Here is a 70,127-nt window from a genome sequence, read left to right as displayed (position 1 = left end):
TGTCTAAACCTAATTACCTCCAAAAGCCCTATTTGCAAATACTATCACAATGGGGTGGGGATTAGGGCTTCAACATACGAATTTGGGGGGAACACAATTTTGTTCACAGCAACATATGAATTTTGGGGGGATACACTTGAGTCCATAATAGTCTGAATGGGTTCTATAAACAGAAGTACGTGATTTCCTTACAATTGACAGTGATATGGACTCCCCTTGTGATTCCTGAGAAGGACTCTGGAAAGCTTCAAGAAGACCCTGTTAGCTGAGTAGCCGACTAGGGACTATGGTCCACGTGGTCTTAGAACTGCCTCACTGAGTTAGTGGCTTCCTCAGAGTCCTGAGATGGCTTTTGGCCATGTGATCACTGCAGTAGAAGGATATCGCTGGATAATAATGCCTCTAGAACATACCTTTGGGCAGCCAGGAAATCCTGTGGTAATTCCAAGGGTAGGACAGAAAACAATTGGTCTGGGAAATTTAGACAGCCTATCAACAGCAGCAAAAGAACTCAGAAGAAAAGTAATAAAGCTTATTGACTTTCGTTCTTTAGGGGCTATTTTTCTCCTAGCAGAATAAACTCATCTCTAGGGGATTAAAGACAGACTCCCAGATAACTATGGAGTCCCTTGTACCTGTGGACCAGCAAGCCCCTTAGCTCAGGAGCAGTGCACCCAGCGACCTTGGTCTGATTAGGTAGGGCAGATTAATGCTTTAATACTGTGAATGTTTTGGGTGGAGAACAGAGAAATAAAAGCGTCTCTTGCAAGGAAAAAATAGGTGCAAAAATCTACAAATTAGAAAAGACTCATTTACATGAAATACCAGGCTTCTCAAAAAAATGCTGGAAGAAATATTTATGAGATTTTTAAAGTGACACCATTAACATCAACCAGCCTGTGAAGAAAGGCACAGTAATAGCATATTTGGTTAACATGACAAAAATAAGGCAAAAATAACATTATTTAGTTGAGTAGCTTGACTGAACCCAAAGGAAATTTGATTTCCTTATGGTTGGAGAATGTACTCTGTATGATTTCAATTATTTTAAATTTGTTGAGGCTTGTTTATGTCCCAGAATATGGTCTATATCGGTGAATGTTTCAATGATCATTTGAAAAAATGTGTATTCTACTGAGTTGGCTGTAGTTTTCTATAAATGTTAATTAGATCCTGTTGGTTGATGAGTTCTTCTATATTCTTGCTGATTTTGTTTATCGGTTCTATGAGCTGCTGAGAGTGGGATGATGAAGCACCTGACTATAAATGAAGCTGGGACTCAAAAACAAAAAGAATAAGGCTTCCTCCTATCAGTCAGTCAGTAAATCAATTAATCAGCAAAAGAGCATTTATTGATTATTTTCAGCACTCTCAATCCTATACTGGGTGGTGAAAGAAAGAAGATATGGATCTAGTTAAGAAAACTGGGTATTTACGTCATATATGAAATCAGTTTGTATGGGCTCATGATGACATGCTGAAATATTTGTAACTTCCCTTTATAAAGACCTTTATGTGTTCAATTAATTCATCCTGTTAGCCAGACTTTGTTCTAGATAACCAACAACAAGGAAGCTGGGCTTCCAGGTTGGATGATCTACTGAGCAACTTTTTCTTGTAGAACAAGCTGATTCCAGCAGACCCAGAAACCTACCATTTTTTTCAGAGCTGGGGACCCAATGCTTCCTTTGCTCATGTATCTCTTCTTTTTAGGAAGAGAATGCATTAGCAGAATGGTTAAGAGCACACATTCTGAAGCCAGAGGTCTGGGCTTACACTACAACTCTGTCACTTATGGGTTATGTGATTGGGGGCATGTTATTTAATCTCTTGTGCCTCTGTTTCCTTATCTGTAAAAAGGGGATCATAATACATAATAGACTGTTCCTACCTGATAAGGTTTTACGATTATTAAATGAGTTAATACCGATAAGGTACTGGGCACAGTTCTTGTGCATGGTAAATAGTCCATAAATATCAGTAATGTCATCGGTCTGTCAATATATCCTTTCACATTCAGTTCCCTTTCTTCTCCCAAATGTCTGTGATCTACTGATGTGCACACATAACGTCTACTTCAGATATTTACCCAAGATGAATAAAAAGTTTTTCTGCTAGTTTACACTCTTATAGAGGAAGTAAGACCTACAAGAACAGCCAGACTATGAGACCAAATATTATTGCCCTAGAAGAGGTGCAGCAACCGCTGGGGTCACAGGAGGTGGTTAAGGGAGATAAAGTGCTATGATGAAAGATCCAAACCTTTGAGGAATTTTGCAATAAGTTCCTTTGGATGCCAGCTGAATGGCCAACTGACTTTTTTGTGATATTTATGTTTTACTAAATATGTCCATGGTATTTTCTTTATTAGGTGGGATTTATCTTTTCATCTGAAGTAGCAACATTTAACTTCTCATTTTGTAAAATGAGTTTCAGCTTCTTATTTGGTATCTTTACACTTTTAGTGGAGACTCTCAGAAATCTGGAAACTCTCAAATTATTTTTGGGTAGGCAGTTCCTTCATCTAGCTTTAACATTTATGAAAAACAAGTAATTCTTTTCCCACACAATTTGTAAAAATATCATCGTAAGTATCATTATAAAGTTTGTATCACAATTAAAATATCCATGGTTAGGCTGAAAGTTGAGTTGCCTTAGAATCTTCTGAATAGGGTGGGAGTGGATGGGCTGCCCAGGTCTCTGGGAAAAAATGGTGCTCTGAAGAGGAGAGCACAGAGAAGAATTTATTTTGGCAAGATGGAAACATAGATACGCTTTGAGGTTATGAAGGAGAAAGTCGATGGTATAAAAAGAATAACTGACGGAGTATTTTCCCAAAGGAGTTGGGAAAGGAGGGGGAAGGGGATGTGGTAAAGGTTGAAAATAGAATCTCAGCAGGGAAAAGAAACTGAGAATAGGATGATAAACTCTCTCAAGGAGAGAGGAGTGTCTAATGGAAGTTGGAAATAATGTTTGAAATGACCCTGAGAACTCAGTGGGAATTTTCTCCAGCAGAGATACACAGCCTTGAAACACAGATACTGGACAGGCAGAGTAAGTGGGATTGACTGAGGGATGTGAAGAAGAACAAAAAAGTCAGGTAACCAAGGTGGGTAGGGTAGTCTTTTGTGGGATTCACTATGAGCTGGAATCTAGAGATGAGAGGGCATAAAGCTAGTGAAGCCTGGACAGATTAGAAAGGGGTGAAGGGATTGAAGATCTTGATGAGGGTAAAAAGAGAGCTTACTGGAAGTTAGGGTCAGATGTTGGCTTTCTGGGTTTAAGATTTCAGAAGGGGCTTCCCTGGTGGCGCGGTGGTTGAGAGTCCGCCTGCTGATGCAGGGGACATGGGTTCGTGCCCCGGTCCGGGAGGATCCCACATGCCGAGGAGCGGCTGGGCCCGTGAACCATGGCCGCTGGGCCTGCGCGTCCGGAGCCTGTGCTCCGCAATGGGAGAGGCCACAGCGGTGAGAGGCCCGCGTACAGCAAAAAAAAAAAAAAAAAAAAGATTTCAGAAGGAGAATCATCCTGGGGTTCTGGAGGGAGAGATGGTTTGGAGTGTGACCATGGATGTGGGTTGCTGGAATATAGGTGAAGGTCATTGGAGCTGAGGCGATTACAGAACTTTGAGTCTAGAGTATGGGTGAGTTACTGATTTAGAAACCAACATTATTAAAAAGTTGGCAGGAAATGAAAAAAGAAAATTGTCCTGTCCTTATTCATTCATCCTGCATTTATTCAACAAACATGGATCAACATGTATTTGTCTCAGTTTTAAGTAAGTCCAAATAACTTTATATTTCTATTTTAGTGTACCACACGGTTTTTCCCTGGGACCTATTCTGGAGTGATCCAAGTAAAAAAAGAGACAGCCTACATAGCAATCTCTAAGGCTTTTACTTATGTAGCTTTAAACAATTTTTGAGATAATTGCATATTCACATGCAGTTGTAAGAAATAATACAGAGAGGTCGTGTACACCCTTCACCTGGATTCCCCCAATAGGAACATTTTTAAAAACTATAGCACAACATCACAACCAGGAAAATGACATTGATACAATCCGCTGATGTATAGCTTTCACCAGTTTTGCACACATTTGTGTGTGGTGTGTGTGCAGATAGTTCTGTGCAATTTTATTATGTATGTAGATTTGTGTGAGCACCCCCCGCAGGGAGGACACAAATCAGTTCCCTCACAGACTCCTTTGCACCCTTTAATCACTGCAACTACTTCCAGCTCAGTCTCCCCCTCCTTAACCCTTGGCAACCACTAATCTGTTCTCCATTTCTATAATTTTGTCATTTCAAGAATGTTATATAAATGGAATTAGACAGTATACACACTTTTGAGATGGTTTCTTTTTTCATTCCTCATGATTAGCTACAGATCTATAGAAATTGTGTGTATCAATAATTTTTTCCTTTTTATGGCTGCGTAGTATTCCATGGTGAAGATTTATCAGAGTATGTTTAACCACTCACCCTTCACAGGACATCTGGATGGTTTCCAGGTTTTTGGTTATTAAGAAAAAAACTGCTATAAGCACTGTGTATGGGCTTTTGCAGGAACATAAGTTTTCATTTCCCTGAGATAAATGTCCAAGAGGATGCTGGAGTAAATATTATACTGGTGCCTTGAGAGCCTGCAGAGAAGTGTTTGACCTTCTTCCCTGGGCAAGCAATACATTTGCCTGTCTGGCTTTGCTTGTGGTGTATTAAGAAAGCAGCAGGGTTGGCCTCAAAGAGTTTCTTTCCAATCCTGTGATTTGTACATTCCTGGATTTGTTCCCATGTTGCAGGTAACAGACTAATTGCTTCACCTGTGTTGTTATCCTCTTCCGCTTTTAGAGGTTCTTTTTTCTTTTTTTTTAATATTTATTTATTTTTTTGGCTGTGCTGGGTCAGAGTTATTCCACGTGTTGTGCCCTCTCTCTCTTATCTCCAGACTCTGCTCCATCAGCAACATGGTTGTTCCAAGCTTTGGAATCAGGCATCCTGTGCCCATCCTGCTTTGAAACTCATCGATTGACCTAACAGTAGGGAAACTGTTTAACCTCTTAGACTCAGTATTCTCATCTTTAAAAGGGTGATAAGAACTATCTTATTACTTCACAGACTTTGGGTTGAATTTTGACTTTGCTGTTTTGTAACTGTATGCCTGGAGCTATACATTACTTCTCTGTCCTTCAATTTTCTCATCTGAAAAATGGGGGTGATAATACCAGTTACCTCATAAGAGTCATTATGAGGATTAAATGAGGTAATACGTGTAAAGTGTCCACATCCTACATTGGAACATAGGAAGCACTCAATAAATGTTAAATATGATTGTTATCAGCTCAGAATTATTCTGAGAATTATCCAAGAATGCATATCTAAAATGATTAAAACTGCATATAAAACATGCTATGTTGTTTGCATATATAAAACTTGTCAAATTCTGACTATCTTTTTTTTTTTTTTTTTTTTTTTTTGCGGTAGGCGGGCCTCTCACTGTTGTGGCCTCTCCCCTTGCAGAGCACAGGCTCCGGACGCGCAGGCTCAGCAGCCATGGCTCACGGGCCTAGCCGCTCTGCGGCATGTGGGATCTTCCCAGACCGGGGCACGAACCCGTGTCCCCTGCATCGGCAGGCGGACTCTCAACCACTGCGCCACCAGGGAAGCCCAAAATTCTGACTATCTTAAAAAATGTTTTTGATACTGAATCACTAACTACCACCCTCTATTCCTCCTTGATTTTCCCACAGCTTTTCCAAAATGCAGTTCACATAAACATTGCCTCCATTTTCTCACTTCCAATTCACGTCTCAGCTCAACACAATCTGGTGGAGACCCTCTCCACCACTAAAACCCATAAAAACTGCTTTATTAAGGGTGCCCAAACGTATTTAACACATCCAGTGTCAGCATCTCAATCATTATTCTGCTTGATTTAGCTTCAGCTTTCCATACTGATATGTGTTGCCTCTTTCTTGAAGTCCTACTCTCCTGATGAGTTTCGTGTCATTACAATCTGCTAGTTCTCCTCCTATCCTGCATATAATCTTTGCAACCCACTTTACCCAACTATTGCTTTATCTGTTCTTTAAGTGTCTGTCTTCTCTCGGGCTCTGTTCTTATTACTCTCTATCTCACCTATCCTGTGGCTTCAACCTCTATCTATATGCTGATGGCTTCTCATTTGTGTTTTCAGCCCAGTTTTCTTATTTGGGATCCTCACCTACATATATAATTGCCATCCAATTGGATGTCCTGCAGGCATCTCAAATACAACATATTCAAAAATGAATACACTACCTCACCCATCCTTGAATCTAAATCTCTTCGCCATGTACATTCCCTATTTTAGTAAACGGTGTCCTCTGTGTGTGCAAACCAGAACCCTAGGAGTCATTAGAGCCTCCTCCCTCTTCACAAAACCTAGTCAAGTCTACTTTCTAAATATCTCCATCACTTGTTTCTCCTGCCATTCTCTGCTGCCACTGATCTGGACATGTCTTGCCTGTACTACTGTAATAGCCTCCTTGCACCCTAGTTACAGCCACATAATTCAACATGTAGTTCCCTGAATATTTCAAGGTCTTTCATTTCTCTGAGTCCTTGAAGATGCCATTCCCTCTGCTCGGAATGTTCTCCTCCCATTAGTTTGACAAAAAAACTTAAAGTCCTCTCGGTAGCCTTCCCTGATGTCCCCAACAAACTTAGCTGCTGCTCTTAATGCTATCTGTGTGCTTTGTATATATTCCCATTATAGTAATATCTGATTGTATTGTAATTGAACATTTGTCCACCCATCTCTTCATTACTCTGAGCATTTTAAGGGCAGAGGTCCTGTGTTTTCATTTTTGTCATCTCAATGCCCAGCACATCAAAACATCTCCACTTGGATATCCCACAAACATTTCAAACATGACATGTTTGTTGAATGAATGAATTAGTGTAGCACATCTTTTTCACCTTCTGTATCTTAAGTGTGGGCATTTTCATCACCTTTGGTGGCAAATATTTAATCATATGTCTTGACTGATGGAGATTCATAACCTATTAGTTCTCATCTATCATTAACAACTTGTTCCCTTCTCAAGCCTCCGTTTCCTACACAGTGTGACAAATAAGACTTTTAAACCTCCAATGAAGTTTCCATTGTTCATGGAAAGATCATTGTTTGAATTAAAGTGTACTGTTAATAGGAATGCTTCCTAGATGCACAGTTGGATTTGAACAGAACATTGGTATTTCAAGAAGTTTCCTTTTTACCTGGCATGCATTTTAAAAGATTAAGAAAGATAATTTCTATCGCACAACCATTTGCAAAAGTTCACAAACCTCAAAACATTTAGTGGGGCTTCCCTGGTGGCGCAGTGGTTGAGAGTCCGCCTGCCGATGCAGGGGACACGGGTTCGTGCCCCTATCCCGGAAGATCCCACATGCCGCGGAGCGGCTGGGCCCGCGAGCCATGGCCGCGGAGCCTGTGTGTCCGGAGCCTGTGCTCCGCAACGGGAGAGGCCACAGCAGTGAGAGGCCCGCGTACAGCAAAAAAAAAAAAAAAAAAAAAAAACCATTTAATGAATAAACAAGGAAAAAACTCAACTCACATTGTCTTAGTGCAATAGATGTTTTTTAGCAATTTCTACTATCTGTTTGGTCAGAGTGAGAAAATACTCCTCCTCTGTGTCATGTGAAATTCCTTCTAGCTCTACACTTTATAAAACACTGTTCTACTCTGAGCAAAAGAACAGAGCCTACTTTTAAATTCTTTTTGTATGATTTGTGTGTAATGAGATATAACTTCCACTCTAGTAAAATTCTTTGGGGTTTAGAAAAATGAAGTGGTTTAGAATTGAAAATATAAATGCTCTGGTACATGGACCACTGGCTCACTTCTTCAGCAAAAGAACCTATCAATTCATACCAATGAAACATAAAGCTGTGAAGGGAAGAATATATTTCTCATTTCTCAGCTATCTGAAAAATGTCACTGGGCCAACCTTAATCATCTTTCCCATTACCATTTAAATGTATATTTGAAATACAGCATCATAAACTAAATGGATATTTTAAAATTATCATGTTAGATTTCCACTGGTCATAAAGCTGCTTGATATTATTTTCTATTATTTCAGCAGCCAACTAGAGCTTATTTTATGTAACTCTAAAATCAACATTACATAACTAAAGTCACACGGAATAGTTAACTGTTAACTTTCCTACTTTTCATTATTCCATCAGTAATGACTCCGTTATGATAGAAACAGTTATTGATTTATCAACAGACTATTGGAAAGAATGAATAGAGGATAACTTACATTTTCTACAGCCTGAATTTTTCACTTGTTCTCAGACCACTGCTTTTAAAAGTGAATGAATTAATTTTGCTGATATTAATTATCTGTAAGAAATGTAATACTTAAATAATTAGGTATCTTCATACAAAGAGAAAGAAGCAATTCCAGTTTAGGTATGGGATTAACCTTCTTGAACTCAGGAAAGCTACAAGCTGTGAAATTAGGCCACAGTTAATCTTCTGATAAAAACACCTTGATTTAGATTACACAATTGTGTAAAAGTTATTTAGTCATTTAGAGGACATCAGGTAAACTTTTTTCTCAGATCTTCAGCAATAAAGACAGGAATGCCTCTCCCACAAGAGAAGAGAAGAGAAACATCCCAATTTCAAAGAATAAATTTTAGATTTGCTTACATTCAAAATTTTAAAAATTAGACTTTATATATACAATGTGGTCAATGACAATTAGTAAATGGGACTCTGAATTGCAATAAGCCAACTCAGTAAGAAACTTCATGGCCTAGCTGGATACAGCAGAGTCAACACAGCCTATTCTCTCCATATTTTCAACAGCAGCGATCAGAGGGACAGAATCCACCATGGGGCAATCTATACCCTTCACACTGATGACGGAAACAGTGGGATTGGCTGTATTGCATAACAAATCGACTCTCTTCAATTTAGTTGCTTTTGAACATGCTGCTACAGTAGGATAGAAATAAATGCTTGCACAAATGGTATAGGGATTAGTGACATACGACACTACATTTTAAGGAGTTGAGGGTCAGCCTTTAGATTGGGTCAAAGCGCTTCTAACCGATCTTCTAAGGGTCCACATTCCCGCTGAGGCAGTAAGACCCTGGCCACTTACTAAGTAGATGCTGGGGCAGTAAATCAGATAGAAGCCAGCTTCTGTTACTCAGAAGGCCTTTTCTCTCCTTTTCATCCAGGGTTATGGAACTACTCTTCTTAATATGAGAAGATACAAAAATTATACTTGAGAAAACTAATCCTTCTTAAAAATTTGGGGGCCACAGAACCCTGCCCTTTGATGATCTGACAAGAGCTAGCATCCTCTTACTATAAATATCTACAAATGACCAGCAAGTTTTGCACAGAACTTCAAAACACTGTGAAGCCCCTGGAATCCATCCAGGGCCCCCAACAACTCCTTAGTTAAGCTGCTTAATGCGACAACTAACCATGTTCATACTTCATCCATCTCTATATCTTTAAACTTCCCAGCACAGTGACCAGCCTGGAGTAGGACTTCAGAGTCTTTGGGAATGAACAATTGACCAGGGGTCGGAGTTGGTGCTCTCAGCCACAGGGAGCTCCAGGGCACCAGTAGGAAACCTCTGAGAAACTCAGTGCACTAGTGCCAGCATCTCCAGAGGTCTAGTCCCACCCCGCCTCCCCACCCCCGGCCCACTGCAGCCACTGGGCATTCAGGAGAGAGGATTTCAAGAAGGCTGGGCAGCACAGTGAGTGCTGGGTGTCGGGGACACCCACATGCCGGCAGTAGCAACCCCAACCTGAACACACCGGGCAAGTCATGAGTGTGTGGTCACTGCTGTTAGGATGACCTGGGTTTTTGGTTCTTTGGCCCATGATATTAGATGCTAGAATAACACTATCCTTCAATAAATAGTACAGTTAGCTGCTCCTGTGTCATCAAGAAATCCTGGAGGGAGCCACACAATGAGTGCACTGAGTCACAGGTCCAGAACCAATTGTCTTGACAGGGAAAATGTGTGCTATGGAAAGAATGCAGCAAATGGCTTCAAATGTAGTCCATGCTCCAGCCTTAGAATCGGGTTTTCCTCAGGGTGTTGCCGTGTGTGTGTGTGTGTGTAAGAGAGAGAGAGAGAGAGAGAGAGAGAGAGAGAGAGAGAGAGAGAGAGAGAGAGAGAGAGAGAGAACAGAGAAGGAAGTCCCAAAGCCATGGGCTCAATCTGTGCTTCCAGGGATGTTTCGAGGCTAACCTTCCTAAAGTACATGTGACCTGCAACATGACTTTAACTCCTGATCCTGAGGCTTTGGCATTGTCCCAGAGGCCTGTTGTGCCTTAACGGTGCCTTAATAGTGGAACCACACCAAGTCGTGCAGGGCAGGATGTATCACTGATAGCTCATCAGTGCAAAGATCAAGTTTCTATGAGAACGCCCTGGTGGCAAAGGTTCATTTCAAGCGCAGCAGCTCAAGAATACAAATGTGGCAAGTCTCAGATTACAGGTTGTTCTGCTGCCTGTCTCTTGGCTTTCCTGGCCTATAGTTGCTGTGCATAGTGACTGGCCAGGGTTAAGGCAGAGGGAAGATGATGCAAGGGGAGAGAAAGCCAGGCTCTGCTTGTTGAGAGCTGGTAGCTGGCGTCAGCCAGGCAGGCAGGAGCTCATGGGCACAGGAGACTGGCCAAGATGTCGACCCTATTTGCATGGTGCTGCCCCTATAAGTCCCTGTCTCTAGGGTTTACTCTCAGTGGACTTACCAGAAATCTTCCTGAAAATCTCAGTTCCACCCCCATCCTGTGACATTCTGTTACTGAAGAGTAATTATTACCTGGTGTGACATTTAAATATTCTCAATATTCTCTAGTTACTTTTGGTCATTCTCCTTTCCTGATTAGGTCCTTGAGAGTAAGATGTCTGTAGGCACCGCCCCATGGGGCTGAGCAGGTGTAGAAATCAAGAAATACTGGCTTTATTGGAGTATAATTATACTCCAATAAAGATGTTAAAAAAATAAAATAAAATACAATGGAATGTTAACATTTAAAATAAAACACAGAGAAGCTTTAGGGAAAAAAAAAAGAAATACTGGCTTGAGTGAGTTAAGAATCTAACTATTGAATTATTAAAGAAGAAACAAGGCTGAGTCCAAATAATTTTATAAACATTCGAGTGGAGAGGGCATGCAGTCTCCTCAGCATTTTTCAAACTTTCTGAAAGTGACCTATAGTAAGAAATTACTTTCCCATTCTAACACAGTATGTGCATACGCACACACAAGACAAAAGTTACCTGAAACTTACCCTTACTACATGTGATATACTCTGATTTTTTCTATTCTGTTCTATTTCATTAAAAAAAAATAAAGAAAAAAAGAAAAAAACTGGTCACTACCCATTAAACAGATTTTATGATCCACCAATGGGTGCCAACTTGTTGTTTGCAAAACACTGGCTTACCTCATGGGATTATATTAAACCTGACAAAGAACCCTGCTCTGCTTTGCACTCTTCACTAAAAACCATAAAAATATTTTCTATTCATACATAATTTACAAACATTTCTTAAATAGGTTTCACTGTGTTTCACAGCTAACAAGTGGTGGAATTTAGAGCCACAGCCAATCTTAAGATTCCATATCGAGGGCTATTTCCGCTTTATCGTGCTGTATTCATGATCTGATTTGTGCCTGTCTAGCTTCCCCAACTTGGTTGTAAGTGCCCAAAGGACCAGAAATGTACCTAACACCAATGCTGGCTGCCCCAGAGGTGCTCAATGGTAAACAGGTTGGTCAAAAGCCATGTTCTGGTTTTGACACTGTATTCTGGGCATTTTTGTGCCAAAACCTTTTATAATGCTTTATAATCATACCTTGTAAAAGGTATGATTATATTTCATGGATAGTATCATATCTATGATACTCTATGTGTCAATAGGTTGCACTGGAAAAGTTTCCCAAGCTTGTAGGGCTTTTTCAGTGAACAGGTAGGAGGGGATGAGAGAGGGACACTGTTTGGTTCCCACCTGTGCTTGAGCTTTCCTCAGAGTTCAGAGAGAAAATTCCAGAAAGGCCAATAAAAGCACCAGACAGGAAAGTCTTTGTTTCTGCTAGTTTTCCCAAACAACTAGTTTTCCTCAGGCTGTAATTTGTAGGCCTAGCTTCTACCAGACCCCGAACCCATGATAAATGGTAAACTATCAAGAATATGCCCCAATTTTCTGCTACTTTGGAGCTTTCCAGCTAAAATCCAAGGTCCTTAGGGAAACACAAACATAACATCTGTCCTAAGGTATATACATATGTGTAGGGGGAGGCATAAGAACTGTTAAGACTGAACATTCACTAAATAATCGTCTGTTGAATGAATGAATGAATATGGATGAAAAAGTCAAAGTGTGAACATAGGCTATACATAGGTGGATATTCAGGATTTTTTACATGTTCTCATATCAAACTCATTTCCTCAATGTCCTAGGAGCAGGAAATGTGACAATAACAGTCCTGGGGGTATCTGGAAAGGAAAGGATGGGGGAGAAAAGAGTTGAGAGGAGAAAAGGGAAGGTAGGAATGGGAAAAAAGAATGCGAGGAAAACGTGGCTGGAATTGCAGGAAGAAGGCCCAGCAACACTGAATGTTGATCACATCTCTGTTAGTTCTAGAATCATCTTTATCTTACTTGCTACTCTGTATACTTTGTTGGACTCAAAGTACACATTTCATATGATGGAAAGTTTCCTTGTTTACTTATTCTTCCTGATCCAGCTTTAAAAGGCTGTCTAACCATCTCAATATGTCTCTTACAGCTGATATACTTGTGAGCTGAGGTAAGGAGTGGGAGAAAGCAGCGTCACGGTGGCTTCCTAAATCCAGTTCATGTGAAAGAAACCTTTCCTAATATTAAATCAAGTGGAACCCTCTCAGTAGGAGAAAAATAGGTGATGTTGCAATGACAAGACTCACCTTTCAACCTCATGATTGCTAACATTTGGGGGAAAGAACGATATTCTGTTCAAAAGTCAGGTCAAAAGCTTATCCACACACTGATTTCTCAATACAGGATCCATAATATCAAATAAAACAAAATCCCTTGTCCCAAATGAAGCCATTAGCAAATATCTCTTTGCTCTCCTGGGAATTCTCTTCTCTCACAACATCTTTCTGAATTATCACTTTGCATTGAGTTAAGAGTTTAATCTTTCAAATGAAGTATATGACCACAGAAGAAGCCAGTGGTTCTGAGGGCAGAAGGGAAGGCTGGTACTAACCTGGTGCCTGGGAGAAACATTAAGATCAAGAGCACAGCTACGGGAGCCAGACTGCTTAGATCTGAAATTGGTTCTGCCACAAGCTATGTAAGTTACACAACCTTTCTATACCTCATATGTGAAAGTGAAATGAAGCAGTTTTATTTCATAGGAATAAATAAGTTAATACAGGTGATGTACTTAAAACAGCGCCTGAATATAGCAGGCATTCATTAAGTCCTAGGTATTAATAGGATATAAAAAAAGAAATATTCATTTGCTAAATTTGCCATTTATTTTGGTAGGTTTTTTCCTCATTTTAATAAGGGCCAGTGGTTTTAAGAATCTTGGAATGATAGATCTGAAAGGAATGTTTATTTTACAGAAATGCAAAAAGCCCAGAGCATTGAGCTCTTCAAGGCCACACAGCTACCTAGCGGTATATTCAGGGCTAGACACCCGACTTCCTGATTCTAAACCATTCTCCACTGTACACACTCTTTCTCTGGAGGAGGATGTCCAGGACTAAGAAAGTTATATCAGAACAATAACAGCCAGAAATGCCGTACCTCCTGCAAGGGCTCCCTTGTCAATCTAACGACAATCTTAAGCTGGTTCATTCATTCTTTCATTCACTCACTCACTCACGCATCGCTGAGTTAAGCTATCCATGGAAGGTACAGAAAAGTAAAACACAGCCTGTGTCCTTAAAGGACTTCAATTGAAATTGGAGCAATAAAATAGGCAGAAATAAAATGATACAATAATACTAACGTTTATATAATATGAAAAGAGAGGTTAGTCATCTTTTGTTATATAACCAATCAGAAATCCAGTAAAAGAGTTTATGTAAGTTAGTACATTTATGAATGACTAAAATAAATGAAGCCAAGCAGCTCTACTATGAGCTGGGCTGTGTTTAATGTTTGCTGTAGCTGTAGGTGCCAGAGGCTTCAAATCTCTATAGTGCCTTTGTTTTTGTCTCCCCTCCTGTCCAGGGGATACCCTAATAAGTCCTCCTTAGGAAGAGTCTGTATTTTACAGCTGTTTCAGCTGTAATCCACTGCTATATTAGAGCCCTGTGTGGTGGTGAGGTGTCTGGGCGGGAAAGCATTCTACAGTTTTATAGTTAAATCTCAGTGTTTTAGTGTGCTTGGGTCCCTGGTATGGGACCTTCACAAGTGTTTCATAGACCCCACCCTGTTAGGGGATGGAGGCAGGGTGGTGTACTCCTCCCAAGCTAAATAAGGCTCTGGAAAAAATCTTTCCCCTGGAGAGTAGGGCTTTGTTATGGAAAACACTCCAGATTTATTTCAAAAGAAGAAAACTTCCCACCACCTGTCAGAGCCATGAGGTTATCTTTCTTGGTCTTCACTGTGAGGACCTGGTGGGTTTCCTGGAGGTAAAGCCCATGAAAGCGTGAGTGACCCCTAAGGTCACAGACTCCAGGACTCTCTCACTCTCATACTAGCCCACACGCAGCTCCAGCAATTTGTCAAAATTACCACAAAAGTGTTCCTATCAGTGTAGGGCTCCAGTGATTTCCACTCCAGGTAAGCAGACCTCAATGACTCTGACTCGACTGTCTGTCCAGATTTTGGGGTGGTTGTTTGCCCTGCTACGTCAGCTTCATGAGTCCAAGAAAAGTCACTGATTGTTAGGGTTCTTTTCCCCACTTTTTTTGGGTAAGATTGTGAGTGATTTACATGTAGGGCTGAAACCTAAAGATCCAACTTCATTTTTTGCATTTGGATGTGCCGTTATACCAGCGCCATTTGTTGAAAAGACTATTCTTTCCTCATTGAATCTTTTGGCATCCTCGTCACAAATCCTTTGACCATAAATGTGGGAGTTTATTTCTGGACTTTCAATTCTGTTCTCAATCGATCCACAGGTCTACTTTTATGCCCGTATGACACTGTCTTGATTACAGTAGCTTTGTAGTAAGTTTTGAAACTGGGAAGTGTGAGGCCTCCAAATCCATTATTCTTTTTCAAGATTGTTTTGGTTATTCCAGTTTCCTTGCATTTCCATATGAATTTTAGAATTAGCTTGTCATTTTGTTCAAAGAACTCACCTGGGATTTTGAAATAAATTGCACTGACTCTTTAGATCAATTTGGAAAGTTTTGCTATCTTAACAATATTAAGTCTTCCAGATCTTAAATATGGGATGTCTTTCCATTTATGTAGGTCTTCCTTCTCTCAATGATTTTAGGTGTACAAATATTACACTTTTGTTACATTTATTCCTGAATATTTTATTCTTTTAATGCTATTATAATTGGAATTGTTTTTTCTAAGTTTCATTTTTGGATTGTTCATTGCTAGGGTATTAAGATAATTGATTTTTGCATGTTGACTTCATATCCTGCAAACCTTGCTGACCTTGTTCATTAGTTCTATGATGTTGGAGTATTTCTTTTAGGATGATCAGTTATAATTTCTCTATAGTCCAGTGAAACTGGGATTAAAAATGCCCATAAGACTTATCAGTTAGAACCACTGTTATACTAAGAAAGCACACTCTCAATAAGATGGTGATGATAAACAGTAGTTAGAATGAGTCATGTAGTCCAGAGGGCTTGTATTTATTATGGGCCTGATATGAGCATGTTTACAGGCTGAAGAGAAGGAGCAAGTGGGAATAGTTTATTTGGAAAAAGAAGGAGATGACTGACACAGAAACTGCCAAAGAAGTCAGAAGGGGGTGGACTTAAGGTTGACCTTGTTTTCTTAGACTTTGAGATATGATATGAATGAGAATATCGGCTAGAATTTACATTAAAACTGATGAATAAAAGCAAGACACTGATAGGGTCTTATGATTTCAATTTCTCCATGACATAGGTGCTCAGGTGATCTCCTGGGGGAGGGATCTGAGGGAGAATGGCAGAAGGTCTGGGGCAACTGTTCAGGAGCTCGGAGAGCAGTCTGACCAAGGGCAGATGAAAGGGTTAATAGGTGTTAAGGGACCAACTGAGGCTAAATTACAAACATGGTTGTCAGGTTGATTTGTAGGATTTCTCTAGTCATGTGTGTACAAGAATAAAGATAACAGTAAGCAGTAATGTTGTACTGATCTTGGGCTGGAGATTTACTGTCCAGGTGCTGTTGTGGTGAAGGTATGCTAACAAAAACACATCAAAGATACTGGTAAAAAAAAATAACCAAGACAACCAATCATGTTATAACAGTTTACGCTGGCAAGGAAGCCTTAGAGAGTCCTCACTGACTGGGAAAAAAATTATGGGGTCAAAGAACTGGAGGTCTCTCTGAAGTTGAAAGTAGGTACAGTGGAAGGGAAGGCACAGGAGAAGTAAAAGGATAAGACGTTAAGACTCATAGAGGGATAGCGCAGATCAGAATTTTGGATGTGGTGCAGTTCCAGGTGATGATAAGATTCTAGGTGTGACTTGGCTAAAAGTAGAGTGGATGTGAAAGCCACTGGAATTAAGAAAGTCCGAGTGTATGTTTCTGGATGGCTCATCTACATGACCTTGATGTCACCCAGAATTATGACAGTAACTGGGGTAGAAAGAAAGATCCAGGTCCTGTATTTGCCAGTTAACGAAAGGGAGTATCTGGGAAGTTGGTAGATGGCAGTAATACAGTGAGGCAGAGGTTGGTAAACCCATCTTACCTTAGGGAATCAAGAGCTTGCATTGAACATACCCGAGGGTTACAACGCTCTTTGAAATCACAGTCACTCATTCTGGGATGGTTCTTAAGGTGGGGAAGCATCCTGAGGGAATATTTGGGATGAAGCAGGGAGGCAGCCCATATCTGTATTAGAAAACTCAGCCTGGTTGTTCCAATACAACCATCAGGAGGTGTTATTTCCCACTGTGCTTCTCTTCCCAGTGAGAACTGCTGCTTTAAGGATGACTACAGAAATCTAGGAAGAATTCCTGAGGAGCATATGGCTTCTACCCTATTCATACTCCTGTGTTTGCTACTTATGACTATATACAGACATGAATCTAGATTTCTGACAGATCTTTCCAAGGAAAAACACACATATTTTTCATAATTTTGCTTATTTTGATATGAAATAGTATAAATGCATACATTCATTTTTATAACAGGTGTTATTTACAGTGAAATGAATAGATATTAAATGCACAGTTTAGTGAGTTTTAACAAATGCATAAGCCCTCACCTTTATCAGGCTATAGAATATTTCCATTACTCTAGAAAGTTCCCTGGTGACCCTCCCCACTCAATTCCTGCCCTACTTGATGCAACCACAGTGCTGATTTCTATCATCATAGATTAGTTTGTCTATTTTAGAACTTCATTTTAATGGAAACACGGTATTCTTTTGTGTCTGGCTTCTTTTGCTCATCATAACAAGGTTTAAAGTTAAAATATGGGTATTAAAGCAAGTCATTCTAATAGAAAATTCTCATGATTACCAAAGGTGACTGAATTCAGACCAGAATAAAGGCAGATGTGTAAAAGAATCGTGGTGTAGGGCTTCCCTGGTGGCGCAGTGGTTGAGAGTCCGCCTGCCGATGCAGGGGACACAGGTTCGTGCCCCGGTCCAGGAAGATCCCACATGCCGCGGAGCGGCTGGGCCTGTGAGCCATGGCCGCTGAGCCTGCGTGCCTGGAGCCTGTGCTCCGCAATGGGAGAGGCCACAACACTGAGAGGCCCACGTACCGCAAAAAAAAAAAAAAAAGAATCGTGGTGTATTTCCACCTCCTGGATAGTTTGCCAAGAAAGCCAAGACATATTTAGTTATGCACTGCAGGAACTATCCTGTGGCCAAAGCCCATTTGGCTTTGTGTCCCCACCACCCCTTCCCCTTCCTGAACTCTTTACTGTCTCTGAAATAAATCAGTGAGGAAAGGGTTCCTTTCCATACCTCTGAGAGGGATTGAAAACCTGCTCTGTACTTGGTAGGATGATCCTGCTCCTGCCTCAGGGCTTAAAAAGAAAACCCTGAAATATGTTCTCCAAGTTAAAAATGAAATTTCATCTTAAACATGAAATCCTGGAGTAGATTTCTTAACATCTGTTTCAACAGAAACCACAGTCTGAGTTAAGTATTTTTTCCTTCCTCAAAATTGTGCCTAGGTATGTGGAGGGTCTGTGGACTGAACGTTTGTTTCTCTCCAAATTCATAAGTTGGAGCCCTAACACCCCAATTCAATGGTATTTGGAGGTGAGGCTTTTTGGATGTAATTAGCCTTAGATGAGGTCAGGAGGGTGGGGCCCCCGTGATGGGATTAGTGACCTTATAAGAAGAGATACCAAAGAGCACCTCCTTCCCCTGGACACACAAAGAAGAGGTCATGTGAGCACACAGTGAGATGCTGGCTGCCTACAAGCCAGGAGAAGAGGCTTTATAATGAAGCTACCTTGCTGGCACCTTTATCTGGGGCTTTCCAGGCTCCAGAACTGTGAGAAATAAATTTGTTTAAATGACCCAGTCTATGGTATTTTGTTATGGCATCCCAAGATGATTAAAACAGGAGGTAATATTTATTAAGTACTAACTATATGCTAGGCACTGTGTCACATTTACTCTTTGAAACAAAACTAGGAGGTAGGCATTAGTATCTCCACTTTTCCAGGGAAGAAAAGAAAACTCAGCATCACACAGCTACTAAGTGATGGTAGATATTATGAAATTGCCCCCTCCTCCAAGGATGCTGCATCAATTTATTCTCTCACTAACAATCCCCATATACCTACCAACCTTGATAAATAACCACCAGGCCTTTAAAATCCTTGACAGCTCTGTCTTACTAGGTCTTGATCTCATCACTTCCTTTTTTGAGCTAATGGTTGAAAATGGGGATAGCTTCTAAAACTGGTAAAATATTGGCTTTGATGCTTCCTTATCAACATATACACTCTACATGAAGATTCTTGGGGAAACAGAAGGTTGCTGGATACTGGTACAGACGGGTAACGGTGCCTTGGAAAGCAAAGATATGAAAAACAACATTTAGGAGAGAGCTGCATAGAGGAAAACTCCAGTTTTACCCTGTTTTATTGTCTACCTTATTCTAAGGGGGTTCTGAGCTCATAGGTGAGATCAGGGGAGCTGAAATTGCTTTGGAATTTAGTTATGTGTCCCTAATACACTGTAAATTTTGACTGAAGTCTGCCTACTGGGTGAGAAACTTAGCGTACTTACAGCCCCACAAAATAGGGGCCTCAAAACACACAAAACAAATAAAAATACAACTGAAGGAAAGCTGAAGCTAGGCCCCCCCACCAAATCATCCTTTCCCTCTTGCTTTCCCAGTAAGGAAAGTAGTAGTATTAGCCTGAGGCAGTGGGTATCATCATAATGCTAAAGGCTGTCTTGGATGGGTAGCTTCCACTAAGATAGGTAAAATATCAAGTTTACACACCTGGGAAGTGGCCAAGCCAGTATCTGAACCTGGTCTTTTTTTTTTTCCCCCAATTTTCTTGAGTCATAACTGACAAATAAAATTGTAAGATATTTAAAGTATACAACATGATGATTTGATACAGGTATACATTGTAAAAGGATTTCCACATAGTTAATTAACACATCCATCACCTCACATATTTTTATATGTTAAAATCTATCTATCTATCTATCTATCTAATCTGGTGAGAACATTTAAATTCTACTCTCTTAGCAAATTTTAATTATACAGTATAGTGTTGTCAACTACAGTCACCATGTTGTACATTAATTAGATCCTTATTCATTTTATAGCTGAAAGTTTCTACCCTTGTACCGATGTCTACTTATCCTCCCACCCACCCAGCCCCTGGTAACCCCTTTTCTACTTTCTTTTTCTATGAATTTGACTTTTTTTTAAGATTCCACTTGTGATACCATGCAGTATTTGTCTTTCTCTAACTTATTTCACTTAGTATTATGCCCTCAAGTTCCCTTCATGTTGCTACAAAAGGCAGGATTTCCCTTTTTCATGGAGGGATAATATTCCAGTTCATATATATATCCCATACCTTCTTTATCCATTCATCTGCTGATGAACACTTAGGCTGTTTCCATATATTTGCTATTGTGAATAATGCTCCAAAGAACATGGGGGTGCAGATATCTCTTTGATATCCTATTCTCATTTTCTTTGGATATATACCCAGAAGTAGGATTGCTGGATCACATGGTAGTTCTATTTTTAATTTTTGAAGAACCCCCATACTGTCTTCCCTAGTGGCTGCACAATTTACATTCCCATCAAGAGTGCACAAGGATTCCTGTTTCTACATATCCTTACCAACCTTAACTCTTGTCTTTATGAGGATAGCCATTCTAACAATTGTGAGATGATTTATTGTGGTTTTGATTTGCATTTCACTGTTGATTACAGATATTGAGCACCTTTTCATGTACCTGTTGACCATCTGTATAACTTCTTTGGAGAAATGTCTATTCAGTTCCTCTGCCCATTTTAAAATCAGATCATTTGTTTTTGCTTTTGAGTTGTACAAGTTATTTAAATATTTTGGATATTAACCCTTTATCGGATATATGATTTGAAAATATTTTCTCCCATTTCATAGGTTGCCTTTTCATTTTGTTGACTGTTTCCTTTGCTGGGAAGAAGCTTTTTAGTTTGATGCAGTCCCACTTTTTAATTTTTGCTTTTGTCGCCTTTTCTTGTTGCCTGACATTTTCACTATTCTGGATAAATGTGCTTTGCTGACAAGTGAGTCAAAAGTTTGGTAACCTAATTATAGACTTTCTGGTGTGTGTGTGTGTGTGTGTGTGTGTGTGTGAGAGAGAGAGAGAGAGAGAGAGAGAGAGAGAGAGAGAGAGAGAGAGATGCACAGTGGGCAACATTTCTCTGATGGAACATGCTCATCAAAGACAGCCAGATAATTTCTACTGTCTAGTCTATCAAGCAATGTTTAGTTAAAATCTTCTGTTTGAAAGCATAAGCAATCAAGTTAGGCTAGTTTAAGTTACAAAGGAGAACTTTCTGGAAGAATACAGAGCAAACTTAAATAATTAGTCCTTAGGAATTTTGGGATCTCAATGGCAAGAACGTATAGACTTTTTGTTCAACATTCTACCACTAATACAACTCAACTACAAATTCCCAATCTCTGTGACTCTTAAGAGAGAGAATTAGATTTCACTAGCTGGATCAGGCATATGATCTGCACTCTATCTCTAGTCTTCACCTTCTACTTCCAGATGTTCTTTTCAGTCACAGACGTCAGAGTGATTAGTGATCATCTAATTCAACTCCATTTTTCAAATGATGAAACATGAGGGAAGTAAAGCCAGTCAGTAGCAGAGGCAAGGATACTGCAGTATAAATCAAGAGACTCCAAGCCATATTTCCACTTCTGTCCCTTTTCACCCCCATTTCCTTAGACATCACTTTTGTCTTGACTTTTATTACCTCAGATCCAACACATTACAAGAGACTCCTAAGGATCTCTTAAGACTGTCCTTAAGGGTGTCCTCAGCCTGATTGATACTGAATCACTATAAGAGACCTCACCAAAACAATTATGATTGTGCTATTCTTTTGATTCAACTCAAAATCTCCAATGGTTACCCACTGTCTATCGGCCAAACCCCTCATTATGAATGCTAGTTTGTGTGCCTGGGAAAAGTTCATAGGAAACTGGAGGGAGTTAACACCTATCCTTCTCAAACTACTCCAAAAATGCAGGGGAAGGCACACTTCTGAACTCAATGAGGTCACCATCATCCTGATACCAAAACCAGACAAAAATACCACAAAAAAAAAGAAAATTACAGGCCAATATCACAGTATCAATGAACACAGATGCAAAAATCCTCAACAAAATACTAGTAAGCCAGCTTCAACAATACATTAAAAGGATCATACACCATGACCTAGTGAGATTTGTCCTAGGGATATTTTTCAATATCCACAAATCAATCAATGTGATAGACCACATTAACAAACTGAAGAATAAAAACCGTATGATCATCTCAATAGATGCAGAAAAAGCTTTTGATAAAATTCAACATCCATTTATGATAAAAAATCTCCAGAAAGTGGGCATAGAGGGAACATACCTCAATATAATGAAGGCCATAAATGACAAACCCACAGCTAACATCATACTCAACAATGAAAAGCTGAAAGCATTCCCTCTAAGATCAGGAACAAGACAAGGATGCCCACTCTCACCACTTTTATTCAGCACAGTTTTGGATGTACCAGCCACAGCAATCAGAGAATAAAAAAAAAAAAAAAAAAAAGGAATCCAAATTGGAAAGGAAGAAGTAAAACTGTTACTATTTGCCAATGACATATCATTACACATAGAAAATCCTAAAGATGCCATCAGAAAACTACTAGATCTCATCAGTGAACTTGGTAAAGTAGCAGGATACATAATTAATATAAAGAAATCTGTTGCAGTTTTATATACTAACAATGAAGTATCAGAAAGAGAAATTAAGGAAACAATCCCATTTACCATCACATAAAAAAGAATAAGATACCTAGGAATAAACCTACCTAAGGAGGCAAAAGACTTGTACTCTGAAGACTATAAGATGCTGATGAAAGAAATCAAAGTTGACACAAACAGCTGGAAAGATATCCTGTGTTCTTGGATTGGAACAATCAATATTGTTAAAATGACCATACTGCCCAAGGCAGTCTACAGATTCAGTGCAATCCCTATCAATTTACCAATGGCATTTCTCACAGAACTAGAAAAAAAAATTCTAAAATTTGTATGGAAACACAAAAGACCTCAAATACCCAAAACAATCTTAAGAAAGAAGAATGGAGCTGGAGGAATCATGCCCTCTGGCTTCAGACTATACTATAAAGCTACTGTAATCAAACCAGTATGGTACTGGCACAAAACCAGTTCACACAGATCCATGATCAGGATAGAAAGACCAGAAATAAACCCACACACTTATGGTCAATTAATTTATGACACAGGAGGCTAGAATATACAATGGAGAAAAGACAGTCTGTCCAATAAGTGATACTGGGAAAACTGGACAGTTACCTGTAAAAGAAAGAAATTAGAAAATTTTCTAATACCACATACAAAAATAAACTCAAAATGGATTAAAGACTTAAATGTAAGACCAAATACTATAAAACTCCTAGAGGAAAATGTAGGCAGAACACTCTTTGACATAAATCGCAGCAATATTTTCTTGTTATCTGCCTCTTAGAGTAATGAAAACAAAAGCAAAAATAAACAAATAGGACCTATTTAAACTTTAAAGCTTTTGCACAGCAAAGGAAACCATTAACAAAATGAAAAGACAACCTATGGAATGGGAGAAAATATTTGCAAATGATGCCACCAACAAGGGCTTAATTTCCAGAATACACAAACAGCTTATATGGTTCAATATCAAAAAAAAGCAAACAACCCAATCAAAAAATGGGCAGAAGCCCTAAATAGACATGTCTCCAAAGAAGACATACAGATGGCGAACAGGTACACGAAAAGATGCTCAACACCACTAATTATTAGAGAAATGCAAATCAAAACTACAATGAGGTAGCACCTCACATCGGTCATAATGGCCATCATCATAGCAGCACTACTTACGATAGCCAAGACATGGAAACAACCTAAATGTCCGTCGACAGATGAATGGATAAAGATGTGCTACACACACACACACACACACACACACACACAATGGAATATTACTCAGCCATAAAAAAGAATGAAATAATGCCATCTGCAACAACATGGATGGACCTAGAGATTATCATACCAAGTGAAATAAGACAGACAGAGAAAGATAAACATCATATGATACCACTTTTATATGGAATCTAAAAATTATACAAATGAACTTATTTATAGAACAGAAATAGACTCACAGACATAGAAAACAAACTTCTGGTTACCAAAGGGGAAAGGGGGGAGGAGGAATAAATTAGGAGTTTGGGATTAACAGATACACACTACTGTATACAAAATAGATAAACAAGGACCTACTGCATAGAACAGGGAACTATATTCAGTATAATGTATCAGTAGCAGCCCATAATGGAAAAGAACTTGAAAAAGAATACACACACACACGCACACACACACAACTGAATCACTTTGCTATATACCTGAATCTAACAAAACATTTAAGATTAATTACTTTAATTAAAAAAAAGAAATTTGAGGGCTTCCCTGGTGGCGCAGTGGTTGAGAGTCCGCCTGCCGATGCAGGGGACACGGGTTCGTGCCCCAGTCTGGGAGGATCCCACATGCCGCGGAGCAGCTGGGCCCATGAGCCATGGCCACTGAGCCTGCACGTCCGGCGCCTGTGCTCCACAGCGGGAGAGGCCACAACAGTGAGAGGCCTGCGTACCGAAAAAACAAAAAACAAAAAACAAAAAACGGGCATATAAGTCCTAGATAGATATTTCTCCAAAGAAGACATACAGATGGCCAACAGCCACATGAAAAGATGCCCAACATCACTAATTATTAGAGAAATGCACATCAAAACCACAATGAGGTATCACCTTACACTGGTCAGAATGGCCATCATCAAAAAGTCTACAAATAATAAATGCTGGAGAAGGTGTGGAGAAAAGGAAACCCTCCTACACTGTTGGAGGAACTATAAGTTGGTACAGCTACTATGGAGAACAGTGTGGAGCTTCCTTAAAAAACTAAAAATAGGGCTTCCCTGATGGCGCAGTGGTTGAACGTCCGCCTGCCGATGCAGGGGACACGGCTTCGTGCCCCGGTCCGGGAAGATCCCACATGCCGCGGAGCGGCTTGGCCCGTGAGTCATGGCCGCTGAGCCTGCGCGTCCGGAGCCTGTGTTCCACAACGGGAGAGGCCCCAACAGTGAGAGGCCCGCATACTGCAAAAAAAAAAAAAAAAAAAAAAAAACAACCCAAAAATAGAGCTACCACGTGATCCAGCAATCCCACTCCTGGGCATATATCTGGAAGATGAAAACTCTACTTCGAAAAGATACACGTACCCCAACGTTCATAGCAGCACTGTTTACAATAGCCAAGACATGGAAACGACATAAGTGCCCATCAACAGATGACTGGTTTAAGAAGATATGGTATATACATATACAATGGAATATTACTCAGCCATAAAAGGAATGAAATATTGCCATTTGCAGCAACATGGATGGACTTAGAGATTATCATAAGTCAGACAGATAGACAAATATATATATATATTGCTTATATGTGGACTCTAAAAATTAATATAAAAATGAATCTACATACAAAACAGAAACAGACTCACAGACATAGAAAACTTATGGTTTTCACAGGGGAAAGGGAGGAGGAATGGACAAATTAGGAGTATGGGATTAACAGACAGAAACTGCTATACATAAAATAGATAAGCAATAAGAATTTGCTATATAGCACAGGGAACTATATTCAATAGCTTGTAATAACCTATAATGGAAAATAACATGAAAAAGTATATATAACTTTGAATCACTTTGCTGTACACCTGAAACTAACACAATATTGTAAATCAACTATCATTCAATTAAAAAAAATAATGCTGAATGCCTGTCTCTAGTTCTCTGGGTAGTCCCTTGGAATGAAGGTGCTACACAATATAAAATGCCGACGAATCAGTTATAGCACTGGATTCCTGGCGTTCAAGTTGGAATGGGAGGAAATGGCTGCTTTCTGAGGTGCAGACAAGAGGGCTAGTTGCTGGGAAGATGCTTCCTAAGCCTGGAAATAAAGTTTTGACTGTGCTCATTCAAAGGCCTATGTCCAGTCGAGTTCTGCATATCCATGGAGCCAGCCTTCTCTAGTCACTCCAATCCAGTGTGCTCACTACTGCCTCCTTGCATCTCGAGAAGCTTCGAATCACAGAGTGGTGTCTATTAGTCTGGACTGTTTTATGTATTGTCCAGTTTTTCTAACAAAATGGTAACTTCCATATGTTTTCTTTTGTATTCATATCCCCCATATCCTTTGCCAAGTGGGGACCATGTAGTGACCATTATCTTCTTTTTTACACTGTGATAAAATATACATGACATAAACTTCACCATTTTAATCAGTTTTAAGTGTACAGTTCTGTGGCATTAAGCACACTCACACTACTGTGCAACTATCACCACCATCCATCTCCAGAAATTTTTCATCATCCCAAACTGAAACTCTGTACCCACTAAACCATAACTTCCTCTTCTCCCCTCCCTAACCCCTGGCAATAACCATTTGACTTTCTGTTTCTATGAGTCTGACTATCCTTATATAACTGGAATCGATCATACAATCTTTGTTCTTTTGTGTCTGGCTTATTTCACTTAGCATCATGTTGTCAAGGTTCTTCCATGTTGTAGTGTGTGTCAGAACTTCACTTCTTTTTTAGACTGAATGATATTCCATTGTATGTATATACCACATTTTGCCTGTTCGTTCATCCACGGATGGACATTTGGGTTGCTTCTTCATTTTGGCTATTGTGAATAGTGCTGCTATGAATGCTTGTATAAAAATGTCTGTTTGAATCCTTCTCAAATTTTGGGGGTATATACCCAGTAGTAGAGTTGTTGGATCATATGGTATTTCTCTCTGTGTGTGTGTGTGTGTGTGTGTTTTGAGGAACCACTCTACTAGTTTCCACAGTACTGCACTGTTTTACATTCCAATGAGCAATAAACAAGGGTTCCAATTTCTCTACATCCTCCCAACACTTATTTTACCATTATTCTTCTGACTTAATCCTCATAATAAATGAAAAATTTTACTGTATCTGGCATCTGTATTACACTTCACAGTTGACAATTTTTTTTGCATATATTACCCCTTTAAACCATTATAATAATCTTCGGTTTAAGTATTATATTTTTATTACAAAAGAAGAAATTGAAGCTTAAGGGTGTTTGTTACATTACTTGTCCAAGACCACAGAGCTAATAAATGGAAAAGTCAAATACGTAACTTTACTCCTGACTCTTTTCTTATTGGGAAAATTAAACAGTCTGCATTCTTTGAGATTCTCCCTTGCATGCTCTGTTCACTCTGAATCACAACACAGCATTGAGAAGTTTCCAGGAAAGGATACTTGCTATTTTCCCACATCTCCTAAGGTATCAAAAAAAAAAAAAGGCTTAAATAAGTAGCAGGAGTGATTTAGGTTAGATATTAACTGGGTGGCTGATGCTGGTGAGACACTGGAAAAGATTACTAAAGGATACTTTGAGATAATGCCCATCTTGAAAAGTGCTATGGGTTGGATTCCATCCCGGTAGATGCCTGAGGGTGCAGGGAGTAATTCGATGAACGCTTGTTAATTATTTGAAAGCAGGGGACAAATTGGATGACTTCACAGAGTTTCTTCCATTCTCTGATTCTAATAACAAAGATTCTACTGAATGGATTTGTACTACTCAAGAAAGTTGTTCTCTGGTTTTTGGGAATGGGTCTTTTTTCTTGACCCCCTCATCTTTGATCTCTGGAGAAGGCCTCACTCAGTTCCATTTCATACCCTCAGAGTTAACCAAGGCCTCGGGGGAGAGGTCAGAGATGACCTAACTCACCTGGGGTCCTGAGCTACATCTTGGGCAGTTAGCTTTCTATACCACTGTTGATTTGATTTCACTTTGCTCCCCAGGGAGATCTGAAGGAGTTGCAATTTTGGCCTGAGATGAAAGGGGACAGCTTCAATCTCCAACCTTTATGGGTCGTCAGTGCTGAAGCATAAAGAAGGGACAAGGTAGCTGGCTGAAGACAGTTAGCCTAGAAGAAAGATACCTAGTGGGGAAAATAAAATTATCTGGGTATTTGTCTAGATGCTGCCGCAGTCATCTATCTGCCTTAGAGCAGCAGTCTGTAGGGTATTTAGACATCCATGTGATTTTACTCATGGTTGAAAGTCCCTTCCCTCTCCGACAGAATTGTAAATTGTACACCTTTTTTTTTTTTTTTTTTTTTTTTTTTGGCCTCTCACCGCTGTGGCCTCTCCCGCTGTGGAGCACAGGCTCCAGATGCGCAGGCCCAGCGGCCAAGGCTCATGGGCCCAGCCGCTCCGCGGCATGTGGGATCTTCCCAGACCAGGGCACGAACCCAGGTCCCCTGCATCGGCAGGCAGACCCTCAACCACTGCGCCACCAGGGAAGCCCTAAATTGTACACCTTTTAATGACCCTATAAGCAAGACTAATTCTGCTTCCCTTATGTGCTTAATATCTATGCGTTTTAGTTACCTCTTTATTCAAAAGAAAGAATCAAAACTTGCCACCTCACAGTTGTTAGAGAGCTAAGTAATGAAGCTTTCTGAAAGGTAGCATGCATTCCAAGTACTTTAAAGACCCTTTCAGGAGAATGTTGAAATTAAGGAAAAACTATTGTAGAAGGCATTTAACAAAATGCTTCCTAAAAAATTAAGGTAATGCACCATATGCAAACAAAAGTGGTAATCAGTTAATAAGTAATGTGCATTTGAAACTCAAAAAGATAAAAATAAGAAGAAAATTATTATTTTTTTAAAAAGCAAAAGTACTGCCTCTCACTCACATCCTCTTTCTTTCCTTTCCTATTCTTTGAAGCCCCCTTGCTGGGGGCCCTTACTTCCTACACTTTAATCGACAAGCGAAGAACTGGGTTTAGAGGGGCAGTCACTGAAGCACTGCTTTAGTAAACAGCCCAGCTTTTTCAAAAGGCCAGCACTGTTGACCTGAGTAGAGATCACACTGCTCCTGCCTAGTGCAGGACATTCAGTTTTTAGAACCACAGACCAGAGAATGCAGAACCGGGGAGGGTACTCAGTGATGAGCCCATCCAACCAACCCTGTAATTGTTCAGATAACAAAACTGAAGCCAGGACAGGTGCTGATTTTTTTTCTCTTTTACATTTCAGAGCTGGAAATTGAAGAATGCAATGAAAAGCAAGGTAAAAAAAAAAGAAAAAAAAAAGGCAAGGGTATACCCATTTATCTCATACCCAGGGGGTGCTTATTTGCAAGTAGACCTGCCTTCAGATGGTCCACTGGGTCTGCAGAGTTTACAGAACAACTAAAGATCCTTCCGAAGCAGGCATCGTCTCAATAAATACATGGAGTTAAGGCCAAGAGAACTTAGCTTAGTGCTTAGCTGATCCTCATTCTTGGCAGGACTCCCTTTTAAGCCCAGATCACTTCACATAAGATTAGAAACTGCCCTCCAAAGATCTGCCTCTTTACCTCATCAGGGCAGCTGGAGGCTTCTGTTGGCAGCTCTAATCAGTGCAAGATCAGCACGAATCCACAAACCTCAATCACTCTGTTTTCAACTCCTTGAGATTGCTTTCTCTCAAATTTAATTGTCTGAATTGTAGTGTCTGTGATAAGAACTCAGGGGTAATATCACACACCTCCAGAACCCTTCCAGTGATTACGGACTGTGCCCAGCAAGTGACGAAAGTAGGATTTAGGCAATTAGGAGTGCAGGATTTTCTCGGCCCTGCCAGGATCTTCAGAGAATGTCATGCTGTGCACACTCTCATGGAGCTGGCTTGATTTCGCAATTTTTTTACAGCCTATTGTAATATACGGCCTATCTCGAAGAAGGTCCCTGTCCAAGCATGCTTTGATGTTTTATGAAATAAGTGGCAAAATCCAGGATTTAAACATCAAAAGTAGAAATCCACATTTTTCTGTTTTATTCTGTAAGATTTAATGTGTCAATTATATCTTTAATCACAAAAGAGCATGGTGAACAAAATGTGCTGTCATGGGATTATGAAAATGTCTTAATACTTTTATATAATTTTAAATTTTTCTACCAAGAAAATTTATTATAAGTCATGTGTTTTAAAGACGCCCTCCAGGTGTCGTGGGGCTTGTTGGGCCTCTGAGAGGCTTTGTGACACTGTATCTTAGGCACCCGCTCAGCCCCACCACGGTGGGAAACACTGACTTCCAGGTTTTTGGCTACCTTGAGGTTTTATGATTCCATGAAAGCGCTAAGCTCGTCATCATTAAAAATGGATCACTAGGGCCTGGGGGATGATTTTGATATTACAATAGTTCTACTGTTTTAAAACCCCAGATTTGGGACTTCCCTGGTGGTGCAGTGGGTAAGAATCCACCTGCCAATGCAGGGGACACAGGTTGGAGCCCTGGTCTGGGAAGATCCCACATGCCGCGGAGCAACTGAGCCAGTGCACCACAACTACTGAGCCTGTGCTCGAGAGCCCATGAGCCACAACTACTGAGCCCGCGTGCCACAACTACTGAAGCCTGCGTGCCTAGAGCCTGTGCCCCGCAATGAGAGAAGCCACTGCGATGAGAAGCTCGCGCACCGCAACGAAGAGTAGCCCCCCGCTCGCCGCAACTAGGGAAAGCCTGGGCACAGCAACGAAGACCCAACACAGCCAAAAATAGATTAAAAGGAAAAAAAAAACCAGATTTGGAGCTGGAATGCTTCAAGAAATCTCTACTTGAGGAGCTGAAGACAAGACAGGTGTTCCTCCAGGAGGGGTGGGGACTGGGAGTATGTTATTGTTACTCACACACCTGGGAGTTCTGCTTCTTTGGTGTTTTCGTCAGTGTGACTAACTAAAATGCTCTTTGTTCTCTGTTCCAGAGTCAGAGAAATCCCTGCCACGTGGCACACAGATGTACAACTCTGGGCAAAGGTTTCCACAAATACCATTTCTTTACTCCAAAGTCCATCTATGTGTATTCCCTGAAATACAGAATGCTGTATGTCTGTCTGCTGGTCTCTTATCCTAGGAGCCTCAGCAGCAGAGGCAGAAGGAGCTCCTATAACTCTGGAGATAAAAGACTGGCTCACACAGGCCGATGCTGCATAGGGGCACTCGTGGACTTTATTTATTGTTCTTTATTCAAATGTACATAGTGTCTGCACTGACAGAGGCAGCCCAGAAAAGAGAAACTGTGTCTATTGTCACTTTTACTTAAGTGGTGTAAATGAAAAGATCATCACCCAAAGATTTGGTGAGATTTCCATTCAGAGAAAGAGAATGAGTTCAAACAAACAAACAAAAGAGGACAAGATCTGGGATTAGGTTTGATGGTCTGAAACATACAAGGAAGAAAATGAAATTTCTGATTCCATATCTGGGAGAGAAATCAGAATTTTCAATGGCTATATTACCCTGCCCCCACCCACCCCTCCCATGAAGAAAGGCAATAGGGAGGTGCTTGAATTCTTTCAGGTCCTATGGTTGTCACTGAGTAATTTGTTTCTTAAGCGTCTCACATAAACATGGCTGAAATAACAGATAAAGCTCATGTGGGTGCCCAACTGGGGGGAGCGCATTTCTAATGTCCAAAGGTCATGTGGCAATGCCATCTGAACAACATGTGACTTGAAGCCAATGCAATGACACTAAACCCACTCTAGTGAGCAATTCTGTAAAAGGCATCCATCTCGGAGCCCAGCCATTAGTGAAACTCAGTATTGTACGACAATCTGACTTACCCCAAGGTCTTAGGGCAGAGTCCTAGTATGGTGTTAACCTTTGAATCACCTAATCTGGGAAGGAGCCAGCTGGCTTACAGCACTCCTGAAATTGAAACGCTACCAGAGGTGGGAAAGTATGCCTGCCTTAGTAACTCTGATAAGAGGCTCTTGAAAACTGAAAACCACACAATGGCCAACGATGTTTTAGTTTCTGAGAAGTTCCTTGTCTAGTGGGGAAAGCAGATAAAAAAGTAAAAAGCTTAGAAAATAATTCAAGTGTAATAGCAAGGGTAGGTCCAGGGTGCTGTCAGAACACAGAAGAAGGACACCTCATCCAGCCAGATGGTAAGGGCCAGGGAGGGCTGCCACTCTGTCTAGTTAAAAGAAATTCAGAGTACATTTGATATGTCTTGTCTTGAAGATGATACTTGTCCTCCCAGTAAATCAGACTCTCCCCAGAACCGTGCCAGAGGACTTAGCTCTTCTCAAAAAAGCTGTATGTATTTATTCATCTGCATCCTTGGTGAACGGAAGAAAGGTCAGAAATGTGTCAATGTTTAGACATAGGCCAGTGCTACTGCTTTTTAACCTATGGTCCACAGCCTTGTCAAATGAGTTATGGAATTAATATTCCTCCCTACGTGCTTTTCTTTAAAAATCCTGTTCTTGCATGTCTTCCAATCTGAGCGCCTATTTCTCTTTACATGATTTTGAACAAATCTCTACCTAACCACTTAGACAAACTATTTAACTTCATGTAACCTTATTTATTCTGGAAGTTAAAAGCATAATTGCCTTAGACAACATTTTTTTTTAGTTTACATTATGCAAGACTTCATCTCACTTGATATTTGCTATTTTCCCTTCCCCATCTTCTGCATACTTCCAGGAGGTCTCCTGAATAGTCCGTGCCCAAGCAGCACAAGCCTAGGAGTTATTTTCAGTATCAGGTCTCTCTTTATAACTAAATACCTAGAAATGTTTCTATTTCCTGTAAAGTCATCTGAGTCAGGTGAGCTGAAAATTGGAGAATGGGCTCTATGTGGGCTGCCTGGAGAGCTCAAGACCCTAAAAGTGAATGTCGTTTTCTAACTGTCTGACACAGCTGTTTATCATTCCTGGCTTAGTACTTTACATCCAGGACAGGGTCTGACCAGCCTGAATCGTGACAAAATTAGGCTGCATATTGGAAACTTCGTATCCTTTTCTCTTTTCTCACTGGTAATATTCATGTGTCCATTATTCCTCTGGACTAGAGAGGCCAAATGAGCTCAGGAATGACAAAGGCTGGGCCCTTTCTGTTGCAGGCTGGGGTTACGCCACGGGTGTCCTCCGGATGCACTCTCTGTCTTATGGTGGGTCTCTAAGAGTGGAATGATTTGTTGTTCAATAAGGGCCATACTCAAGGATTTTACCCTGAGTTTGGACACAATGCAGGGTCACGTTAATTACCTTGGAAATGAGAGTGGTGGTAGCCAGTGGAGAGACTATTTTGGAATAAGACAGTGACGTTATCCAAAGCCACTTCCAGTTCTAATATAAATATGCACCAATTGATAGAATATGCAGATTTTTCTCATTAGATCTGCTAATGTAGTTAAATGGACAGAGTTTTTTTTTTTTTTTTTTTTGTGCAGTACGCGGGCTTCTCACTACTGTGGCCTCTCCCGTTGTGGAGCACAGGCTCCGGATGCGCAGGCTCAGCGGCCATGGCTCACGGGCCCAGCCGCTCCACGGCATGTGGGATCTTCCCGGACCGGGGCACGAACCCGTGTCCCCTGCATCGGCAGGCGGACTCTCAACCACTGCGCCACCAGGGAAGCCCCTGGACAGAGTTTTTAACAGCTCTGTTGAGATATAACTCGCATACCATACAATTCACCCAATTAAAGCATACAATTCAACAGTTTTTAGAACAGTCACATAATTGTATAGCTATCACCACAATCTAATTTTAGAATATTTTCCTCATACCAAAAAGAAACCCTGTTATCATTAGCCATCACCATCCAATGTCCCCATTTCCCTCCCAGGCCTAAGCAACCATTAATCTACTGTCTGTCTCTATAGATTTGCCTATTATAGACATTTCATATAAATAGAATCATATAATATATGGTATTTCGTGACTGGCTTCTTTCATTAATCATAATGTTTTCAAGGTTCGTCTTTTTGTGGCATCTAACAGGGCTTCATTCTTTTTTATTGCCAAAAAATATTCCATTGTAATGAATACACCACTCTGTTTTATTGATTCATCAGTGGTTGACATTTGGATTATTTCTACTTTTTGGCTATTATGAATAATGAGATTATGCCTCATTATTTACAGTAGCTAAGACATGGGAACAATCTAAGTGTCTATCAACAGATGACTAGATAAAGAAGATGTGGCATATATACATACAGTGGAATATCATTTAGCCATAAAAAAGGAGGAAATCCTACCAATGTGACAACATGGATGGACTTTGAGGGCATCATGCTAAGTGAAATAAGGCAGACAAATACCATACCATCTAACTTATATGTAGAATCTAAAACAAACAAGCAAACTCATAGAAAAAGAGATCAGATTTGTGGTTACCAGAGGTGGGGAGGGGGTGTGGATTGGATAAAGGGAGTCAAAAGGTACAAACTTCCAGTTATAAGTAAGTACTAGGGATGTAATGTACAACATGACTATAGTTAACACTGCTACGTGGTATGTATAAAAGTTAAGAGAGTAAATCCTAAGAGTTCTCATCACAAGGGAAAAAAAATTTTTTTTTCTTTATCTTTTTTTTTGGTATCTATATGAGATGATGGATGCTACCTAAATTGTGGTAATCATTTCACAATGTAAGTCAAATCATTATGCTGTGTACCTGAAACTTATATAATGCAGTATGTTAATTATATCTCAATAAAACTGGAAAAAATGCAGCTATGAACATTCACGTTCAAGTGTTTGCATGGACGTATATTTTCACCTCTCTTGGGTATATATCTAGGAGTAGAATTGCTGGGTCATATGGTAACTCTACGTTTAACCTGTTAGGAATTGAGAAAACCAAACAACAATGGGAATTTTTCCTAAGAAAATGTTAAGGACTGGCAATAAAAGGAGATCAAGGTTGGGACTGAAAGGGGCTATCCTCAGCCAGACTGCTCTAAGTCTGATAATCTGGGTATCAAAGGTAGTAACAAAAAATATTTCCTAGGCAACACAGAAAGCAAAACTGCAAGTAAACTTTCCAGTATTCCTACCATCCCAAGATGTTTTCTGATTCAGATAGGAAGGTAGGTAGATTTTCTATTCTTGTAAATTATTCCTACATGACATGTCTCAGAAGTACTTCAGGAGGAATTGTGTAGATTTCACTGTCTAGAGTCAGATCTGGATCTTATAAAGTTGTGCTGTCAAGTATGATGGCCATTAGTTACGTGTTATTAGTTAAATTGGCTTTTGCAATTAAGTTAATTAAAATAAAATAACATTTAAAATTTAGGTCCTCAGTTGTACTAGCCACACTGCAAGGGTTCTAGAGCCACATGGGACTCGTGGCTACTGTATTGGGCATTTCCCTCATTGCATAAAGTTCTATCAGACAGGATTGCTGTAAAGCAGAGGTGCTCAAATGGTGGTGATTTAATACCACCCTCCACTGCCCCAACCACCACCCCCCCCACCTCCCTCCACTCCCCTCAAGAAATCTGGCAATGTCTGGAGACATTTTGTTTTTTTCAACTTGGGGAAGGGAGGGTGCTACTGTATCTAGTGGGTAGAAGCCAGGGATGCTGCTGAACATTCTGTGATGTGCAGGGCAGCCTCCACAATGATTAGCTACCCCAGAAAGTCAAAAGTTCCAAGGTGGAGAAACCCTGTTCTAAAGCAATGATGTCCAAACCTGGCTAGCTTTTTATCAAAAAATCAAAAGAATCACCTGGTCAGCATTGTAAAAATTCATATGCCTGAGTCCCATCCCTAAGATTCTGGTTAAGGAAGTCTGAAGAGAATCCAGGAACCTGTGTTGTTCAATAGCTTTCCAAGAGATTCTTATGGTTGGCAAGATTAAGAACTATTGTGTGAAAGCAGACTGACTCTCAGCTCTTAATTCAGAGGAAAATCACCTGGTAAACATTAGCAGTACAGCCAGAATAGAGTAATGGCTCCAAGGCCGTTACCTCTTCTGTTTAATTTCTCCAATTACCTATTTCTCAATTAATGGGGTCATTAAGCACTCAAGACCTGCATTAATGTCCCTCCTCTTTTAAAAAAAAATTCTTTCATTCTGCATAAATCCAGTTTGCAAATGATTACCTCTTGTTAATTATTGTACACTTTCTATTTACAAACAGAACAAATGACCTAGAAAATATTTGGCAGCTCTCTATGTTCACTGGTGTTTGATGAGAAACAGCTGAGCAAACAAGCATGCCAGCCCTGTAGGTAGTATGGAACAGTATATTATTATCCATTCCTTTGCTACCAACTAAATACATGGAAGTGAAATTCATTTTAAGTGGTTTAAAGCTGCATACTTTAAGGTCAATATAATTCTTCTGAACTTAGAAAAGTGTAAAAATGTATTAATTTTAGCTTTAAGGCATTTTTTCCTTTCCATTTGTCATCACTCTGTAATAAATTACAAAAAGGGAACAGTCCCTGATCTTAAGAAACTTAAACGGTAGTAGTGGAAAATGAGACATAAACACAAGTATCTGTAAAAAAAAAAGATGTTACATTATTTTGAGAGGGTACAAATTTGAGAGGAAGAGATCCTGAAGATCTGGGAAATTTTCATGGAAGTAGCAGCATCTTCACTCATTCAATAAATATTAGCTGGCGCTACCGCATGCTAGGTCCACCATATTAGGAACTGGAGCTAAGTAGGTGCAATCCCTTTATTCACAGAATTTCATTTCCTGGAGACTAATCAGTCAGTCAACAATTTATTGCATGCCCATGGCCAGCCAAGCATACAGACCAGCAATGATGATTCAAAGTGATCAGTGTTAACATAGGGCCAGGACATGGTGTAATTAATTACTGGCTGGATTTCTATCACATTGAATCCTCCTTTCTAAGCACTGACATTTCTCTGACTTCATTTGCAAGGCCAGTATCATAGGGCACGCACTCACCCTTGGCAATAACTTAACCATGACATTGAATTCAGCAGCAGCTATTTAGTAAAACGTTGCAATCATCTAGTGGATCACTAGTGTTAACTCTGGCATCCTCCAAGGAATCAGTTAACAACTGTAACTAAGAAACCACTGACATGATCCTCGGTCTAACACCTTTGAGGAAGTTGTGTGACAGAACTAATAGGTATTGACTGTTGTCTGTAAATCTGGTAGCTACATCGTGTGTGAGATTATTCAGGAATATGATCACTATACAGCACACTTTGTTGGGTGATGTTTAGAGCATGACTGACTTAATCCAACCTCAAAATAATTTTAAATTATAAAACATTTCAAACATATCAAAAGTATAGAAAATAATATAACAGGCACCTACAGGTACTCCCCATAACACCTAAAAGATAATAATATTTTTCTTTTTTTGCCTTCAGTTCCATCTCTGTCATTTTCTCTGGGACACAAATGAAATAACACATTAAAGATATAGCTAAAATCCCCTTTGCACCCACCCCCCACCCCCACCCAATTCCTTTAGGCTTCTTTTCTCCCAGGGAAAACTAGTGTCTTAAAGTTGATAAATTAGCATTCTAATTCTCATGAGAATTCTAATTCTAAATAAGAATTAAAAATAAAAATTTTAATTAAAAAATAAAATTTAAATTACAGATTTTTTTCTATGTATGCATGCATAAAGAATACAGATTGTTTAACATTTACACAAATGTACAATATTGTACATATCCTTTTGAAACTTATTCTAATTCAAAGTTATGTTTTCAAGATTTTTAGGTATATGTAGATTCAGTTCATTCATTTTCACTACTGGACAGGAGTACATTCATTCAACCTTATCTGTAGTTCAGGTCTCTTTTCCCCATAATATTTTATATTTGCCTTTCCTTCTTTTTTCTCAATCAGTCCTGTAAGAGGTTGGCTCATAATATTCATTTTTTCAAAGACAGGAATTTATCTTTTATTTTATTTGCAGATGACATGATACTACACATAGAAAATCCTAAAGATGCTACCAGAAAACTACTACAGCTCATCAATGAATTTGGTAAAGTTGCAGGATATAAAATTAATATACAGAAATCTGTTGCATTTCTATACACTAAAAATGAATGAGAAATTAAGGAAATAATCCCATTTACCATCACATCAAAAAGAATAAAATACCTATGAATAAACCTACTTAAGGAGGTAAAAGACCTATACTTGGAAAACTGTAAGACACTGATGAAACTGAAGATGACACAAACAGATGCAAAGATGTACTGTGCTCTTGGACTGAAAGAATTAATATTATTAAAATGACCATACTACCCCAGATAATCTACGGACTTCAGACAATACTACAAAGCTACAGTAATCAAAACAGTGTGGTACTGGCACAGACACATAGATCAATGGAACAGAACAGAAATCCCAGAAATAAACCCACACACTTATGGTCAATTAATCTACAACAAAGGAGGCAAGAATATACAATGGAGAAAAGACAGTCTTTTGAATAAGTGGTGCTGCGAAAACTGGACAGCTACTTGTAAAAGAGTGAAATTAGAACATTCTCTAACACCATATACAAAAATACACTCAAAATGGATTAAAGACCTAAATGTAAGACTGGATACTGTAAAACTCCCAGAGGGAAACATAGTATTGTTGTATTGTCTCTGATAAAAATTACAGCAATACTTTTTTGGATCTGTCTCCTAAAGCAAAGGAAATAAAAGCAAAAATAAACAAATGGGACCTAATTAAACTTAAAAGTTTTTGCACAGCTAAGGAAACCATCAACAAAACAAAGAGACAACCTACTGAATGGGAGAAGATATTTGCAAATGATGTGACTGATAAGGGGTTAATATCCAACATATATAAAGAGCTCATACAACTCAAAATCAAAAAAAAAAAAAACCAAAACCACCCAACCAAAAAATGGGTAGAAGAACTGAATAGACATTTTTCCAAAGAGGAAGTGCAGATGGCCAACAAGCACATGAAAAGATGCTCAGCGTCACTAGTTGAGCATCTTTATCTTCTCAGACCTGTCAGAATGGCTATCATCAAAAAGAACACCAATAACAAATGTTGGTGAGGCAATGGAGAAAAAGGAACCCTCTTACACTGTTGGTGGGGATGTAAATTAGTGCAGCCACTGTGAAAAACAATAGGGAGATTTTTCCAAAAACTAAAATTAGAACTACCATATGACCCAGCAATTCCATTCTTAGGTGTATATCTGAAATAAACAAAAACACTAGTAATTCGAAAAGATACATGCACCCCAATGTTCACAGCAGCACTATTTACAATTACTAAGGTATGGAAGCAACTGAAGTGTCCATCAACAGAGTAACGGATAAAGAAGATGTAATGTATATAATGGAATACTACTCAGACATAAAAAAGAATTAAATTTTGCCATTTGTAGCCACATGGATGGACTTTGGAGGGCATTATGCTAAGTGAAATAAGTCAGACAGAAAAATACTGAATGATACCACATGTGGATTCTAAAAAATACAACAAACTAGTGAATATTACAAAAGAGAAGTACACTCACAGATATAGAGAACAAACTAGTGGTTACCAGTGTGGGGGGGTAGGAGAGGGATAATATAGGGGTGAGAAAGTGGGAGGTACTAACTATTGGGTGTAAGACAGGCTCAACCACGTATTGTACAACATGGGAAACTGAGTCAATATTATATAATAACTGTAAATGCTAAGTAATCTTTAAAAATGTATAAAAAATTTTAAAAAATTAAAATTAAAAAAAGATAATTCTTTTAATAGATTTTAATTTCATTCTTACCTATGCCCCTCTTCTTTTATGTTTACGCTGCCAACAGTTCTAATTCTACATAATCATTAAATTTGTTTAGTTTCCACTTTTATTTTGAGGAATCTTCAATTACTTCACAGATATAGCATCAGCAATTATTTAAATTTATGCTAATTGCTTAATTAGAAGAGATTCGTTTCCTTCTCATTCTTCTGATCACAAATTCTGTTGGCTAAAGCAAATCAAACCATAAGGCCAGCCCAAATTTAAAGGGAAGGGAAATAAACTCCTCCATTCAGTTGTAAGATTTGCAGAGTCATTTTGCATTTTAACCCTTTTGGTACCTACCTACCCTCAGAAAATCAATGAAATCAATAGTGTGTCTTAAAATTGATGGTGTCTTAGAAGTGAGTTTGCTACATATACAGTAATGTCATCTTAGCTCACTCACACATTAATCCTTCATTAAAAACTATTGAGTACCTGTGTGCAATACACTGTAAGATAGATGTGATTCTGGTCCTTATCTAACTTACCTTAGGTCTGTAGGCCACAGTCACAGGTCCTGTTAATTTGATGTTCTAAATAATCTTGAAACTGATCCATATTCTCTCTGTTTCCTACCTCCACTCTGGCTCAAGCCCTTATCATGCCTCACATCTGTTACTGCAAAAACCTCTCTCCCCACAAATCCATTTTTTCCATAAAACTCTGTGATTTGATTTCATCACTCCTTAAACTTAATTGGCTCATCCATCCGTTCTAGGATGAAGTTCACTCTCTATAAAACATCATGCTCTGTCCTCTGTAATCAGGTCCCTGCTGACCTTAGGCTGTGTCTCTGAACAAGCATCTCAATTTACCACCACGTATCACTGATTTGAGTTCTCTGTGCATTTCATGTTATTTTTCTCTTCTTTGCCTTGGTCTATATTATGCTGACATGCCACCATGTCCTCTGTCTTCGCCTGGCCAACTCCTCCTCATCCTTAAAGGCTTAATTCAGTGTCACCTCCTGGAGTTTAGGAGGAGAAAAAGAATTGGAATTTTCAGGAAATATGATGAAAAGGGACTTGAAGGCTATGAGGATGGAGCTGGATGCCAGAATGAAGGAGAGCTGTGTTGGCAAACGGCAAAGGGCTGGGTGGGAAGGAAAGGAAGCTAGGGCTGTGATGGCAGGATGAAGCCTGGGTTTTGGAGAAGGAACAGGACAGGGAGCTCCAAAGGAGGCTGGGGAAAAGAAGAGTGTGGGCTTATGTGGGAAGTCTTAGACTTCTAGTTGTCCAGGAGGATGCCATGTTGAATCAGGATCATGTTTCTGGGACCTGAGAGCAGATATAAGGAAATGGAAGCAAATGGTGCTCTTCTATGTAGTACTTAAAATTGTCTAGTGTAACATAGCTTGTGATATATATACCATTTTGGGAAAACATTTCAACAATATCATGTTCAACAGCCACAGAGTAATCCGCTGTATGGTCTGAATTCCTTATTGTTGAACATTTACGTTGTTTCTAGTTCACATTATTATAAGCAAAGCTGTATGGAATGTCCCTGTAGCTAGATATTTGCTCATAGCCACAAGAATTTCTTTAAGAGACATGACTAGGGGTGGGAGAGTGGTTCTGGGAAAGGGGAATGCCAGGGCAAAGGATATAAACTTTTAAGGCTTTGGATATGTAGTTTTTGAATTGCTCCAGTTAACACTTCTACCACAAGTATATGACAGTACCTGCTCCCCGACGCCCTCACTAACACTGTGTATTTGAAAAAAAAGAGGTCAGGTTTAACTGCATCTTAAGTAGAAAAGATATCTTACCTTAGGAAGCGACAGAATGACTGCAGCTGTACAGGCACCGAGAGTGAGATCACAAACAAGTTTGTGCTGCCTCCTGGTGGCACCTAACAAACCAGCATGACAGAAAACCCAGTTCACCTGAAAGGAGACTGACTATCTGAACAAGCTGTCCGAGTTAATTTATTTAACGCTGAAGTTCTAGAAAGTGGGTGGCAGAAACACAGAAAAAATGGACCTGACTTTAGGATATAGGAGGATATGGGAAAAACTAGGGGAAAAATATTCTTACCCACAGTATAGCACATGGCATGACATGCATGATACACTCAGAGATGATTTACTAAACTTAATGGTAACAAAAGAAAATTAATGTTCAAATGGCGTGTTCTGAGGAGGGATCACGTGCAGCTTCCATGAAGGGGGTGATGGAAACGAGTATATTTGATAGATTTTATATCTGCTTTTCCTATAAGATGGTGAAGGTAATGAGGCACAAAAATTTAAGAGACTTGCCTAGTTCACAGTCTTCTAGAGTAATTGTTTCACTGAAAAGAACCCTCTTAATAGTAGCTATGTACTCTGGATCTTAGACTGGTTTGGTGAAGCTGGGTTATTTTTACTTTTGTATGCTTCCTATGTGCAAAACACTGTGCTCCCTATTAAGGACAAAAGAGGAAAGGAAAAGGGAAAGAGGTGCAACAACAAATGACACAGTTGTGGCCCTAATAGGAGCTGTTAATCCACTGCTGTTTTCCAGAGTTCCATTTTCTGCTCTGCTTACATGTTCCAGGTAATCTCATCTACCCCCAGGACTGCAAATACCACCTGCACAGTAATGTATTTGTTCATTCAACCTTTCACTTAAAGATTCACTGAGGAAAAACAATACATTCGGTATTATTTCTATGAGACTTGATGTTGTAGGAAAAACAGACATCAGTAGTCATACAAATAAATACGTATTTACAGATTATAATTAGGGAAAGGGAAAGGGAAAAAGTCTAGGTTGCTGTGAGAAAATATAATTTAGTAGTTCAGTGGTTCTTCAACTTTTTTGCTGTCATACCATTAATGCGCCCATGTCTCTAATGACTGAATGATTGATTGAGGACTTGACTAGATTCTTCAATCTTCATTTTTTTTTTTTAGTGCTAAAATTAGAGACTACTTGGCTTGAATCATCTTTCTTAGCCTCTGGGAGGTTTCATAAAAAGGTCTTATAAAAATGACCAAATTACATGTGTTATTCTTTCACTTAGATGTGACTGACTTAGCAGATATACTCAGAAAAAATAGTTAATTTCCACAATTTTTTTTCAAAGCTTGTTTTTCTCTTTTTTTTCATTGAGGTATAACATAAAGTATACTTGTCTTAAGCTTACAGATCAGTCAACTTTTTTTTTTAAATGATGCAATTTCTTTTAATTAATTAATTAATTAATTAATTTATTTATTTATTTATTTTTGCTGTGTTGGGTCTTCGTTTCTGTGCGAGGGCTTTCTCTAGTTGTGGCAAGCGGGGGCCACTCTTCATCACGGTGCGCGGGCCTCACACTATCGCGGCCTCTCTTGTTGCGGAGCACAGGCTCCAGACGCGCAGGCTCAGTCGTTGTGGCTCACGGGCCTAGCTGCTCTGCAGCATGTGGGATCCTCCCAGCCCAGGGCTCAAACCCGTGTCCCCTGCATTAGCAGGCAGACTCTCAACCACTGCGCCACCAGGGAAGCCCCAGATCGGTCAACTTTTAACATAAAGACACTGGTAGTAATAAATCCTGGAGTTGAAGATTTGGTGAATTCAATTTATAAAAAGTTTCTGCATGTAACCTAATTGCCAAAGTGAGTTCTATTTTCAAATCATTTAGCCAAATCTACCTTGTTTTCTTTCAGATCAATTCTGACTTTCATTTCAAATCAACATTTTAGTTAAGCATCTCTATGAGGATCATCTTATTTCTGAATTCTAATTCGAAGATATATTGGTAAATAAGGAAAGGACCCTTGCTGTGAGTTTGTAGCCTGGATGAAATGAAGTACTTCTGTTTTAAAATGCCTTACGTACATTTTGGGGTTTGATCTAATAGAACTTTCTCTTCGGAACACTGTATTTTTTAAAAACGTCAGAGATGGAAAAAAGAAAAAAGAAATCTGTTCTTAACTTTGCTAGGGTTGCCAGATAAAACACAGAATGCCCAGCTACGTTTGAATTTCAGAAACTAATTTTTCAGTGTTTTAGTATATCTGAGGCATCCTGTATTAAAACGTTTTTTTGTTATCTGAAATTCAAATGTAACTAGGTTTCTGTATTTTTACTTGCTAAATGTGGCAACCCTACCGGTTTGACTCTACATTATGTCTATTAACAACCCAACATGCACCAAAATACTCTATTTTTAATGCTTTGCCTGTCAGAGAAATATGAATAATATAGGGAAAGACACACAGGGGAGTTTCACTGATTCTAATATTTTGAACTGCTGCCTATTTGTTTGGTTTTCGAGAGGAATTTACACTCCAGGGGAAAGCATTTATTATTATATAAATACAGGTACTAGAGACATACTTTTATTTTACAAAGTGGGAGCAGGGCAATAGTGAAACGGAAGGAGAAAGGGAGAATCAATCACCTACTTCGGCTTGTGGGTGGCTTGGTTCTCAATATTAGGAAAGGGTGCACATAAACGGTGAGGCTCTGGAAATTAACTCCTTTAAATATATTATGCCTGTGCCCCCTTGGGAAGTCTTTGGGCATTTCTAAGTATATGGTAATCCAGTTTGATGACTGCTCACCCAGAGCCTAGGGAAGTCTTCTCAGAGGAGGTGTCACTTAAGCTGAGAAAGGAAGGGTGAGTAGCAGTAGATTAAGTACAGGGAGCAGATGGTGTGTCAGATGTTCACAGAAACTCCTCCCAGCAGATCTCGGGCAAAATCACCTAAGTTAGAAAGGGTAAGGTGATAATTGAAGTTAAAATGTCCCAAGGTCCTTATATTGTTCATGAGGAGGGTAAAGGTATTTATTAATTTCAGAATTTGTTCAACTAAATATGTGTTATAAATTGTAGGGTGACCACCAAAAGATAGTACCAGAGTGAGTAACTTCCCACGTAGTAGAGAAGAAAATGGCACGTGGGAATGGGGGTGAGGCAGGGAAGGATACGTTCAGTAAAAATTCAACCTCAAAGAAAGCATCAATGGAGAAACCTAGAAAACGCAACAAAAGCTTAACCCTTAAAGTAGTAGAAATGAAGCACAAAATACCAGAAAGGACAATCAGTGTCAATGAACCAAAAAAAAAGCTTCTAATGCTGAGTAAATAAACACCAAATAAACACACAAAAAGCAAGCAAGCAAACCCTGAGCTACATGTTGTTTACAAGAGACACACTTAAAACATAAGGACACAAAGGTTCCTAGGTGAAACATAGAAAAAGATAAGCCAAGGCAAATACCAGCTAAATGAAAGTTGGCATGGCTAAATCAGTATCAGGAAAAACAGACTTCAAGGCAAAAATTTTCTGGACTTGAAAAAGGTGATTGTTAAAATGAGAAAATCATCAGGAAGAAATTTTAAACCTTTACAAGCTTTATAAAAATGGATTCTAAATATAGAAAGGGAAAATTGGCAGTCTTAACAGAAGCTGACAGAAATCACTTTCTGTACCTGATACAGCTGACAAAAACATCAGTAAGGATATAGAACACTTGAACACAATTAACTACTTGATCTAAGGTTTACAAAATGATCGGCTACTAGGGTAGGAAGAAATCTGAAGACATTTTAAGTGATTGGTATTATACAGACCACGTTCTCTGACCATAATGCAGTTAATTAATGCAAGTAAGTTATAGATGAATATCAAAAAGCTTCCACATATCTGGAAATTAAGAAAAATTGTCTTTGACCCATAGACTACAAAAGAAATCTCAATAGGAATTAGAAAAATTTAAAACTGAATGATAATGAAAGTATGCCACAAAAACCTAAACATCTAAAGCAGTACAGGAAAATTAATAGCTTGCATTTTAGGAAAGGAGAGGTTTAAAATAAAGACAGTCAACACTCAACAGAAGAAGTTGAAAATTAGTAGGACAAACTAAAATATTTTTTTAAAAAGGAAAGAATACAAATAAGAAAAGAAATACAAAAGAGAACAACAATTAGAACAAGAAAAACCAATCGAAAAAATTAATAAGATTTGTCAAGAAAAAACTGAGAAGACATAAATGAACAAAGTACAGAATAAAGGAGGAAATGGTCAGGCACAGATTTTAGAATAATATGCTTATATTATTAAAACCATACATTAATAAAGTTGAAAACCTAGGGGAAATGGATACACTTATAGAGAAAAAAAGATGACAAAATTCATTCGAGGAATAGAAAACGTCACTAGACCTGTGGGCATGAAAGAATTTATATGGGAGTCACAGATTTTTGTCTTCCCCAAAACACCCACCCCTAGATGACTTCGTGGCTGTTCTTTTTTTCAAGAAACTGTTAATTACTTTGTAATATAAATTGTTACCTAATACAGAAAAACAGTGACTGTAGCACAGCTCTTTTTAGGAGGTTAGTGTAACTTTTAAAATTAATTTTTCTTTTTCTTTTGAAATAACTTCAAACATACAGGAAAGATACAAGAGTAGAAAGAACATACCCCTACCCCCCAAACCCCTCAAATTTGAAAGTAAACTGCTGACATCATACCCAATCACTCCCAGTACTTCAGTATCTATTTCCTACAAGCAAGGGCTTTTTCCTACATAACCCCCAAACACCCTTTGGGATCAGGAAGTTAACATCATAAATGACTACTATCTATTTCATAGATCCAATTCCAGTTTCTACAAAATAGAGAAATACAACTAAACGCAATAACATATATAAATACCTGATTCACAGGTGCTCAATAAGTGGCCATTACTTTCACCAGTCCGTAAATTCACTGGGGGCTCCTGGGCTTCTTTCTTGAGCAGCCACTGCGGAGGTCTGTCTGCGCGCTCTGCAGTCTTCGCACAACCAGAGAAGTGGGGTGACCGCCCCGTCCCGTGCCACATCCACGCGACAATCTACACCCTTTACACCCCCCCTAGTCCTGCCCAGAGACCTTCCACAAGGCTCTAACCCAGGCCTTAGCCGGGCCCTGAGAGACAAGGCTGTAAGGGTGCCCACCTGGAGCTAAAAGCTCAGATTGAACACCGCGCTGCCTGGGACCGAAGCAGCCGTTCTCTTCGGGCTGTAGGAACTGCGCGCAGCTGCGAGCCTCCCGCTGCGCCCGTGGCCTTCACGCCCTGCGCATGCGCCCCGCGGCGAACGCGGGCCGAGCACAGGCTTCAAATGTGCCGCCATCTTAGGCAGTGGGCGTCTTCCGGGTGCTGCGGACAGAACCGCCTGACCTGCGCTGGGTGCTCTCTGTAAGTCTACGCTCTACTTTTTAATGGTCAGCCTGCTGTAGGCAGTATTGTTTTCGATGGTGTCCGCTCTGCAGCCCCTCTTCCCCTTTGCTCCTTGAGCTGTTGTGGCTTTGGCCTCAGGAGCGGGGCCGGCCCTCAGCCCTCGGTCTGTGGTGGGATCCCGTCAGCTCCGCGACCTCCCTGCCTCATATCGGCGTTGGTTACTCGGTTCCCTGTGGGTGCTGGGTATCGTTGACCTGAAAAATGCCATTTTCAGAGAGGGTGTATCCCCCAGGGTCGGCTCAGTGATGGCTGATAGTGTTGCCTTGGTGCTTTTACTGGGGAGGTCTAAAGGCATCAAGTCAGAGTGTGGAGGGGCTCTTCTGAAGAAACTGAGTTTTGCTGAGTCACTTGATTGATGTAATACTTTAATACACATTCAGGAATAACTTTCTACCTTTTAGAATTTAGGGAAAAACGTGCCAGCCCTTTGCAGTATAGCAGCTAAACAGAAGGTAAAGTTCATCCCCCCCTCCCGTTTTGCCAATTCCAACTCCTGATTTATCTTTCATCCCTTCATCTGTTTGCAGAGAGACACATATTCCTGTACATATGTAGGATATCATTTCTATTTTCTATACTTTACTCTGAGGCCCCCCCCCGCAACTTAACAGGATTCCTAAGACCTGCTCATCAGAGCCAATAAAAATAGATGTAATTTACCGCTTTTCAGTAGTAACCAAAAGAATAAGAGATGCTCCGTAATTTATTTTACTCTTCCACCATTAATAAACTTTAGGTTGTGTGTGTAAAATTTATTTTACTCTTCCATCATTACTAAACTTTAGGTTGTGTTCAGCTTTACTGAAGTATAAGTGAGGTACAACAAACTGCACGTGAAGTGTACAGTTTGACATTTGATAAATGTATATGCCCATGAAACTATTATAATCGAGATAATAAATATATCCACAACCCCCAAGAGTTTCTTCTGCCCCCCCCCACTATGGATTAGTTTGCATTTTCTAGAAATTTTACATAAATGGAATACAATGTATATTCCCTTAGCTTTCTTCCACTCAGAATAATTACTTTTGAGATCCATCTGTGTTGTGGTGTGTATCAATACTTTGTTCCTTTTTATTGCTGATTAGTTTCCATTGTGTGGCGTACATTCGTATGGTTCCATTTGTACTTCAGGAACAAACTGGTCATTCAGATTTGGGTATTTTGCAGACATTTTCTTGAAAATGAGTAAAGTGAGCTTGACACTTTAAGGAAAACAGCTGATGGTGTTTGTCAATGATAAAATTCATGCTTTAAAGCCCAAATTGGAAAGGTGGAAAACTTATGCCTGTCACTGCGAGCTTTGATGACTTTCCAGTATTTGAGTTTTTTAATGAGGTTGGTGGTGATATTAATTTGATTTAAGATGTTGGGTAATGTGCTATGTCAGTATGTGGAAGTTCTGTGTAACTGAACCAGTATTTTCAAATGAATCAATGTAGTATCTTTTAAAATCATTCATGTTTAAAAATTCTATTCAAAATGCATGATAGACTAAGGGATTTTAAGGTAACAGTACAAAAAGTTTATTTATATGGTTTAATATTCCATGTTGTAAATAATTTTTAAGAAATGACCACTCAGAGTTTTTGTGAAAATCAAAAAAAGACTATCCTCAGTTATATAAAAAAGCTATTAAAGCGTTCCTGCCTTCTTTGAGTTGGCCAAAAAGTTTGTTTGGGTTTTCCTGTAAGATGAAAGCCCGAACAAACTTTTTGGCCAACCCAATACATTATCTGTGTGTGGCCAGCTTTTATTCATATACTTTACCCAGAACAACCTGTTGCAACATACTGAATGCATTGCAACATAGTGAATGCAGAAGCAGCTGTGAGAATACAGCTACCTTCTATTAAGCAGACATTGAGATTTTCAAAAATTGTAAAGCCATATTACTCGTTAAATTTTTTTGGTTCTGAAAAATAATCTTTCATGAAAATATTAACATTTAATGGGTTTATTGTTATTTGAAAGTGAGTTCCTAAATATTTTTAAATTTTCTGTTATTTCTAATGTGGTGAATGTTGACAGAAGCCAGATGAATGCTCTTTGGGTTATGTCCTAGCTGGGGCTGCTGTAACAAAATACCTTAAACTGAATGGCCTATGAACAAGAGAAATCTATTTCTCACAGTTCTGCAGGCTGGGAAGTCCAGCATCAAGGAGCTAGCAGATCTGATGTCTGATGAGAGCCTGCGTCCTAGTTTATAGATGCCTGTGTTTTCGTTGTATGCTCACACAGCAGAGGGCAGAGAGAAGCAAGCCCTTGTGACTCTTACCACTAATCACTAATTAGTGAAGGACACTAATTACATTCACGAAGGCTCAATCCTCATGACATCATCTTATCCCCTCACATTGAGAGAGAGAGTTTCAACATATGAATTTGGGGATGAGGGGACACACAACCTCAGTCCATAACAGGGTCCTCGTTAACTTTTAGGTGTATAGAAGGGTCCTGAGGCCAAATATTTGAGTACCACTGGTTTAATGGAACTTTTTTTGGTGCTAGAGAAAGAGGGATTGGGGGGTGGCTAGAGACAACTAAGTTAGAGAAAGCTTTCTGTTTTAAATAGTGGTCAGGGAATGCTTCACCTGGAAGGAAACCTTTCTGACCAAAAACTTGAAGGAGGTGAGGGAGCAAGCTGTGCTTTGGGAACAAGAGGCTCAGAACCCAGAGGCAAGAAGTTCAAGGAATGGCAAGATACTGTAGCTGCAGTGTGATGAGTGTAATAGGAATAAGGTAAGAGAGAACCTGGGAGGTCCTGGTGGTGGTGATAGCCGTTAGATCTCATAAGGATAGGACTTCATAAGCCATTGTGATGGTTTTAGTTTTTAGGAGCTACCGAATTTCTTGAGCCCAGTAGTGCATGTTGTGATCTTATATTTTAAAAAAGATCATTCTGGTTACAGTGTTGAGAACAGTCATGAATGGGGGTAGGGTGGGGTTAAGGATAGAAGCAGGAAGACAAGTTAGGAACGCAGTATTACAGATGACAGGAAGGTAGTTTGCGCCAGGGTTGTAGCAGCAGAGATGGAAGAAAGTGTCAGAATTTTTCTGTGCTGTGAAGATGAACCTAATAGGATTTCCTGATGGATTGTGTGTGGGATGCAAAGAAGTGGAGTCAGGGGTGACTGAAGCTATTTGGCCTGAGCAAATCTTTTTTATGTGGTAGATTATATTGACTTTTAATTGATGTCAACTTTGTTATACCTTCATTTTTTTTTGTCTGTGATTTTCTAAAATTTTAATTTTTTTTTTTTGTAGCCTCTAGGTTTTGTCTCTTGAAGAAAGCTTTAATGTAAGATTAGATTATTTTCTACTAATTCTCTTAGATGGTTTTAAAAAATTAGTTCTTTATCTGCTTGGGATTTGTTTTTGCTTTTGGTTAAGCATTTTCTCAACCTCTGCAATATTGTCACTCTGGTGTGTATAATTGTTTCTTTGTGGAAGGTTCTTCTGTGCATTGTAGGATATTTAGCAGCATCTCTGGCATATACCTACTATATGCCAGTGGGAACGCCTTCCCTGACCCAGGCCCAGTTATGACCAGGAAATATATCTCCAGACATTGCCAAATATTCCCTGTGGGACAGCATTGTCCCTGGTTAAGGAACTACTTCAATAAAGAATGTTAAAAAAAAAAAAATTGAAGCCCTGATTTTGAAATACATAATTTAAAAAGTTCTCTATGCTGTTTTATTTCTCTTGCATCAATATCCTGAATATTGATATTCAGGATAGAATATCAAAGACCTGAATCTAGAAACCATTTAGAATGTATGGAGAAGATAGGAGGAGGAAACCAAGGCACAGATGCTTAACTTGAGCCAGTCTTTTGGAACATGGTAACCTTGCCACAATACTAGTTAGAGTTTGACCAGAATTATCTTAAATTTTGAAAAAGGCAGAATAAGCTCATTCTATCCTGTAAGGGTGCTTCACCTGTTTTTGTTTGTATTTTTGGTTTTGGATTTGTATCTTTCACCTTTTATTTCTTGTCCATGGTTACATGGGTTAGTTGAAAGAGCAGTGTGAAACAGTGGGAGTAATGTACATGGAGAACTGGACTGAATCAGAAAACATAAATTCAGACTCCTAAATTTCCTTTATCTTCACTTTTTTGATCTGAAAAATGAAAATCTTATTGAAAAGATCAGTTAAACTAATGTACTGGAAACTTTTTAAAAAATGTAAAGCGTTATAAGGAGCTCTTAATATAAGGAAAGAAATCCAAATTCCTTTTAGAAAATTTACAAATTAAAAATTTTAAATTACTTATATGGCTCAACTATGTTTCTCTTGGACACCCCCCTCCTCCCCCCACTGGTCTAGACTTATTAGATGTGAATTCATAGAAAACAAGTCCCAAAACAGTAAGAGTGACATCATCTATAATATGTATTCTATAGAATCAGGGAATTTTAATAGTGTTTATAGATTGTATTTTTGCAAACCTTAGGGGAACTGTGATGCTGTGGATTTTTGACATAAATTTAATTCATGAGTTTTTAAAATAATATGCTTTTTTAAGAAGAAATAAAACATTTAAATATGATATACTAAACTTAAAAGCAGCGATGAACACTAATTAGTGCCATCAGATTAATTTGTTAATATGTGGCTATACTATATTTGAACTTATCTGTATCTGATCATGTATAATTGTGGAACTATTATATATGTCTGAGCCTGATTTTTTTCCCCAATACTGTTATCTAACACAATATTAAGGCAGATTATATGATGGAGCTGCTATAAGACTGTGTTCATCAGAATGGTTTTATTATTCTCATTTACTGGCTTTGTAATTAAATTGTATAAATTTATGAAATTATTAGAACACCACTTGTGAATCTAATTTATAGATGTTTTATGTTTTCTGTTAACTTTTTGCATGTTAGATTAAGAAGGATTTCTCCTATTGCAAAAAAAAAAAAAAGGTTAGAAAAACCCTAATTCAATTCAACCCTCTCATTTTACAGATTTAGAATCTGATTCTAAGAAAAAATAGTTCCCCACATTTCATACTACTAATTGAGTCTCAAGTAAAACTCAAGTTTCCTGATGTCCTACTCTTGTGTACACAGAGTAAGTGCTTTCTGTGAATATGTTAATATTCTAAGGAATATAATATTGAATAGAGTTTGGCTCTAGAACGTCTTTAAGTTATATCTTTAAATAATTGTCCCTTGTATAAAATAATTGGTTTGGTTTTAAATTTCCTGTTTATTTTTTTCCCTAATTTTCTGAGTTATTATAGTTATAGATACATGTGTATAGATACACGAGGGTAGGAGCTTTATCCATGATCCACGGAACCTTCTTCATGATTCTATTGAGCAAACATTGGAGAGGCAGGTGAAGAAAGCTGATTGACATTCACAGAATAGGTTATTCTGTCTACCTGATTAAGAATCTTTTCCATAGTGAGCCCTTTGGTGTGCATCAGATGAGACCTACAAATTTTCTTTATGTGCCAATTCTGAGAGGCTAATCCACATGCCTCTTCTTCAGACTTGTTTTGTTAACAAATCCTCCAGTCTTGCTCCTTCAGAATTACTAATCATCCTGCAGAAACTATTAACTATTGCCTACTAATATGCATAAGTTCTTAACTGAAGCAGTTTCTTTTTCAGGCAAAATAGATGTATTGGTAGTCCTGTCAACTGTGAATATTTCCTGGGATGCAGTGCTTCAGCAGTCTATTTCTGGAAGTTAATGCCACTGACTTTCAGATTTCCAGAGCATGGCAAATCAGGCTCAGATTTTTTTAGCGCCTTCCTCTGTGAAACTCCCCATGAGGCCATTTATATTGTTTGAGGGAGGGATAGCAGTGTGGAGGAGCAGGCTTCTGGTAGTTTGAGTAACCTGACCACACGTATTCCTTTGGGCTTGCTTTGGCTTATTTGGTAAATACCCTATTCATTTAATAAAGGAGTTCTTCTGGCTACATTTGCTTTTTATACCTAAAGAGTGTATTGTTCCTGAAAGACTTATATATTTTTTTCTTTTTCCTATTTACTCAGGTGAATAGTCACAAGACCCTTTGGGTAAATGCCAGGAAGAATGTTCTTGGTATATTCAAGTATATTCAAGCACAGGATCCTTTCTTAATAGTACTTGGTCTTCCCTTCATGTAAGGTATTATAGGTCTATAAACTGACTAAAGTCTGGGAGTTGAGTAGAGACCTGTGACTTTAAATAATGGCGGCTTATTCTGATACGAGTCTTTAGTGTATCGCTCATTGATTTTCATTCTTAAGGACTCCAGGGTCAAGTGAGTATTGTCTGGAATCTGTATAGATCAAACCATGCTGATTATCACACCAAATTAATTATCTAGGAGGAAATAAAAACGATACTTAGTACCCAGAAAACCCTAAATCGTACCTCTTTCTCTAGCTTTCCAGTGGCCTGTTTCACTTTGTGGACTTGGGTCTTAAGTCTTAGAAACGGCTTCTGTTCTGTTATTTATCTCTGAGATTAAGAACATTTATACTTTGATAAGGTTTTATATTCCTGTCCTTCATGCTTCTCTTGCATCTTTTTATCCTTTTCTTCTGAGTTTTTGGGTATTCTTTCAAAATATTCTTGTATTTATTTTTATTTTGTGTTGGCTTTCCCCTTTGCAGTTTTGAATCTTACGTGTGTTTAGTTTTTCCTAATTTCAGTTGTTGCATCTTAATGACTACTTAGTCATATAAAAATGCATTCTCTTTTGGGCTTTTTAAAAACAGGAATCAGACTTTAGAAAAGCAATTTTTTTTTTGCTGTTTCCTTCAATACATTTATTCCTGAGGGGAGCATTTCCTTGGTTTCTTTTAAGTGGTTCTCTCATTTGTTTAGCTCTAGTACTTTCTCTCTCTCATCCTCATAGAAAGAAATTGTCAACTATTAACTCAGAGTCAAGAGGGAGTTGGGCTGTGTCCCATCACTATAGATGTTGGTTCTTACCTGAATTTGGGGGCTATTTTATACTTCTTGAATATTTGCATTACAGTTTTTAGAATCCCAGCAATCTAGAGAAAATTAGCTGGAGCCATAGTTATAGTAGAGAGCTTTGCCTCTGTGCTAAAGATTTCTTTTCCTCTCCCCCTCCCTCCACACTTTTTGTGGGTACCCGTGTCAGTGACAAGGCCTGGATGTACTTACCCTGCCTCAGGGTCTTTCCATGCCTGTCTTTTCCTTACTGGTGTCCAGGACTCAGCCAGTTGCTCTCAGAGAAGAATCCTGGAGTTGTATAATGATGCTGATAGGGTCCCAAATATTGCTAATTGACACAGTGGGGAGTGTGAACAGTGTGTCCCCTGTTGGTTCACCATCCATCCTTGCTTCTAGCACTCACCCCCTTGAATTATGGGTTGTTGGAAGAGGTCTGAATGAGGGAAAGTAGTTTTCTTACAGGAGGGGGAGGAGTTTTCCAGTACTTTTTATTTGGCTTCCTTTGATTATACCTTATCAGTCCAATATCTAGTAGAAATTTGTTAGTCTCTGAAAAATACTGCTTTTTTCTGTTTTCCAGTGATTATATATATTCTCCCTATTTTTTATGCTCTTTTGGTTGTTTCAATGGAATTTTTTGAAAGTGTGGAAGGCAGTGAACAGTTAAATGCATTTTGTTTCTCTTCATCTTGTCCAGTGTAGATAACTTCTACCAACATGTTCAGTTTGGTAAATGCAGGCATAGAATTATTTTTAAAATTTGTGTTTATATACATATAAGGCTCATTTCATTTAATTTTGACAGCTGCCTGTCCAGAAGCTAATAGGTACTTATTATTTGCTTTTTAGAAAATGGATTCTACATCTCTGTTACCAACATTTTTAGATGTGATCTGACAATATCACATATAGAATGTTTTCCCAAGGACGTTCTGGTGAAATTGCAAGGCAGCAATAATAGTGAATGTGAGTTTGACTACCACATATTGCAGAGGGAAATACAGCATATTCCAAAAGTAAACAATAATGTGGACATTGATGAATTTTGTTTGGGAGAAGAAAGAATATCAGGAGACTGGCAGAGAGGAAGAGTTGTGGAAAAGAAAAATGATCTGTATACTGTGCTCCTCATAGATTGCGGAGAAGAACTGAGAGTTGACAGTTTGCAGGGTGCTTCAGCCTGGGGCAACTTATTTGATCTACCACCACGGGTAATGTTTGGCATTTTTGCCGACATACTACCAACTGGGGAAAAATGGTCTCCTAAGGCTTTGAATTACTTCAAGTCACTGGTAGGACTCCAAGTGAAAGGTTGTGTACAAGCTATTTTGCCTCTTCAGATGATTCTTCTTGAAGTGCCAAAAATTATATCCCAGGTTCTTGAATTACAATTAGGGAGACTTACTGATGGAGATTCATTTTGTCTTATTGTGGAAATGGTAAAATAATTCCCCAAACAAGTGCCAGATTCATTACAACATAAAAGACCTGAATTATCGTTAAGTAATAATACTTATACTTACTTGATATTCAGCATGTTCTGGATAATTTGCAACCATCTTTGTCAGTAGGCAGTATTGAAAGTGTAAAAGTATCATCTGCCGTGAGCCCAAGTAAATTTTATTGCCAACTAATTAAATGGATTCCAGAGTTAGAAAACTTGACAGTGTGTTTGACTTTGCATTATGATATTATCAGTCAAGAAGGTAGTCCCACATGTGATAATTTTGGAGTACTTTGTGTTGCCCAAAGGAGAAATGGACAGTGGCATAGAGGAATTCTTCAGCAGCTTTTGCCCAATAATCAAGTAAAAATGTGGTTTATGGATTATGGCAGTAGTGAGGCTATACCCTCAATTCACATAAAGAAACTTAAACAGGATTTTATTTTAGTACCATTATTTTCATTTCCATGTTCTCTGACATATTTACACAGTCCAGAGATGCAAGAAAATTTCAACTAAGTGTATTTAAACAAGCCTTGTTAGGACAAATAGTATATGCACACCTTGATTGGTTCAGTAAGGAAGAGCATTTGTATTATGTAACATTACAAACTCAAGAGTCTACAATTACTTCTAAGTGTCTGCTAAAGACTGTAGCCACACAAGTACTTTGTCCAGTGTCTGACTGAAAAATCTCAAATATGTTGAGGGAGACTAGTGCCTCAGATGTAAACGGCTTTGCAGTTGAGAGTTTTATTGCAAATACTGAATGGTCGATAGATTCTCTAAATAAAAAAGACACTTTGAAGGTAGATTTTCCTACTAAAACTGTAGAAATGGAGATAGAAGCTGTCTACATAGCTTTTGTAGCATGTATTAAACCCATCAAATTTCTGGGTATTTACTAATGAACATCAGAATGAATTGCAAGATATAATGAAAAATATAAACAAATTTTATGATTTGTGTGAAAATGATGAACTGATTCTAAGAAATCCAGGACCTGGATTATTTTGTGGTGCTAGATACAGCAAGGACAGACGTTTTTATAGAGCTGTCATTACTGAAATTAATGTTATAAAATTAATGTTTATTTCTTGGATTACGGAAATACTGATTCCATACCATTTTTTGATGTAAAAATTTTGCTTCCAGAGTTTTGTGAGTTGCCTGCCTTAGCCATGTGCTGTTCACTTGCATATATATTTCCCATTGAAGATTTATGGGTGAAGGCAGCAGTTGATTATTTTTAAAAAATTGTCTTGAACAAAGCAATTTTGCTTCAAGTTATAGCAAAAAAAAATGAGAAGTATACTGTAAATATTCAGGATATTGAAGCCTCAGAAAATATTGATGTTGTCTCTCATGTTACAAGCTGGATATGCAGAATACTGGGAAGTAGAACCAGAATGTTGTCCAAAATCTGTAAGTGAATATTCAGTGTTAAATTTAAAATCTAAAAACAAAGTAAATATTAAGAAAGTCATATCTGCCCTTCTTGAAGGACCTAAACCTAAAAAGTACCATTCAGATAAGCTAAAAGGAAGTAACTTTTCTTTGTTAAAGTCCCCAGCTGTTAACTTCCTAGATTTAAAAAACCCTTTCACCTTGTCTGTGAGACCTGAGTCACCATGGCCTTATAAAGAATATGTGTTTAAACCAGGAACAGTCCTTGAAGTTAAGTGTTCTTATTATTATCGCCCAGGTGACTTCTCATGCCAGCTGCAATGTAAGTTAGAAGACTTAAAATTACTGATGGAACAACTTCAGGATTATTACAGTGTTCATTCAGATCTTTATCAGATTGGGCAGATTGCTTGTGTTGCTAAGTATTCTAAAGATGGGAAGTGGTATAGAGCTGCTATTTTGACTCAAGTATCAAAAAAAGAATTTGATGTGGTACTTGATTATGGTTACCAGGAAAGAGTTTTAATTAAAGATCTTTCTGCTATTAAACCATGTTTCCTTTTCATAGAAGGTCAGGCCTTCAGATGTAGTCTTAACCATTTAGTTGAACCCATTAGTTGTAAGGTATTCAATTGGACCAGAGAAGCATGCAGAGACCTTGGGAATTTTATTTCTTCACTTAGAGGGTTATTGACTTGTGTCATCTATGCCTTAGTTCTTATATATCCAAACTGTTTATGTAATTTGGTGGATTTACAATCTCCATTTGCTAGTGCAAGAGAATTTCTTAATAATCATGGCTCTGCACAGTATAGTACAGTATCAAAGCCATTTCCATCTTCAGTTAGTCTTTACAGTTATTCTTCCTTCAATATAAAAATTGGAAGTGAGGAAGAAGTATATGTATCTCACACATATAGTCCCAAAAAGTTTTATTGCCAACTTAGTAGAAATAATAAAGACCTAGAGATGATAGAAACAAAAATCACAGAGATTAGTAACCTCAGTCAGTGCCGCAAATCTGATTTTAGTAAAATGAGGTTGTGCATACCTAAGTATGTAGAGGATAGTCTCCCTTATAGCGCTTTAGTGATGCCTACAGGTTCATTATCTGACTTCCTGGTATATTTTGTGGACTTTGGAAATAAGCAATTAGTAGAAGAAAGTATGTTGAGGGATGTTTCAGATGAGTTTCCAGAGTTGCTGTTGACACCTATGCAAGCTATTAAATGTTTTTTGTCAGATCTTAGAGATGTAGATATTCCAGCAGAAATCAATAGCTGGTTTGAAGATAATTTTTTGGGAAAACCATTAAAGGCAATAATATTGTCCAAGGAGCCAGATGGCCAGCTTGGTGTAGACTTATATGATGGATATCAACATATAAATCAGAAAATTAAAATGTTGATTCATGCTTATGGAGAAAAACATTGTGACCAAGCACAATGTGTGGAAAAGCGTCCTAGAACAAATAAGAAACTTGCTGTTTCCTTGAAAGGCAAAATAGAAAACAATTATCACCATAGTACAATAAGTAAAACTAGTCTAATAACACATTCTGAAAGCAAAATAGATCAGTTAATGAATCCCAAAAGTATATATGGCAGGCTTTTGAAACAATCAGTTTGTTATAAAGTTGAACTTGTGTCAAAAAACAAGGTGAAGAAGTCTCTGAATGATGGACTTAAAAATAAAGGTGTAAAAATTGCTCCTGGGTATGCACGTATTCTTGATGAAAGTGCTGTGGACCAGAAATCAGTAAGGGTTGTATCACAGTCTTTTATCAGAGAATTAAATCAGGCAGCCTCACAAAACACATATAATCATGCTAGACCACAGATTAAAGACCTTCCTCAACCCAAAATTTACTTGAATGCCAAAGTTAAAGAATATGTTTCTAGTATAAGTAATCCAGCAAGTTTCCATATTCAGCTTGCCGAGACTGAAAATGTAATCGTGAGCCTAGCGGATGCTCTAAATGCAAGAAGAGCCAATATAGTGAAAGAGAGAAAATCAGTCAAACCTGTGGTGGGAGATCTTGTAGTTGCAGAATACTCTGGTGACAATGCCATTTACAGAGAAAATTTTAAGAAAATTTTACCAGGAAATTCTTTTGAAGTGGAATTTATTGACTATGGTAACATTGTAGTAGTAAACACATCAAAAGTTTATGAAATTAAGAAGGAATTCTTAACTATTCCTCAGCTTAGGAGTTCATTCTTTAGTGGAGTAAAGTGGAACGAGCCTGATGAAATATGGTACAGCAAAACTGTGGATTATTTTGCTTCAAGAGTAAGTAATAAAACAGTTTCTTGTGAGTTTTTGAAAAAGCATGAACAGAAATGGGAAATATAATTTGTGATGAAAAATGTGTCATTAATGAACTACTGAAATGGACAGCACGTTCAAAACTACAGAAAACAGTATTGCAGATGCCTAAGGTTGTCTCTCAAAAGGTGAGCCCTATTGGTAAAGAAATGAAGGAAGGGCTATCAAATGAGTATGAAGGTTCTATGATCCTTCAACCATCCTACCAACAGCTGGTTAATATTCCTTTTGAAGAGTTAAAACCTGGACAACTTGAAAAGGCTGAAATACTTTATGTTGCAAAATGTGGGATATTTTACGTGAAGTTATCTAAAAATAAAAAGATTTTATCAGATTTAACAGTATTAATTACTAAAGTAAAAAACCCTCTTTTTTATCAATGGAAAATACTGAAAAAGGCTTAGAATGCTTGGTAAAGTCTAAAACTTTGAAGTGGTATCGATCAAAAGTAGAAAAAAAGTGTGTTGATGAGAAAGTGCTTGTTTTTTTAGTAGATCATGGTAGGTATGAAATAGTGCCCTTATGTAATACCAAGGTGCTTACTAATGAAATCAGAAATATTCCAAGACAAGCTGTGCCTTGTAAATGGATTTGGTTTGAAAATTTTAGGAACATGCCATTTGAGTCCATTGTGTGCTCAGTTGCTCATTTGGAAATAAACATCCTTTTTCTGAAATATTTAGACTCTGCCTGGGAAGTAGAAATTTTGATAGATGGCCTGTTACTTTTGGAATATTTAAATTTAAATACAGTTCATGTTGAAGAAAAATTTAGATCTTCAGAAGTTATTTTCAACATTGAATCTAAGACTCCTGTATCACATGTACAATAAGATCATTTACTTGGGCAGAACTCCAAATGGTGGGCAATATTCTGGTATTGCCACTGCTGTTTCTGATCCATCAGACTTCTGTGTTCAGTTAGAAGATTTCTTTGACACAATGAAATCTCTCTTTATGTTACTTTCTGATCTACCAGAAGACTTAGTGCCTCAAGAGCACGTAATTCCAGGTTCTAGTTGTTTGTTCAAATATGAATTGGAAGATCAGTGGAATAGGGTAGAAATTTCTTAAGTCTCTGATCAGTCTTTATTTCTTGTATTGATTGACTATGGATTTTCTGTTTACATACTTTATTCAGATATAAAAAGTCTTAAAGTTGTTCCTGAGGAACTTCTGAATTTGTTGAGGCTAAGTTATCCTTGCATCTTATATGGTATCTTACCTGCTAAAGGGAAACATTGGAATGAAGAAGCCAAAACTTTTTTTCAAGATTTCCTGAGTAAACCAGGCTTAGTTTTACAGTTTAGGGAATACAGTTTTGAAACAAAACAGAAGGTAGATATTATTCATGAGAAAAATACTCGGGCAGATATGTTAGTTGACTCTGGTCTTGCAATTTATTCTAAAGATTCAGATCATCTCAATGCAGTTACTGCTACTGGATCTACTAAAATCCAATATAAATCAAAGAGTAAGCCTGTTTGCCAGTTGTTAGATCAAAGTTATTACAAAAGGGAAAGTATGAATTGTATGTGCACTGAGAAGCAAAAGCTGAAAAGGCAGAAAACTATAAAGAGGAAAGATGTCTGTAAGAACCTCTTAAAGAAAAGCCATATTAGTAAAAGATTACATTCTAGAAATTTAACACTGAGGAAGAAGGTTGGTAGTGGAAAACGTAATCCCTGAAGTACCACTGCATTTGATACATGTGCAGCAGCTTCGTTTTGGGAACTACCTAATGGTTTGCATGATAACACCAATTGCATTGAAAACATTTCTGAAAAACTACCAAGTGGAGTACAGGAAAATAATACAATGGACTTGAGAACAGCAGAAAAAGCATTGCATGTTAATAAAAAAAATTATATCAGAACATTGGAAAGGTAAGTAACCATTTAAAAAAAGATTTTCTGTAGCTTTTGTAGATTTTTGATTCTTTTTTTAAAAGTTTGTTATTTACTAAAATTATTCAAGTTGAAAATATCCTGCAAGATTTTACTAAAAAATTTGAATAAATGGATAACTAGAAGTGATCACTTGAATTATAAAATGATGCTTCGCTATTTTTACCTTTTTTGAATGGTGACCTTTGAGAATGTAATGAAAGTAGAGGGTTTGAACCACATATGTGTGCACACATGCATGACATTTTACACATTTCAGGGGTTTCACAAAACTCCTGAAGGTCCATAGATCTCAGGTTGATCTTGCTACTATTAGAGAGCTTCCTGGGCTCATTTTGAAGAATCAGTTTTCTATTATGTTTCTTATCAGATTAAATATATCTTCAGGTTTTTTGAGTGTGATTCTCAGCATAATGATAATGCAGTTAAACTTACGGAATAAGCTGACTCCAGCATATTTCATCTGAAAATTTTTATTTTTATTTTTAAATCTTTGAGTATAATTGCTTTACAGTGGTGTGCTAGTTTCTGCCTTATAACAAAGTGAATCGGTTATACATATATATATGTTCCCATATCTCTTCCCTCTTGCGTCTCCCTCCCTCCCACCCTCCCTATCCCACCCCTCTAGGTGGTCACAAAGCACTGAGCTGATCTCCCTGTGCTATGCGGCTGCTTCCCACTAGCTATCTATTTTACGTTTGGTAGTGTATATATGTCCATGCCACTCTCTCGCTTTGATAATTTTTAGACATCAAATTGATTCTAAAATACTGTTAAAATTTTAATATTTTACATGTAGAGTATTGTTGATTTGGCTTATGCACATTGTATTTCATTTTCTGTATGGATTAGTTAGTGAGGATTTTGTAGGCTATAAAGAATGTTCTCTGCTTAATGAATGTTTGTTCTGCCTGTAAATTGGTATATTATTCCATATTATAACTAGTGTAGCCGGTTACATTCTGTGAATGAATGGAGGTGTCTTGTTTTTATTGATGTATTTTAGAAAGAGGATTTCATTTGAATTCGATGTTTTATAGTGAATTGATCAATGCTTTAAAATTGGCCCTTTTTTCTTATTTTTGAATCACTCTTTTATCATAGTAGCCGTTGTGGTAGAGTGCTTATTTACTGTGTTCCAGGTACTGTGTGGTGATTTATGTGTATTAGCTCATTTAAAGCTTACCACAACTCTATAAAGTAGGTTGATATTAACGTTTAAAATGGAGTCTAATAACTAGCATCCTACTTCTTTGCCTGAATTCAAAACCACTTTACAGAGACAAGGAGAAAGACAATTGATGAGCAACATACCACATTTATTTAAAAAAAAATTGATGAATGTGGCTTATATCCATGGGCAAATGGGTTTACCAATATTGAATCAATAAACTAGACTTACCCACATAGGCACAGAGGAGAGGTTCTTCATATGGGGACTTATCCATGTAAACCTTACAGCTTGAGGTAGTTATCTCTATAAAGGGAGAGAGGGAGGAGGAAGAGGCTAATCCAACATAGATCTTTCTCATTGTAAATGGACCAGTCAGATTGCCTCTACTCCTTGTGTATAAGGGAGGAAAGAGACCAGAGAATTGTTATGCTAGGAGTGTACCTCAATCATGACTACTTCCATGGGAAGAAGTACCCCTCTCCCCCAAAGTTATTATCACTATTTTATGGATAAGGCTCAGGGAAATTAAGTAAATTTCCCGTGCATATAAAGCTGGTAAGTAAGGAACTGAAAATTTAAACTCAGATTTCTCCAACTCCAAAGTCTACTTTTATTCATTATTTATACTTAAAAAAATAGTTTATTTGAGGAAGAGTTTTTCTATAAAACTCTTGATGATCAGTCCATACATTTTGGCACTTACATATCTTTGATTGTTCCTTTACCTGTGTGTGTTTCTGCCTTCTTTGTTTTTCCTATCAAATTCTTTAATATCCCACTTTTGGTCCCCATTTCTATCTCACTTGCTGTATTCCTTAGCACACGGTGAATCAAAAAGTGAATTAAGGTGTGAAAGTAGCAGTTATAAAAGGAGTCAGGGAATCAAACAAATTATACTTCTTAAAAAATTTGAGGTCCCATTTAAGGAAAAATCATAACTTCAGTGAGACAGATAAAAGAAATACGGTTTTACAGACTAAGAATAGACTGATAAGTTTGCTATAATTACAGTTTTAAAACAAAACAAAATAAGAAAACAACATACACTGATTTATTTGCCTTGAGTACCATCCGAGCTCCTTCCACCTGTGTTACTTGTCCAAGGGCAGTAGTAACCACTGCTGTTTGCTGCTGTTATTGCCTGCGGGCTCTCTGAGTCTAGAGGAAAATGGTTCTAGTAGTTCTTGTTTGAAGATAATCAATAAATATTATACTTGAGAAACTCTCTCGCCTATTAAAAATGTTACCAGAGGGGCTCTAACAGCAGTGGTTTTCACCCTAGGCTTTGCATTGACATTAAGAAAGGACGTTTTTTAAAACTCTGACGCCTGGATCTCACTTTTAGAGATTGTTTTAATTGGTCAGGCTATGGCCTTGCCATCAGGATTTTAAAGCTCCCCAGGTGATTCTAGTGTACAGCCAAGGTTGCGAATCACTATTCTAGAAAGCATTATGGGTAACTTCCTGAAGTATTTTGTGAGTGAAAATAGTAATTCTGGATTTTATGTGTGAAAACGTTTAGAATCTGTCCCTTTCTGTATTTGGAATCCAGACTATACATAATGAGTCACAGTAATCCTCTGCTAAACTTAGTTCAGAGTAAAAGACGCTGTGTTAGAAATGGCCTAGCAGCATTATTTTAGTTATAGAAGTTGCTGCCTCTTATATTTAGAAAATTGGCTTAAATTTCTCATAGATTCAGCCTACTGTAACATATCAGTATTTAAACATTCAAGGTGATTTTTTTAACATCTTTATTGGAGTATAATTATTTTTACAGTGGTGTGTTTCTGCTTTACACCAAAGTGAATCAGCTATACATATACATATATCCCCATATCTCCTTCCTCTTGCGTCTCCCTCCCATCCTCTCTATCCCACCTCTCTAGGTGGTCACAAAGCACCGAGCTGATCTCCCTGTGCTATACGACTGCTTCCCGCTAGCTATCCATTTTACATTTGATAGTGTATATATGTCCATGCCACTCTCTCACTTCGTCCCAGCTTCCCCTTCCCCCTCCCCGTGTCCTCAAGTCCATTCTCTATGTCTGCGTCTTTATTCCTGTCCTGCCCCTAGGTTCACCAGAACTTTTTTTTTTTAAGATTCCGTTTATATGTGTTAGCATACGGTATTTGTTTTTCTCTTTCTGACTTCAGTCTGTACGACAGACTCTAGGTCCATCCACCTCACTACAAATAACTCAATTTCATTTATTTTTATGGCTGAGTAATATTCCATTGTATAGATGTGCCACATCTTCTTTATCCATTCGTCTGTCAATGGACACTTAGGTTGCTTCCATGTCCTGGCTATTGTAAATAGAGCTGCTATGAACATTGTGGTACATGACTCTTTCTGAATTACGGTTTTTTCAGGGTATATGCCCAGTAGTGAGATTGCTGGGTCATATGGTAATTCTATTTTTAGTTTTTTAAGGAACCTCCATACTGTTCTCCATAGTGGCTGTATCAATTTACATTCCCACCAACAGTTTAAGAGGGTTCCCTTTTCTCCACACCCTCTCCAGCATTTATTGTTTGTAGATTTTTTCATGATGGCCGGTTTGACTGGTGTGAGATGATACCTCATTGTAGTTTTGATTTGCATTTCTCTAATGATTAGTGATGTTGAGCATTCTTTCATGTGTTTGTTGGCAATCTGTATATCTTTGGAGAAATGTCTATTTAGGTCTTCTGCCCATTTTTGGATTGGGTTGTTTGTTTTTTTGATATTGAGCTGCATGAGCTGCTTGTAAATTTTGGAGATTAATCCTTTGTCAGTTGCTTCATTTGCAAATATTTTCTCCCATTCTGAGAGTTGTCTTTTCGTCAAGGTAATTGTTTTTTATTTACCGACTGTTTTCTCCAAAATAAAAGTTACTAGGCTTTTGCCAGGATGTTTTTGCAGGGTTTTTTGTTTTTGTTTTATTGTTGTGGTTAGCTGGTTACTTGCTTGTTGATTCGTGTCTGGAATTCCTGAGTAGATCATCAGGGGAACTAGAGACTGTAACAACCCTTTAAAAAATCAAAAAGTATCTAGTTACTCTTTGGTAATGAGGAAGTGCTTGATATTTATGTGCTACCTTTTTTTGTTTTTTTTTGCTTTTCAAAAAAAATTTTTATTGAAATGTAGTTGATTTGCAATGTAGTGTTTCAGGTATACAGCAAAGTGATTCACGTATGCATATACATGTATCTGTTACTCTTCACATTCTTTTCCCATTTAAGTTATTACAGAATATTGAACAGAGTTCCCTGTGCTATACAGTAGGTCCTTGTTGGATATAGCAGTGTGTCCATGTCAATCCCAAACTCTCAATCTATCTCTCCTCCCCACCTTCCCCCCTGGTAACCATAAGTTTGTTCTCTAAGTCTGTGAGTCTGTTTCTGTTTTGTAAATAAGTTCATTTGTATCGTTGTTCGTAGATTCTGCATATAAGCCATATTATATGATATTTATCTTTCTCTGACTTGCTTCACTTAGTATGATAATCTCCAGATCCATCCATGTTGCTGCAAATGGCATTATTTCATTCTTTTTAATGACTGATTAATATTCCATTGTATACATGGCTACATCTTCTTTATCCATTTATCTGGACGTTTAGGTTGCTTCCATGTCTTGGCTATTGTAAACAGCACTGCAGTGAACATTGGGGTGCATGTATCCTTTCGAACCATGTTTTTCTCCAGATATATGCCCAGGAGTGGGATTGCTGGATCATATGGGAGCTCTATTTTTAGTTTTTTAAGGAACCTCCATACTGGTCTCCATAGTGGCTGTACCAATTTACATTCCCACCAACAGTGTAGGAGGGTTCTCTTTTCTGCACACTCTATCCAGCCTTTATTGTTTGTAGTTTTTTTGATTATGGTATTCTGACTGGTGTGAGGTGATACCTCATAGTTTTGATTTGCATTTCTCTAATAATTAGTGATGTTGAACATCTTTTCATGTGCCTCTTGGCCATCTGTATGTCTTCTTTGGAGAAATGTCTGTTTAGGTCTTATGCCTATTTTTTGATTGGGTTTTTCTGTTTTGTTTTGTTTTTTGATATTGAGCCACATGAGCCACATGAGCTGTTTGTAAATTCTGGAAACTAATCCCTTGTTGGTCACATCGTTTGTATTTTCTCCCATTCTGTGGGTGTCTTTTTTGTTTGTGGTGTCCTTTGATGTACAGAAGCTTTTGAGTTTAATTAGGTCCCCTTTGTTTAATTCTTGTTTTTATTTCCATTACTCTAGGAGATGGCTTGAAAAAAGATATTGCTGTGATTCACGTCAGAGTGTATTCTGCCTGTGTTTGTTTTCCTCTGAGAGTTTTATGGTATCTGGTCTTACACTTAGGTCTCTAATCCATTTTGAGTTTATTTTTGTGTATGGTATTAAAGAATGTTCTAATTTCATTTTTTACATGTAGCTGCCCAATTTTCCCGCTTATTCAAGAGAGGCTGTCTTTTCTCCATTGTATGTTCTTGCATTCTTTGTCATAGATTAATTGACCATAAGTGTGTTGGTTTATTTCTGAGCTCTCCATTCTGTTCCATTGATCTGTGTGTCTTGTTTTTGTGCTATTACCATGCTGTTTTGATTACTGTAGCTTTGTAGTATGTGGTTCATTCATTTTCATTTCTAAAATAATATTTCATTATAAAATATTGGGATTTATTCATTCTTTTTTTGAATTTTTTAAAATATGCTCATTATTCTTACTTATTCAGTAGTCCTCATCATGAAAACTACACAAGATAATTTTGGCCAAATGACCATTATGACCATTGGGTCACTGCACCATTTCACCTTAAGACAAGGATGGTGCAATCCATTCTACTTTTGATGACATTTTTCCAGTTTTCAACTATTGCATATACTTTTTTGAAGCACTGTGTTATATCATGAACATATATGTACATTTCTGTTTGGTGTGGTCTGGGTTACATTGCTGGAATTGCTGGTCATTGACTGTACACGAGAGTGGCTGAGAACAGAGGTGGTATGACACCACTGGATGGGTAATTCTCTTCACCTGTTTGCCGAGTATATCTTTTGTGGTGGATGCCTTATGATGAGCACTACTCACCCAGTCACATACCAGGATTCACATGGCCATTACTACTAGCCTGTCCAAATGCCTCTTATCCACATTTTCTTGTCTTAATCTTCCAGACTTGTTCCTCCTCAGCTTTGATCAACTCACTTAGCTAGTTACTACTGTATGGAAGTCTTCTATACATACATACTTCAGGTTTCTTCCATTTCCATTCGAAAAGGACATAGACTCTACCCAGAGATAGAATTTCTTCTTACCAGAAGGAAATGCCCCTCAGTGGGAATGTGGTTTGGCAGTAGTTCATGTTGGTTTACAGTAACATATTGAATTGGCCAATTTATGGGTTGGGCTTGATTTTTTTTTTTAAGTCCTATGTCAAGTGGTCATAGGAAACCTACCCATGAAGACAAAGAAAGCCCATGTGACTTCTTGTGTTTTAAATCAAACTTACATACTTGGGGTGTGTTGTGTAATCCTTTTAACGTCTTGTTGCATTTGGTCCTGGTATTTTTTTTAAAGGAACTTTGTTAATGACAAGTACTGGTCTGTAGGTTTTGTTTTCTTGTGTTGTCTAGTCTGGATATGGTATCAGGGAAACAGAATGACTTGGGAAATATCTCCTCTGTTGTATGAAAAATCTTATGTAGGATTGGTATTATTTCTTCCTTTAAGATTTGTCAGAATTCACCAGTAAAGCTCTCTGAGCATGAGCATTTCTTTGTGAGAAGATTGTTAATTACTACTTCAATTTTTTGCTTGTTATAGATATGTTCAGATTTTATATATTTTTTCTGAGTCTCAGTATTGGTTATTTGTGTCACCCTAGGAATTTGTTCATTTCACCCAAGTTGTCTAACTTGTTTACATAAAGTTATTCGTAATCTCCCTTACAATCCTTTTAATTTTGTAGTGTCAGTAGTTTCATTCCTTATTTTGATAATTTGCCTCTTTTTCTTCAGTTTTTAAAAATTGTGGTTGAACGCACATAATGTTTACCATCTAAACTGTTTTTAAGTGTACAGTTCAGTGGTATTAAGTATGTTTACATTGTTGTGCTACCATCACCACCATTCATCTCCAGAATTCTTTTCATCTTGTGCAACTGAAACTCTATACCCATTAAACACTACACTCCCCATTCTGCCCTCCTCCAGCCCCTGGAAAACCACCATTTAACATTCTACTTCTATGAATTTGACTACTCTAGGTACTGCACATGAGTGGGATTATATAGTATTTATTCTTTTGTGACTGGCTTATTTCACTTAGCATAATTCTTCAAGGTTCATTCATGTTGTATCGTGTCAGAATTTTTATCATTTTTAAGGCTGAGTAATCTTTGGATCCAAAGTGAGTCTTTTATAGACAGCTTACAGTTGCATCATGTTTTTAAATCTAGTCTTCCAATTTCTGTCTTTTTTTTTTTTTTTTTTTTTTTGCGGTACGCGGGCCTCTCACTGTTGTGGCCTCTCCCGTTGTGGAGCACAGGCTCCGGACACGCAGGCTCAGCGGCCATGGTTCACGGGCCTAGCCGCTCTGAAGGACAGTTTTGCCAGATATAAGATTCTCCTTTCTTTTTTAAAAAAAATTATTTATTTTTTGACTGCATTAGGTCTTTGTTGCTGCATATGGGCTTTCTGTAGTTGCGATGCATGGGGGCTACTCTTCATTGTGGTGCGCAGGCTTCCCATTGCAGTGGCTTCTCTTGTTGTGGTGCACAGGCTCCAGTAGTTGCAGCACGTGGGCTCAGTAACTGTGGCACGTGGGCCTTAGAGCACTTGGGCTTCAGTAGTTGTGGTGCATGGGCTCAGTAGTTGTGGTGTGCGGACTCTAGGGCATGCGGGCTTCAGTAGTTGTGGCACGTGGACTTAGTTGCTTTGCGGCATGTGGGATCTTCCTGGACCAGGGATCAAACCCATGTCTGCTGCATTGGCAGGCCGATTTTTTTTTTTTTTTTTTTTTTTTTTTTGCGGTACGCGGGCCTCCCACCGCTGTGGCCTCTCCCATCGCGGAGCACAGACTCCGGACATGCAGGCTCAGCGGCCATGGCTCACGGGCCCAGCCGCTCCACAGCATGTGGGATCTTCCCGGACCGGGGCACGAACCCGTGTCCCCTGCATCGGCAGGCGGACTCTCAACCACTGTGCCACCAGGGAAGCCCTGGCAGGCCGATTTTTAAACACTGTGCCACCAGGGAAGTCCTAAGATTCTTGTTGACAGTTTTTGGGTTTTTTTCTTTCAGCTCTGTGAATATGTCAGCCCACTGCTTTCTGGCCTCCAAAGTGTCTGATAAGGAATCTGATGATAATCTTATTGAATATCCCTAGTATGTGATGAGTTGCTTCTCTCTTGCTGCTTTCAGGATTCTCTCCTTGTCTCTGGCTTTTGACAGTTTGATTACAATGTGCTGCAGTGTGGGTCTCTCTGAGTTTATCAAAGACTTAGACTAGACTGTTAAGCTTCTTAGATGTTTATATTCATATTTTCCATCAAATTTGGGAAGTTTTGACCATTATTTTTTCAAATAATATATCTTCTTTTCTCCTTTGGGTCTTCCACAATGTGTATGTTCATGGTCTTGATAATGTTGCACAGGTTCCTAATGCTCTGTTTACTTTTGTTAGTCTCTTCTCTTTGTTTCCTAGACTTGATCATTTCAGTTGTCCTGTATTCAAGTACACTGATTCTTCTGCCTGCTCAAATGTGCTTTTGAATCCCTCTAGTGAATTTTTCATTTCAGTTATTGTACTTTTCAGCTCTAGAATTTATTTTTGGTGTGTTATAATGTTTTCTATCTGCTTATTGCCGTTTTGTTCATACATTTTCTTGACTTTTTCCACGTCTTTCTTTAGTTCTTTTAGCATCTTTAAGACAGTTGTTTTAAAGTCTGTTTATTGGGCCCACCACCTGGTCTTTCTCATCTTTCTCAGGGGTGGTTTCTTTTGATTTTTCTTTGAATGGGCCATGCTTTCTTGTTTCTTTGTATGCTTTGTGGTTTTTTGTTGAAAACTGGACATTTGAATCCTTTAATATGGTAAATCTGGAAATCAGATTCTCCCCCTTGCCCAGGGTTTGCTTCTTGTGGTG

At 38.4% G+C, this 70,127-nt stretch overlaps 1 protein-coding gene and 1 long non-coding RNA gene across 2 annotated transcripts; both read left to right on the top strand.

Moving 5' to 3' along the window:
• The first annotated feature begins 13,150 nt into the window (after positions 1-13,150).
• LOC308627786 lies at positions 13,151-34,607 on the top strand. The gene is made up of 3 exons (XR_014017440.1): positions 13,151-13,370; positions 29,056-29,088; positions 30,762-34,607. It is a non-coding gene; the product is annotated as an uncharacterized lncRNA (long non-coding RNA).
• An 18,730-nt stretch (positions 34,608-53,337) lies between these two features.
• Positions 53,338-60,650, top strand: TDRD15 (tudor domain containing 15). Its single transcript, XM_081254609.1, is given in 15 exon segments — positions 53,338-54,614; positions 54,617-55,173; positions 55,177-55,248; positions 55,251-55,665; positions 55,668-55,858; positions 55,862-56,043; positions 56,045-56,244; positions 56,247-56,422; positions 56,426-56,529; positions 56,531-58,929; positions 58,932-59,275; positions 59,278-59,725; positions 59,728-59,760; positions 59,763-59,977; positions 59,981-60,650. Coding segments are annotated over 15 exon segments (5,985 nt in total). The 5' UTR covers positions 53,338-54,580; the 3' UTR covers positions 60,596-60,650.
• Positions 60,651-70,127: the final 9,477 nt, after the last annotated feature.

The sequence above is a fragment of the Mesoplodon bidens genome (assembly GCF_964165515.1).
Source record: "Mesoplodon bidens genome assembly, chromosome: 14".
Lineage (NCBI taxonomy): Eukaryota > Metazoa > Chordata > Mammalia > Artiodactyla > Ziphiidae > Mesoplodon > Mesoplodon bidens.
This window is presented reverse-complemented; position numbering and strand designations above follow the sequence as displayed.